General features: G+C 36.9%; 2 protein-coding genes across 5 annotated transcripts in view; one reads left to right on the plus strand and one right to left on the minus strand.

Moving 5' to 3' along the window:
- Positions 1–7,830: 7,830 nt before the first annotated feature.
- LOC122889353 (microsomal triglyceride transfer protein) lies at positions 7,831–53,398 on the minus strand. The gene is made up of 18 exons (XM_044224420.1): positions 53,033–53,398; positions 47,341–47,528; positions 45,915–46,058; positions 40,118–40,225; positions 38,828–38,944; positions 38,380–38,519; positions 36,520–36,670; positions 34,259–34,416; positions 30,164–30,332; positions 29,227–29,334; positions 23,609–23,821; positions 21,419–21,630; positions 19,103–19,200; positions 18,858–18,979; positions 17,276–17,503; positions 13,013–13,137; positions 10,669–10,839; positions 7,831–9,190 (listed from the first exon to the last, which is right to left on the minus strand). The coding sequence occupies exons 1-18, from the start codon at positions 53,091–53,093 to the stop codon at positions 9,019–9,021; spliced, it is 2,685 nt and encodes an 894-aa protein (XP_044080355.1). The 5' UTR covers positions 53,094–53,398; the 3' UTR covers positions 7,831–9,018.
- An 11,820-nt stretch (positions 53,399–65,218) lies between these two features.
- TRMT10A (tRNA methyltransferase 10A) overlaps positions 65,219–72,089 on the plus strand; it is a 15,783-nt gene continuing 8,912 nt past the window's right edge. The window contains exons 1-3 of one of the 4 annotated variants that reach the window (XM_044224422.1): positions 65,219–65,307; positions 70,919–71,115; positions 71,959–72,089. The exon at positions 71,959–72,089 is cut by the window's right edge and continues 32 nt beyond it. In XM_044224422.1, coding sequence (XP_044080357.1) covers positions 70,931–71,115; positions 71,959–72,089 — 316 coding nt within the window. In that variant the 5' untranslated portion in view covers positions 65,219–65,307; positions 70,919–70,930. The other 3 variants (XM_044224421.1, XM_044224424.1, XM_044224425.1) reach the window with 3 other exon arrangements.

The following is a 72,089-nucleotide window of genomic DNA, read 5'->3' on the forward strand; positions in this document are numbered from 1 at the left end:
TGTGGTTACATGGTTAATCTTCAGGCAAACTAAGTGTGAGAAGTATAAAAAAAGAAGTGGGGCTAGGTACTCCAAAGTAGAATGGTGACTCACTTCTACTAACGAAAGGAATTGGATAATTTATTCTTTTAAATTTTCATATGAATTCCAGTTAGTTAACATGCAGTGTAGTGTTAGTTTCAGGTGTACAATATAATAATTCAGCACTTCCATACATCACCCTGTGCTCATCAGAGCAAGTACCCTCCTTAATCCCCATCCCCTACTTCCCCCATCCCCAACTCACCTTCTTTCTAGTAAATATCAGTTTGTTCTCCACAGTTAAGAGTGTCTCTCAGTTTGTCTCTCACTGTTTTTCTTCCCCCTTTGCTTGTTTGTTTTGTTTCTTAAATTCCACATATGAACGAAATCATATGGTATATTTCTTTCTCTGACTTATTTTGCTTAGCAGAATACTCTCTAGCTCATCTATGTCATTACAAATGGCACAATTTCATTCTTTTTTATGGCTGAGTAATATTCCTGTGTGTGTGTGTGTGTGTGTCTGTGTGCGTGTGTCTGTGTGTGTGTGTCTGTGTGTGTACCACTTCTTTATCCATTCATCAATCAATGGACCCTTGGGCTATTTCCATAATTTGGCTATTGTAGATAATGTTGCTATAAATATCAGGGTGTGTGTATCTCTTTGAATTGGTATTTTTGTATCCTTTGGGTAAATACCTAGTAGTGTGATTGCTGGATGGTAGGATAGTTCTATTTTTAACTTTTTGAAGAAACTCCCTACTGATTTGCAGAGTGTCTGCACCAGTTTGCACTCCCACCACCAGTGCAAGAGAGTTCCCCTTTCTCTGCATCCTTCCCAACACCTATTGTTTCTTGTGTTATTGATTTTATCCATTTTGACAGGTGTGAAGGTAGTATATCATGGTAGTTTTGATTTGCATTTCCATGATGATAAATGATGTTGAGCATCTTTTCATGTGTCTGTTAGCCATCTGTATGTCTTCTTTGGAAAAATGTCTATACATGTCTTTTGCCCATTTTTAATTGTATTATTCATTTTGGGGGGTGTTGGGCTTTATTAATTTTTATATAATTTGGATACTAACTCTATATCAGGCATGTCATTTGCAAATATCTTCTCCTACTCCATAAGTTGCCTTTTAGTTTTGTTGATTGTTTCCTTCACTGTCCAGAAGCTTTTTATTTTGAGGTAGTCCTAATATTTATTTTTGCTTTTCTTTTTGTTTCCCTTGCCTCAGGAGATGTATCTAGAAAAAAGTTGTTATGGTTGATATCATAGAAGAAGGAATCAGGTAGTTTAAGCCTAGATAGAACCTATTCTGGAGAGAATATATCCAACTTTTTTTTATTGAAGTATAGTTAACATACGGTGTCATATTAGTTTCAGGTATACAATATAGTGATTCAACAATTCTATACATCATTCAGTGCTCATTACAACAGGTGAGCTGTTAATCCCCTTCACCTAGTTCAGCCATTCCCTTACCCACCCACCTCTGGTAATGACCTGTTTGTTCTCTGTATTTAAAATTGTTTCTTTGCTTGTCTCTTTTTCCTTTGGTCATTTGTTTTGTTTCTTAAATTTCACATACGAGTGAAATCACATGGTATTTGTCTTTCTCTGACTTATTTCACTTGATATTATCCTCTCTTGGTCCACCCATGTTGTTGCTAATGGCAAGATTCTTTTTTTATGGCTAAGTAATATTCCTTTATATATGCACATATATAATATATATGATTTATATATATACGTGTGTGTACACACACACACACACACACATATATCTCACATCTCTTTTATCCATTCATCTATCCATGGACACTTGGGTTGCTTCCCTATCTTGGCTATTGTTTACAATGCTACAGTAAACAAAGAGGTGCATGAATCTTTTTAAATTAGTGTTTTCATTTTCTTTGGGTAGGTACCCAGTAAGTATGACAATTCTATTTTTAATTTTTTGAGGAACCTCCACACTGTTTTTCACAGGGGCTGTGCCAATTTGTACTCCCACGAACAGGGCAGGAGGGTTCCTTTTTCTCCACATCCTCACCAACACTTCTTATTTCTTTTTTATTCAAACCATTCTGATAGGTGTAAAGTGATAGCTCATTGTGATTTTGATTTGCATTTCCCTGATGATTAGTGATGATAAGCATCTTTTCATTTGCATGGTAAAGGAAACCACAAACAAAATGACAAGGCAACCTACTGAATGGAAGAAGGTATTTGCAGATGACATATTCAATAAGGAGTTAGTATCCAAAATATATAAAGAATTTATACAACTCAACACCAAAAAACCCCAAATAATCTATTTTAAAAATGGGCAGAGGACCTGAGTAGACATCTTTCCAAAGAAGACAAACACATGGCCAAGAGAGAACAAACTTTTACATGTAATCCTAGAAGATTATGGCAGGAATCTTTCTAGTAAAAATAGAAGGATGAAAATAGCGTACAGGTTTTATGTGATGTTCCAAGTCAACTGTGAATAAATTAAACTTTTATTAATAGGAGGGTAGCAAATGATTACAAATTCATTGTAGATTAGCTATAATCCCATGATGGAAGGTAAATGATGAACTAATGTACCACCAATGATGGACTCGTTATTGATCTAAATTTTTATATTCCTTTATAATCTCATCAATTAGAATATGGAATTACACAGTAGGTTCTCTGAGAGTGAGAATTGTTTACAGTCTCTGCACACTCAAACTGAAGGTACACAGAACACACTTCACTTTGGGGTTTCAGATATCGTGGATAGTAAAAAATCTGATACACAGCCAAAGGAAGAGGCCAATTCTGGTTGACTAGTGGCTGGGATAGAAGTAAAGAAATCATGTAGCTCAGCTCAAATTTAAACTCCTTGGTCTTTCTTCACCTCATCTTTCTTTCCTTTATGCTCTCTTAGGATATTGAACACATTTCTTTCACAGCATTTTTACTATTGTGCTAAAACTATTTTTAGCCATATTAATTCCCTCACCTCACTGATTTTCTTGAAAGCAACATATTTTACTTTTTTTTTTAACCTAGTACATTTCTTGATCCAAACAGACCCACCATGTTGTATAAAATGATGGATTAAATCAATGAATAAATTATATGGATGGAATTATCATACAAACTTGGCCTGGAATTTTTCCCTTTCTTCCTTCCAAACCCCTCTCTACGCCTTACACCATTATAGATTGTGTGGATCAATAGGCACTCTTGCCTCTGCTTATGGTTGGTTTCAGCCAACACTGACAGGAGATCAGAGGGAGGAAAGAACGTGAGGTCACAGTGTTTGTTCCCCTGGTTCCTTCCGGGGGAATGTGGTGAGGGCTGCTTGTGCTCTTTAACTTGAAGCCATAGTTCCATAAAGTTTATGTTCTCTGGGTTCCAGTGATTACTCTCTCCCTTGACCTTTCAGGCTCCCTATTGTTATGAGCCTCAGGGTGCTGCACCATCCACTGTGGCTTTCCTTCATCCTGCTCCTATCTTTGTAACATTTATTGAGCTCTTCTCAAATTACCCACTTCGGATATGCCTTCCGTTTCACACAGCGACTCTGTGCCCGCATGGTCCCTGACAAAGAAAGAGAACCTGATAGTGGGGGTGTGGGGTGAGTAAGAATAGACAGAAGCTTAGACACAGGACATTCTGTTCGAGTTCCTGAAGAAGGATGAGGACTGAGCTGAAATGCAGTCTTCTTCCCAGTGTTTTCTTCCCTCTCAAAATGCTATCCATCTCATTTATGATGTGGAGTCCTCTTACTGTTTTTTCCAAGAACTCTACTGGAACTTGTTCATTTTATGGCTGAATTTTAGATCCATTCTATGTTTTCTCATGAAAATACTTACTCTTTGTTCTTGGTAATGATCAGTCACACAGAACAAAAGCAAAGCAATTTGGTAAAGAAAGAATCGGTGAAATCGGAAGTCAGCTTGGGCATGTGGAGAAATGGGTAAAAGGCATGCTGTCATAAAATATGAAAATGATTTTTATAATGTGAAACTAGTGATTTCATGATAAGCAAATAAGCAAACCTGGTAATCTTCCTGATCATCCATGATGCTCATGGGTGAAAATGCAGAAAATAGATTAGCTCCATGGAGTCAGAATATAAAATGTTGCTTTATTCAGGAGTTCTATAGGACCACATATTAAAAGTTAATATTAGGGAATACTTACTAAGTGCTTGCTACATACGGCACTAGCCCATTACCTTAACTTCATCTTTACAACAACCTATGAGTGGCTGTTTATTTCACAGATGCAGAAGCTGAGAGGCTGGGAGGTTTGTATAGCAGGAGCACACGGAAAAGGGGAGACTGCAGGTGTGCAGGAGTGTCTTACTCCAAACTGCCCTCACTGCTGTACTGCCCTACTTCCTGCCTTTCTGCATGCTCCATACAAGAGGTTTAGATATCCAAACCATACTGCACTAAGCCCCGAGATTAGAGGACCACTGTGCTCCCCAACTAGTTGCAAGGTAAAGGCAAATAAAGTACCAACGAACCTCGTTGATAACAAATAAGATCAAAGCTGATTGTTAAGTGAGAGCATTGCTCACCACCTCTCTAATATTAAAAACAACATTAATGAGAGTAGAAAACATTTATCAAATGCTACTGTATGCTTGGCACATGCATTATCTCAGCTTAAAATAACCCAGTGAAACAGAGTTTATCATACCCATGTTAGAGATGACGATTGAATCACATGCCTAAGATCATTCAAACAGTAGGCGGTGTTACTAGAATTCCAAACAGGGCCTCCTTTCTCACTCCCCGCCATCCCCACTGATCTTTAGTTAACAACTAAACTGATGAAGAGTAGTGAAGCTTCAGTTGATCTGAATCTGGAAGATTCTTGATGCCAGGATAGATGCTTTCCTCCTCCCCATATTTAGGGAGGGCACATAAACTATTTAAATCCTTTAAACTTTCAAATAAGATTTTATGAATTTTCAAATATATTACTTAGTGAAAATAGAACTAGAGCCGTTCCCAGATGATGTGAGCCTACCTTTTATGTTCTGTGATCATGACTGTCTGTCTGCCATTCCTCCTCATCACCGTCTTTACCAGCACTATTCTCTTGGCTATGACTATTCTTACCACCCTTATTCAGTGGTGTCCTAGAGATTCTAGCCAATCCAGCCATAAGATCAAATTAAAGAAATTCAGACTGGAAAGGCAGAAGTAGAATGATCTCTGTCTCCAGACGGCATGATCTTTTACATAGAAAGTCCTAAGTACCTACCAAAATTAATAAGTTCAGTAGGGTTGCAGGACTCATGATCAATATATAAAAACACTTGCAACAAACAATTTAGATTTGAAAGTAAATTTGAAACTTGAAAATAATTTCATTTATAATAACATCAAAAGGAGTAAAACATGTGGGATAAATTTAACAAAAGAAGTATAAAACTTAGACCCTGAAAGTCGTAAAACACTGTTGAGAGAAATTAAAGAACTTCTAAGTAAGTAGAAAGATGCTCCGTGTTCATGCATTTAAATTTAAAGTGGCAATATTCCTAAAACTGATACACAAGTTCAACACAAGCCCTATCAGATTCCTAGCTAGCTTCCTAGCTAGCTTTGTAGAAATTGACTGGCTGAACCTAAAATCCATATGGAAACTCAAGGGACTCACAACAGCCAAAACAATCCTGAAAAAGAACAAAGGAGGTGAACTCACACTTCGCATTTTCAAAACTTACCACAAAGCAACAGTAATGAAGAGTGTGTGGTATTGGCATAAAGATAGACATACAGATTAATGGAATAAAACTGACATCCCAAAATGATTGTTTATAGTCGATCGATTTTAAGCAAGGGAACTAAAAACAATTTAAATGGAAAGAATCAGCTTCCAACAAATGCTGCTGGGACAATTGGATATCCATATACAAAGGAATAAATTTGGACCAGCTACTACACACATTATATACAAATTAACTCAAAATGGAAAAAATACCTAAATTTAAAGCTAAAACTGTAATACTCTTCATGGAGGAAAGATTGGTTGGCAAAGAAAATAGAGGTCTCTAAGTATACAAGGACTCCTGGTACTATCAGAGACAGAGACACAAGACCCACAGAAAAAGGGCATTGGCTCTAGAATTTTGTAATACAGCTTAAAGCCTTATAGTTGCTCTCCCACATTGGCCATTCTCTTAACTACTGTCTGGCTTCTTCTAGCAGCAAATTTTTAAAAACCAAAATGATCTGGAAAATATAGTATGAATATAGAATTCACAAAGTCAGAGAGCAGGTCTTGGAAAAGACCACTTATATTTGAATCCCGATTTTACTATTATTTAGCTGAGAAAATGTCTTCTGTGGGGTGAATTGTCCAAATGTCTTCTATGCCCCAGTTTCTTCATTAAATTGTATTGGCCAGCTCAGTAACCACTAGCCCCACAGGGCTATCAAACATTTGAAATGGGGCTAATCCAAATTGAGATGTACTACAGTGTATGCAAATTATATAGCACAACTCAAAGATCTATTCCTCCCCCCCAAAATATCCCATTAATACTTTTTATATTTATTACATGTTGATACAACACTTTACATATATTGGATTAAAAACACGTTATTAAAATTCATTGCACTGGTTTCTGCTTATTTTTTTAAAGTCACTGCTTGAAAGTTAAAAGTGCTTCTGTGGCTCACCTTATAGTTCTTTGGACAGCAATGATCTATAACATGGAAATAATAATGCTACCTACTCAATATAGTTATGGTGAGAATTAAATAATCTAATATATATATGATGTTTAAAATACCTGCCACATAACAAGCACTAAATAAGTGTTAGCTTTAAAGATATTTCTGAAGGCGGCCAGGTTCAGAGAAGCAGGGAACAACTTGTTGTGCGCAGAGATCTAATGAGATACAGGGAATGGCAGTAGGCCTTCCACAGCAGAAATGCAGCCAGACTAAATCCTTCAGGTTTGCAGGAAGAAGCTGACAGGGCAGAGGACTCATGTCCAAGGGTTGTACGCTTGCCCGGCAGACACCTTTGCTGAGGACAAAGCTGTCTGGACACTGATGTTTGAAACAGTGAATTGGTCAGAATTAGAGACAGCAAGTGAGGCTTACAGTGGTATTTCTGGCTCCAGTACATCATTTCAAAATATGGATTATCACTCCAGCGCTCTTAGACTTCTACCTTGTTCATCCAGAAAGGAGTCAGTGTTTGTCCTATGCTTCAGGTTTCTTATCTCTCTGGAGGAAGTTAGGGCGACCATGTTTGATGGAGCCAGGCAGACAAGCTGTTGGGAAGTAGTATAACACTGATGTCCAGGACACCACACACATCACTCTTGAGTCAAATACTATTTTGCATTTTACAGAAGCAGTTGTGGTGTGTTAAGCATCACCTGGCTGAGGTTCCTTGGCCCATGACATCTTTGGCTTAGTGCCCGAGGTCAACTTGCTTTTGCTGTATGTAGCATGAGTGTCTTTACAGAATGCTTCTCCCAAGACCAATGCCGCCATGACACATGGCCCCTTCTAGGTTTTGATTCCTGTCTTTCTTCTCATAACATCACAGTGAAGGTGCCAGTCCAGAGCCTTATGGAAACTGGAATTAGAACTCGTTTTCAAGTTTGCAGGTACCGACAAGGTTCTGACTGTTGGTAATCTGTGGCTCATGTTCCACAGGGCTCTGACCTCCTATTAGAGAATCCATCCTGTTCTATAGAGTGTCAGAGGCTTACAGTGTATGTGTCTGAGCTCAGAAAGTGGCAGAGAGAAATATGGTGTTCAAAGTAATGGAAGACAAAGACAACTCAGTAGGATGTCCATATATTTATTTCATCACATATCATTTAAAATTTACAACCAGTGGTGGGCTAGCTAAACTTCCATTGCATGTGTGTATGTGTCTGTGTTTAATGGACAAATGAGCACCTGTGACCTGTTTTGAGTTTATCACTAGCAACACATACATCTTGTTTATTAATAGGTATTTGAAAACGTTTAACATGGCTCTTTTAACTTGTACAAATAAAGACAAACTTTTCTTGATTTCATATTTTAGAAGTCCAAATCCATCAGGTTCTTAAAGCAGTAGTAAATGCTCTTGGCCATTCTGGGTTTTATACAGACTGTAGTCAAACACACTAGAACTTCCACCACAAAACACTTGAATGAAAGAAAAACTAATGAACATATGAAAATGTCCCTTAGAAAGGACAGTGTCCCACATTGCAGTCTCAAAGGGACACAGCACAAGTAAAATCAAATGGAGTTTTTGAAGTTCGGATTTCTAACTTGTACTGCTAAGTCCAATATCCTTGCAGGGCAGAAGGCAGAGGGCAAAATGGCTTTCTTCTAGCAACGTGACCATGTGGTCAGTGGAAAGATGATGCTGTGTTTGAATTCTGTGTGCCTTCTACCTCAGTGCTTCGTAAAACTAATGACAAAGAGATAAATATCCAACCTTGAAGCTGTGAAAAAAGTCTTTAGAAAGTCTTATTGCCTCCCCCAACTTCCCCTCAAAAAAAAAGGTCATTTCTTGTTTGTTTGTTTTGTTTTTGTTTTTTTTTCCCCGATTAGGCAAGATATTTGGTAGAAACAAGCATGTGTAAGGTCCTATAGAGAGCTTCAAAAACATTGACTGAAAATCGTTGAAACAAAGTTGGGTTCTCCTGAGGGTACGTGTGTTTTGTTTTGTGTTTTACAGACAATTGCTTCTCCTTGGAATAACACTCTTACCGCTGTACCAAATGGGACGGACAGAGGTACCAGAACACTAGGAACGCTGCTGGAAGCGTCTCACACGTTGGCTCAAAATGACACTATCAGTACTACACGGAATTGGGCCCATATTTAATCATTTGAGGTTTTTCAGAGGTTTTTACAAAAATCTTAAATACAGGTAAATATGTAAACACTGTGCTCTGAGAGAGCAAGTATATAGGCGTGTCACATCGTACCCTTCTCAGAAGACAGAGCCGAGCGAAACCTTAGCCATCAGTCTCAAAACCAACCGCCAGAACTACTCTCAGGCTCAGGGGCAAACACCACCTTGCACATGTCAGAGTTCTCTTGGTGGAGCGGGAATTCAGATCCCGCTACGAGGCTTTCCTTTCTTCTCCGAGAGACGTAACCTCTGCCTGTGGATAGCCTTTCATACTTGGTCTCAAATTGCCTGCATAACGACAGCAACAATAATAAAATTACACACATGTTAAAGGGACCCCACACTCCTCTGAGCCAAGCTACTAAGCGTGTGTACTTGAAGCTTATGTTTCAAAGCAATTTGAGAAAGGACGGGAGTGCCAAAGACTACCAGCTTCCATTCCCATGAATGGGGTAACTGTTTTCTTCCCATTTCTTTCTACACCGACAGATATATTTTGAATGCCTGGAATATGGGAGTCCTGACATATATTTTTCTAGAATGAAGGACCAAATTCCTCTCAGCTTTTTGGAGATGCTGTTAAGCTTTGTAGGCCTTGCTATGTCTCCCACCCCTCATTCCAGGAGCCCCACCTTGGGAGCACTCCCCTTTTGAGTAAGTGGCAAATCCAACTGGATGTAGGCTGAGAATGCGGACAGGCAAACATTTCTAGAGCTCTGGGCCAAGTGGAATGTGGAATGAAACCAGTTAGTCATGAGCCTGGCTTGGTGGTCACTGTATTTTGACCACTGGAAGGCTGATTTTTTTTTTTAATTCATTAGTGGAGATTCATTCTAAATATAAGCTAATTTAAGACAACAGCTTTTATTCTGTAAAAATATAACCTATTCATATTTGTACTGATATCATTTATACATTCCTCATACGAGTCATGAAATATCAGCACAATAAAGAAGGTGCTCAACTCTGGTCTTCTTATTGAAGGAGATGATATAAGATATGCTTGCTATTTTAAATATCCAATTGCCTTCATGGTTAATAATGTGTGTCGGGGAGACCTCTAGAACTACAGAAGAGTTGATGCTATCCAAAGCTTCTATTTCCATGTGATAGTATTGTTATAAACAACCGTTGTAAGATTCAAAGGACACAGTGTAAATGAGAAGCTGTAGGGTAAAAGAGGTGATAGAAAGCTTCATGAACAATCAGGTATTTGGTATTTGAGACTCTAAGAGTTCTACCGAAAGCATTTTTTTTTTTTTTTCAATTCCAAGTCCCAAACTCTCAAGTTTAACCCAAAACTTAAACAAGACCAAGTTCCTATTGTATGATTACCTAAGAATTATGAATTAATTTGGGCTCTTAAACCAGGGTAAATGATTGCCAAGTATTTTGTTTTGAATTTTTGGTCTAGGAGATAGTTATGAAGTTAGCTGATAGTAAGTACGTGTTCACTATTTTTGCTGAAACTACGTGGCAACTCTTAGGGTAATTCAAATCCCGTTGTTACCTTGAAAAAATAACTTCTGGACAAGAATACAATATTATCCCCAGAATCAAATGAATTAGTCCTCATATTTTCTTGGTATCCTAGAAACTGATTTTTAAACCTTATTAATTATTCTCTTATTTATTTAAAGGAAATTTATGTTTCACTGTATTTTTACCATTTTCTTTCAATTCTGAAACTAAATGCTCAAAACTGGGTGTATGTTCCTGGAGAACTGGAGACTGCCCAGGAACACTCCACGAGCACTGCCTCTTACCTGAATGGAACTCCATCCTTGTCCATCTGCATGCAAACCAAGAACGGGTACTGAGAAAACTGCACCGTGGAGATAAACTCGAGGCCTGCTTCTGTTTCTGCACTGATTTCTAGGCCAGCTTTCACAAAAGAGGAGTCAACGGTGATGCTGCCAACTATTGCCAGAGCCACCCTAAAGATTTAGGCCAAAAAAAACCCTGTTACTATCACATTTAATTGATTTGGAATCTGGACCAATAGCTCTAATTTCACAGGGTCTGAACTCGCAACTGGAAGGAAACATATAAAGGACTACTGTAAGACCTAAATGCACTCAAGAGTTCTGCTAGGAATCAGGGCCTGGCTAGTCCCCTGGATGAGGCCTTGAAGGTCTGCCCTTCCCCTGCACCCGCCCATGGCCTTCAATTCCAGATGTCAGAATGAAGGGTCTAGCAGGCACTACTGTGTGATAGCAAGGGCCAAAGGGAAAATGTGCCTGGAACCTGATCCTTTCAAGTCAGAACCATCTGAGCTAGCTTTAAAAAAAGTCTAAACTCACAAAGACAGCTGACGTTCAACAATTTTCTTGGTAACTATCTCTCTGTGGGCTTCTATGGAGCTATTTTGGTTCCATTTCATTACTTTCTCTAAAGGGTCTTCAGAGACCTAAGTCTATGGTTGTCAAGATATTTGAAAAAAATGTTGTGTCACCAAAAACTATTCCTACAGTGAGGCATGTACAATGAATTGCTCCAGAAAGAACAAATATGGTGGGTTCCCCAGTAGTCGCCTAGAGAACTAGACAGGCAGATTGGGTTGACAAGGGAATGTGGCTTGGATGACAATGAAGGGATAAACAATCCCAGTAGAAGGTTTACCTCTAGGATCACTCTAATTTAATTTAATTAGACTTTAAATGAAATTGTGTGAAATTACTCCCCCAATTAAATCAGAGCTCTATGCACAGGCTTTTCCGATAGAAGGATACTATCAAAGTTGGCTGTGAAAATTAAAGTCCCTGTTGCTGTTGTTGGTGTAAAAGTAGGTCAGAGGTGGTTTCATGCAAGTCCCTGAATCCCTTACCATATCTTCTAATATCTTACACTCAACAAAGGCTTAAGAGATATTTTTTAAATGAACAAATGAAAAATTAAAGATAGTTTGGCTACAGCATGGATACTGGTAAAGTCTTAGGGATACTGTGTCCTTTTTAAAATCCAGATAATTTTGGGTGTGGATCTTGTTGATTTCTTTCAGCAAAAATTCAATTCCATTTAATTTGGGGGAACTTCTATCTAGAAAATAACTCAAAAAAGGGGAAAGAAGATAGATTCACTGAGAAGCCCTAAATTAAACTGCTTATCCCTCTGATGGCCTGTTTCATTTCTCTTCTTCGGTTCCTTTTAGTAACACTGTGGGTCACCTTTCACATGAAAATGTGCTGCCTTTTGATTTCTCAATTCCTTAAGTACGGTTTCATAGAAATCAAAACTTTAATTTTACCACTCCTATTGAACTTCTGCCCCACCGTATTTTTAAATATCCAAAAAGGGAAAAATCAATTGCACTTTCATTTTCTTTTCTTCAATTCCACAACAAACAGAAGAATAATTCTCCTGATTATCACACTGGTTTAGAAACAGTGTCTTATTCTCATAATAAAACACGTCCATTTGACTCAACATGTACATTAGAAAAACTAAAAGAGTTGAGAACATTTTATTTTAAAAAAAGAATACTAATGAAAAAACTCAAGGACTTCATATTTAAGACTTCGATTCTGCAACATGTTTTTATTTTTCTCCACTGAAGATAGCAAAGGAGTAAAGATTTAAAATCCCAACAAGATGGACACCTGGGTGGCTCAGTCGGGTAAGTGGCTGCCGTTGGCTCAGCTCATGACCCCCTGGTCCTGGGATTGAGTCCCACATTGGCTTCCTTTCTCAGCAGAGGGCCTGCTTCGCCCTCTGCCTGCAGCTCCTCCTCCTTCTGCTCTATCTCTCTCTGACACATAAAATCTTTTTTTAAAAACTTCCAACAAGAGGGAGAAACTAAAATCTTTGCTTTGAAATCACCTTTCCTGACAATTTTGTCAGTTACCAAAGTAGAATAACCAAGAGCAGATGAACTTCTCATTCGTGAAGCAAGCACACCAAATACCAAGCATGATGATTCTTGGCTGAATCGATCAGATAACTGGCCTACTCATGAGAAGATATGGAAAGAATGACTTCCCATGGTTTCTTCCCACTCCATGATTTAATAATTACAAATAGAAAACATAGGTTTTGAAAAGGCAGAGAGCTAAACAGTTCCAGAAGCATATCTCTGCAGTTCATTGAATAGAATATTATACATATGCTTACCGATTTTTCACCCGGGTTTTAGACTCCCGATACCACAGGCTAAACTCCATTGCACCTGAAATGTCAATAGCTAGACCACCCTGGACATCCATATTGGCCTTTAGTCCAGATTGCAACTGAAGCTCCTAGAAGCAAAAATATTTATTAATAGTAATAATAACAATAAGCAAATTTAGTCAACCCCTTCCCAAAGGCATGTTCAATCTCCTGCTATAGATAATGACATTTGAGTTGTGCTAAGGCTGGAGTCTTTCTTGAGGCTTGGAAACACATGATCCTAATCTTTTTTTTTTTTTTTTAAAGATTATTTATTTATTTATTTGACAGAGAGAAATCACAAGTAGTCGGAGAGGCAGGCAGAGAGAGAGAGAGGGAAGCAAGCTCCCTGCCGAGCAGACAGCCCGATGCGGGACTCAATCCCAGGACCCTGAGATTATGACCTGAGCCGAAGCAGCGGCTTAACCCACTGAGCCACCCAGGCGCCCCACATGATCCTAATCTTGATCCCTAGAAGCAGACTGTGCATTTGCTAAAGTATTTAGTCAATGTGTTTGTCAGTATTTAGCCTTTAAGTCTTGCATTTTCTGAGGACATTAGCTGGGGTGATGTTGGCTGGAAATTTCTTCAGCTGGATTGCCATCACATTGCCTGCGGACAGTGTTGGAAAAGATAATGGCTCTGGAGAAAAAAAGGCTCAGTATCTTTAATTTTGATATCCCTCCACAGATCTTGGGTTCGTGGTAGCCGGCAGCACGACGAACTTCCTTATTTAACTGCCCTACTCAGACCAAACAAGACCTGATTTCTCTAACTAAAAATGCCATGATTTTGCTTTCTAGAAAGGGTCATACTGATCTTTCTGAATTCTCTCCACTTTCTGAAACAAGTGGCAAGAAATCTCAATCAAAGGCATTGGTTTACAACCAGGTATACCAAAAAGTCTTGTGGCATGAAGCTACTTTCAGTCTAAAAGACACTTGGATGAAAGTGTGAGCTTCTTAATATAGAACTCAGGACACATTAGGAGAGAATCTTAAGAATACTTACAGCTACATTTAGTCTAGAACTAAATACGGTTGTAGTGGGATGCCAGGTTGTCTCATGCATGATAACTAATATTGAAGGAACACAAATTATCCTGAAAAAGCTAGAATAATTATGCCCAAATTTTAACCAATGCCTATGAACTACAGAATGAAGATTTCAGAGTTCTGCATTTGAATTACAACCATGATTGTTCCCAAATGAACCTTACTGTGTGCCCTGTCTTAGAAGTATTTCTTTCTGGGGTGCCTAAGTAGTTCAGTCAATTAAGTATCCAACTCTTCTTTTTTCAAAATATTTTTTTAAATTTATTTATTTGACACAGAGAGAGAGACAGAGTATAAATAGGGGAGTGGCAGGTAGAACGAGAGGGAGAAGCAGACTCCCCGCCAAGCAGGAGCCCTGTGTGGGGCTCAATCCCAGAACCTTGGGACCATGACCTGAGCTGAAGGCAGATGCCCAAATGACGGAGTCCCTCAGGCACCCGCAAGCCTCTGACTCTTGATTTCAGCTCAGATCATGATCTCAGGATCATGAGATTGAGCTCCATGGTCAGCATATAGCCTGCTTAAGATTTCTTCTCTCCCTCTCCCTCGGTCCCTCTACTCTCACCTGTGCTCACTCATACATGCACACACACTCTCTCTCTTCCTCTCTAAAAAGAATAAAAGAAGAAGTATTTCTTTCTTTGGATCTTCTCCTTTCTTCCCTATTTGAAAACTATCATCTTGTTAGTCCAGTCAATTAAAAAAAAGTTCTTTGATGTGGACTTTGGTTTTCCCATTGGCCATATATTAAATAGATGTCAAAACATACCAAATACCATGGAAAAGACTATTTCACAGCTTTGAGACAATGTGCCTTTTGTGAAGGGAGAGCATTTTCATTGCAGTCTGGGTTTTAAGGAGTGCCTTGACTTTCTGGGAAGATTCCATTTCTCTCATGCAAAGGGACCATGACAGAACTCTTAGATGTAGTCACAGAGGAATTTTTCTGAGCTCCCACTGAAGGTCTAAACTTTAATCCCTGTAGAGGGACACACCACTCTTTCTTTGTGAAAGGGTCTCAATCACATAGTGCAGTGGTTCTCATTTTTAAGGGTACAAAGTAAGTGGAACTAACAGTTTTGAGTACCTACTGTGTCCCCAAAGCTCTACATTTGGTATGTCATTTAATTCCCATACTAATCTTCCATGGTCTACATTACATCTGAAGATTGAAAAGGAAATCAGGCCTGGTAGCCACACATGGAGGCAGAATGAATACCCAGACTGTCTCTAGGGAGGATACTTTTCTATTACCACACATGGCTATCACACAATCATAACTCTTGTCTCCTGGTGTGCAAGAAATCATGTTCTGAGAAATATTGTAATAAAGATCATAGGCTTATGTCCTCATTTGACCCAGAATGCATATTTATTGAAATTATTGCCTATGAGCTACAAGAACAAGATACATTACATTTGTAGCTAGTGTGACCCCTTGATCTTGGACCTCTGGTCTCAGAGGTGTCTCTTAGAGTTCAAATACTGATATTTTGAAAAATTATCCCATTGCTTCCATTCAGGAAAATATGTTCTTTGCTGGCTAAAGAGGATCTCCCTATTAAGCTGACTTTATCAGACATCCTTCTCTGAAGAGTAATCCAATTAGCCGAAAAGAGAGAGTGAGAGTAAGCACAGAGTAATTCCATCTGCCCTGGAGGCTTTGACAGGCTATCCACTGCCAAAATTTCCTTCAATGTCAGCACTTGACCTAGAGTGGTATGTGCCTCTGAAGCTGGGATGGCATTACTGGATTGCTCTGCAGAACCTGGGAGCCTCAAACAGCTTATTTGTATAGTAACCCCTGATCTGCCAAGTACTCCAACAGGAAATACACAGACATTGGGTTATGTTTTAATAGCCACGGGATGATCTTTGGCTTAGAATGCACCTTAGGTGCCCTCTCTTAACGAACAGAAGAACTTTACAAGATCATCTAGATCGGGAGTTGGCAAACTACGTCCTGCAGGCTAATCTGGCCCACTTGCTGTTTTTGTAAATACAATATTGTTGGAGCACTGCCACACTCGTTTGTTAATATATTGCTGAGGGCTGTTTTCACTCCAGGGTGGCAGAGCTGAGTGATTGCAATAGAGACCATATGGCCCACAAAGTCTAAAATATTTGCTTTCTACCCTTTACATAAGAAGTCTGCTGAGTCTGACTTCTAGATTATTGTGTTTTCATCAAGTTTTACAGTCCAATTCTGACCATCAGAGATTGTTGATGGGTAACTGGGCACGCACAGATGGGGCTGTACTGTCATGATTCCTGTGTCTTAAAATGTAGATCACTTCCTCAGCACTCTTATGCCTTCTTCAGAGATTTTATTCATTAAGAATCCATCTCCCTTTCAGAGTGCCTGGGTGGCTCTGTTGGTTAAGCACCCAACTCTTGATTTCAGCTCAGGTCATGACCTCGGGGTTGTGAGATCAAACCCCACATTGGACTCCATGCTGTGCATGGAGCCTGCTCAGGATTCCTTCCCTCTCCCTGTGGCCCACCCCCATGCCACATGCACACACATGCTCACTCTCTCTCTCTCTCTCAAAAAATTCATCTCCTCAGAGTTAATACTGCAATAGATACATGCAATGCAAAATTCTGATATAATCTGAGAACTGTTTCTTTATATGTGACCTTGAGGATTAAGGAATATGACAGGTACTGCTGATTGTCCTTCTCTTCATTCATATTTACTACAACACAGACTAGTTTAGAGTGACAATGCACCCTTTGCAAAACTACACTTACCAGTTTTCCTTGCAGCTAGGGATATCCATAAGACAGTTTTGACCAACAACAAAAGGGCTTAGGTTATTTTCTCCATAATTTCTTGTTTCTGTTAGCATCAGTATTTTCTCTTTTTTTTCTTCTAGTTTTATTGAATTATATATGACATTACTGTACTCATGTTATATTGATTATTTTCTCTTTTGCCCCAACAGTGAGGAGGTGTTTTCATCAACTAACAAAAGTGAAAGAAAACCCTGCTTCCCTATAACAAAGAGGAAACGGAGGAAGGGCAGCGATACCAATAGGGTAAGTGTTTAGAACGTGAACTTCTGGATAGGCTGAACCTTGCCCTGTATCCTCTGAGCACAGAGCACATTTCAAATGTGCCTACAAAAGGTTAGTAATTCAATAAATACTTGCAGAATGAACAGATTACCTGGGAATGATCTATCAGCAGAATGAGTCCCTTCACCACACTGACAGGGTCACCAGATGCTGACAGCATTTTGGACATCAAATCACTGTATCCATTGAAGAAAGTGACAGGTCTGAGCTGAACATCAAAGAGGATGGCTGACATGCCAGCGTAGGAGTCAAGGTTCTCCTCCCCCTCATCGGGAGTAGCTGCAATCAAGGCCTCCAGTCCTTGGGCTTCAATGACCACCTGGAAAAAAAAGGGAGAGAACAGTCCTGAAACCAGCTCCTTGCCTGCCCCGTAAGTGATGGTGAGACTTCTGAGCTGTGGCTAGAACTTTCCTAAGGCTCAGAAATTCAGACATCTGCAGCAGCTAGGCAAACAACAACAACAATAACAACAACAAACTCCATGCCTGAACACAGGTTTTCTTCATTTAATGCTTACAACCATTTATCCCGTTTGTAGATGTCAAAAGACAAAAAAGTCAAATGGCAGAGGTAGAACTCAAACCCCTTCTGTCTGACTATAAAGGCCACGAGCTTTCCATTTTATGATAGCATCCTTGAGACTCCTAGTCCCTCTCCCTCCAGGACTGTCATACATAATGGGTCAGCTGTCTTGCAGAGCTCCTAAAAGGAGATGGAGAAATGTTGGGACAGTGGCTATAAGGCTGCTGCTATGAGAGGGAGTAGAACACCCTAAGCCATGACTCACACCCTTCCTGTCCAACTTCTCTCTTAAGCTGAAAGAAAAGATGATAGAGGCTCGCATCAAGATCTCTCCCATACATAGGAATCATATATATTCTCAGTCACCCGTACCCACTGGGTGTTTGGCATTTCCGAGTGCATATCAGCAAACAGATGGTGATTCCTCAGGACGGAAGAACATAGTATTCTGACTAGAGTCTCATCAAAGGCTATAGTAATATAATATGGATGAGAACTCAAGTTTGTGTGGCACTGGATCATTTTAATGCTTAAATGAGCTTATTGAGAAGGTTATACTTTGATCTACATAAAAACTAAAAAGAAAGTATATTTTATGATTAGGAAGCCTTTATAGATCGTAACCAAATTTTGGATAAAACTAAAGAGATGGAATTCAGCCAGTTGTCAAATGCCTACACTTTATTCTTTTTTCTTCTGGTAGTACTGAAAAATATAATGGACTCTTCAGAGAGTCAAAATTTTTATTATAGGGAGTCAATTTCTTCATAGAAACACCCAGAGAAGGAAAATATATTCCAGAGTTAGATACATGGAACATTAAGGACTATATCTATAAATAAAGATACAATATTTTTTAAGAAACATAAGTGAAAAATATTAGCACAATTTCAATGCTGTGAATAGGTTTGCTTTGAAATAACAAACGGATGTTTGGCAAGACCAGTAAATCAAATTACTTAGGTTTCAAGTTCATACTTGGAATTATAAACCATATAGCTTCCTGCAGATGATGGACTCGTGAGCAACTTAAAGCAGAAGTCACTGTTAACTTATGCATCCTATGGCATTATCATTGGTATATATGTTATTTTACTGTGGACTAAGTTTTTACATACTTTATGAAGCAAAACTAATGGAAAATGAGTTACCTGGCTACTGTGAAGATTAGCTTTCCCAATGTACTGAAAGATGTTAAGGTTACTTCTCCTTAGGATGCCAGAACCAGAATAAAGAATGTCCAGGCTGTAAGTAGACGCCGAGTGGGGAGCACCTAATCACAACAACAAAAAACAAACAAACAACAAAAACCCAAACCCCTGCAATTTAACAACAGTTCCAGCAATACCAACTTGGGGAAGGGAAGAGAAGGAGAACCACTTTTTGGGTGACATACGTTCTATGTAGCCAGTGTAGGCAGAAGAGGACCCACTCTTGGAGAAACGGTCATAATTATGAATAACCATTTCCTTCAGAACTCGACGGACCATTTTGCTGCAACAAAGAAAAGGAAAAAGCTGCACATTCTTTGTAATGGCTGCTTCCCAAGTCAGATTTGGAAAACAAAAACAAAAACAAAAACAAATCCTCAGTGGAAAGAAGATGGGGCCCAGTGTTCCTCACACCACTCCAAGACTGGGGAGGTGCCCGCCAGAGTGCCAGCGTTGGGATTAGGGCTTTCCCCTTCATTCCTCAGATATGTGGAATTTGGGTTGGTATCAAAATGACAGCAAGGCGAGGACGCCCAGCTATGAATGGCTTCAGCCAACGGGTGGACACACCTCAGGAGTGGAAAACACATGTTGTATGAATCATCATGGTTCTCTTGTTAAGTACTATATACTTTCAAGGAAAGCTATACCAAACTGGGGGTGGGGTGGGGGATGGTGTGCCAATATAGTTCTTTAAACATTTTCCTATGCTCTCTCACGTTATCAGTGGCTGATGACATGCCACAGTTCATTTCCAGGAATTTTTTCTACTTAATGGAGTTTTCAATTAAAGAGACATCTCAGTAAAACCCATAAATAAATGATTATCTCCTCTAAAGTAAGTCTGAAATCTTACCCCTATGCCTCTATCTTGTCTGCTAAGGAGTGTTGAGGTCTTCCAATCCTGATTACTTAATATTAATCATATCAGTAATAATAAAATTATGGCAATAATACAAAAAAATATCAAAAGAATCAGCTAAAGAAATCTAAATCTAAATCTGAGGAAGAAAATTATTGAGGGGAGGGAACGGTAACCCTATAGGTTCCCCCCTACACTAAGTTATAAGGTATTATTAGCCTGGACAAGAAGGGATGAGGAGGTCATGATGGCTGTCTTCAAATATTCAATGGATGAATGTTTTGACCGGCTCTTCTCTGCTCTGCTCCAGGGATTGGGGCAAATAGGGCCAATAGGAAGCTTTTAGTTACACAAAGAAGTACTGGTGATAGTCTTTGAATAATGACACAAGTTCCCTCAGAGGAGGTGGGCCCCCTGCCACTGGACTGGTACAAGCAAAGACTGGACACCACCTGCCAGGAGACTAGATCCCATACCAGAGAGAGAAACCAAGCAAAGTGGCCCTATAATGTTCTTTCTAACTCTAACCATTCTGGTCCCTAGAATCTGCCCTGCAATGTTGCAACAGCTTCTTCACCTTTCCCTGGCTGCTCTCTACCCCAGTGCCTCCTCTTTTATTGTCCCCTGTATGATTAGGTTCACAAGACAAGGGCAGAAAACCCACTCAGGATCTCCTCCACAGAGTCTTATAAAAGCAAACAAAGAAACAGAAGTCAAATCCATTCCACTTGGAATACCTGGCTACAGACAGACTTTGCTTCTTCCTCCCTCGCTCACCTGCTCCTTCCTTATCTGTCCTGCTCTTTTCTCCCTTCTACTCACTCCTTCTGTACCCCTTTCTTTCACTGCCTTTAATTTTTTTTCCTTTGTCTTTACCTATTTTCCAAACTCCCCCATAATCTGTTTTCCTTTTCAACTGGAAATGCTCAAGTTTTATCTTTCCTGGGGATCCTGCTGTGCAAGTAACTCAGGGAAAATGGAAATTTCTTTTCCAGCCCTTTCATTTCAGTGAGGAATTGCAGAGAGCTCTGGGGAAGCCCCACTTTGAAGGGAGACATCAGTGAACTCAGAAGAAGAGACCTGAGAATTAGAAGGAAGATGAATCCAGTAAAAGTTACTGAGAATGATGAAGTCTGCTGAGTCTCCTCCCCATACCTTGCATAGTCCCAAAACATAAGCCATGCCTGAAGCTTTTAACTTAAGTAGTAGATTCATTGATCTGTGATGGATGAGGCTTCAATGTTAGATCACCAACATTTGGAAAGTTAACATGAGAAACCACTTGGTGAGAACATGTATCACTTTGTTGCACTATTGATAAAAACAGTCCTATCAAAAATGTAGTTGGGTTTTAAAACATTACAAATGTTTGGCAATATATATTTACCAGACTGAACAGGAGACCTAAGTAAAATCATAGAGTTTCAAATCATAGTGCCAAAGTAAAGTTGTTTTATCTGGCCCGCTAAATAGTTCTCGGAGGAAATTTGGCAAATTCTGGTTTTATATAACGTAACCTAGCATAAGGACCACACCATTATTACTAGCCACATGTGTACTACACCAATGTACAAATAAGCTTGAACAAATAAAATAAGTTGGCTTAAATAAACAGGGAGACAGATGCACTCCATCATACCTTGCAGGCATTTCAAAACGTAGGATGTCTTGAACAACAGCAAGCATGTATTTATTCATTTCTTTGGGAAGCTCCCCAATAGAGAGTAGAATGTTTTTTACTTCCATGTAGGATGGATTGTTGTTTAAAATGATAGTGGCTGCAGTAGTGCGTACAGTCTTTTCATGAACTTTACGATTCTGGTGGTATATCCTGTTCAAAGTCTTCTTTACCTGTTCAAAGATGTTCAAACTTAGTGCATATCTAGATTTTTGAAGTTGATATTGTGATAAGAAGAGTTAGTGCTCTTAAAAATAGTCTTATTCTCTTTTATTTCCCAGAGTTCTTTGCGATTAGGTTGGGACCATAGTTCTAGCCAAAGGACCATGAACAGAATTGCTGCGGGTGACTTCTGGACTGAGACAGTTAAGAGCTTATGTGTCTTCTCTCTCTCTTCTTATTACTATTGTAGTAAGCTCAGGGCCACATTTTCCCTTACCTTCGTTAGGCATGGCATGAATGAGAACCTTTTCGTAACCTGAGATTTTTTTTTTTCCAATTTATTTATTTTCAGAAAAACAGTATTCATTATTTTTTCACCACACCCAGTGCTCCATGCAAGCCGTGCCCTCTATAATACCCACCACCTGGTACCCCAACCTCCCACCCCCCCGCCACTTCAAACCCCTCAGATTGTTTTTCAGAGTCCATAGTCTCTCATGGTTCACCACCCCTTCCAATTTACCCAAAAGCACATACCCTCCCCAATGTCCATAACCCTACCCCCCTTCTCCCAACCCCCCTCCCCCCAGCAACCCACAGTTTGTTTCATGAGATTAAGAGTCACTTATGGTTTGTCTCCCTCCCTATCCCATCTTGTTTCATGGATTCTTCTCCTACCCACTTAAGCCCCCATGTTGCATCACTACTTCCTCATATAAGGGAGATCATATGATAGTTGTCTTTCTCCGCTTGACTTATTTCGCTAAGCGTAACCTGAGATTTTTGAAGCCCATTTGTTATTGCAGCATATCATGGCATTAGCTAACTAATATCGATTTTTAAAGATGGTATTAAGGAGCGATGGCTCTAGTAACTGATATTTCCTTACAATGAAGTCCCTCAGGATCTTTCCTTATCCCTTTTAAAAAAATTAATAAACTTCATTTTTTAGGACACATTTAGGTTCACAACAAAACCAAGCTGGAAGTACAGAAAATTTCTCTATACCCCTTGCTTCTTGTCTCCCCCTGCCCAGTACACAAGCAACCTCTCCTTCCATTAGCATCCTGCTCCACAGTCGTACATTTGTTACAGTTCACAGATTTATACTGACACATCATTGTCACCCAAAGTCCCCAAGTTACATTAGGGAACGCTTTTCTTAATAAAACATTAACACCAAAAAAAAAAAAAAATCTGCCAAAATGCTGGCACTCTGTGGCAATAAATAAGGTCAACAAATGATTTCGTTCATTATCAGCACTGCCTAAAAATATGTGATATGACCAGGGGAGGTTTTATACTAGGCATTTATAAATAGTTCTTTCAATTCCACCTTTCTGGCTTTTTTCAATCTCCCTGAAATACTGGCCTTGTTCTCAAGCACAGAGGAGTTAAACAACTCACCTGAGCACAAACAACTGGGAAAAAATAGCCAGAGTGTATAGTTCTGTCTGTCTCAAAAGCCCATGATGCTAGTTGTCATGCTTTGCAGCCTACCAACTTTGACCCAAAAGTGGTAGGAAGGTGCTCAGCAGCAAACTGGAAATATCATTCTCAGCAGGCAGCCCATCTTGAGGTTTAAAAACTTTTCTGTTCTAACCCAAGTTTAATTTAGACAGCTTCCTGAAAATGCAGCTATAGGAACCAAAACAGGAATTCTTAAGCCAGGATATTTCAGTGTTGAAACATTTAACAGCATCTTAAAACTTACGGAAGTAAAGGTATTTCTGGAAAGAATTTGTTTCTTAAAATAAGAGAATGTGCTTCAATATTTATGCTTTAGGATACAAGACATTACCTATTCAAAATGTAAGGCTGCTTCAGAATAGCCTTAAATTCAATTTATGAGTTATTTCTAAACAGGAAAGAGAGATCATTAGTTTGCGGGGGAAAAGAGACTGACTTCAGAGAACTTTGCATTTGACTCAAGTTTAGACAGCCTTCTTTTCCTTCTGTGAATGTTGCAAATACTCTCAGGGAATTTACCTCATCAGTTATGAAACGGACATCGTATCTCTGGAGTGTGGTGGTGGCAAGGTGGCTGATGGGCCCTTCCCCTGCCTCTGCATACTTCAGAAGGAGTGGGATGCCTTCCGGGAGCAGTGCATTCTTCAGAGACAGGAGGTACATCATGGTGTCCTCTTTTTTCTCTGCTCTTTCGAGTCCTCCCAGGATTAACTTCTTGGCTTCTACCACTGCCTAAAAAAATCACATACCACCTCAGACATACGTATAATCATATATTAAATAAGGCTTGGACAAGACTGGCTTCACTCTTGGGTCCAAGAAAACAACCCAAAGTGTTAGAAAATTTTGCACTGGTTGGCTGACCAAGACACACAATGAAAATCGACACGTATACTTGATGAAGGTATTGTGTTTTTTTTAAAAAATGCATACACTAACATATTCTTATGAAGGAATGAGTACAATAATTGATATATCTACTTGTGAACACATTCTGAATTTATAAAGTCATTTTTGATTCCTTTGTGATTGGTTAGTCATAAAATTGCCTGTTCATTGTATTTCTAAAGCAGCAATTAGATGGCACCTAAGTGATGCCACGTACATTTTCTTAAGTAACAATTTGGTGAAAGTACTGAACTTGACCATAAGGTCTTGTTCTAAATGTTTAAAAAGTGCTCGTCTCCACTTGAATCCAAATTTGATTAATGCTACCATATAGTTCAAAAAATATTTCTCAAATGCCTTCTATGTGGCAAACACTTTTTTTTGAAAAGCTAGGTACTTTTCTGGCCTTGGGGAAAAAAAGAATTGAGTATAAGTTAATAATTTAATGGAAAAGCAAATTACAAATGGAGACACCTAGATTCTGGTCTTTGCTATTACATATGTTTTAGGGGATTCAGTTTCATCTTTAAAGATTCTTAGGGTCTAATCCATCCATAGGGTTTGCAAATTCTGAAATTAGGCAGCAGGTACACAGACACACACACATACAATAGGGAAGAGAGAGAGAGAGTGGGAGATAGGGGTGGGGAAAGATATAAAAGGTCCCCAAATAGAAAGACAGATACCAAATTTCATGTGTAATCAGAGAAATGTTATTTCTCAACTATCAGATTGATTAAAAATTCAAAGGTTTGATAAATACTTTCCTATTGAGGCTATGGGGAAATAGGCATTCTCTTGCATTATTGGTAAAAGCATAAAAAGGTACAATTCCTAAGGAAGATAATTGGCAAAAGCTAACATATCTGCATTTTGTTCCAGCAACCCTAGCCAACAATAAGAAAATATCTCCAATAATAAGAAAAAATGCCTACATGCATTTTCATGCAAGATCATTCATCTCAGCATGATTTTTAATCAAAAAATAGTAGAAACCATCTCATGACCATATGCAGGAGATTCTGAATACACTGGTCCATAGACATAGCGGAAAACTAGGCAGTTATGAAAAAGAATGAGAAAGATCTCTGAGGACCAGTGTGGGGTAATTTCCAGGGTTTACTGTTAAACGGAAAGAATAAGCTACAAAAAAGTGTATACAGAATGCTGTATTTTGTGAAAGAAAAAAAAGGAAAACATGTGTGTACATCTGCTTACTGTTGCAAAAAGAAACACAAGGAGAAACCAAAAACTACTGACAACAGGTACATGGAGGAGGCAGGCAAGAAAGGGTGAAAAGGCTAGGAAAGGGAACGGGACACCTTTGAGAATGTTTTTAAAACGTAGTTTTGACTTTTGAACCATGTTAATATTTCATATATACAAGAAATAAAATTAAGTCAACAGGGATGGAAGATTGCCAAAACTGAATTCAAAGAGAAACAAACAAACAGAAGTATATATCAAATATAATTAATTAATTAAACATAATTAAACAGAAGAGAATAACAAAGACTTGATGCAAGAGACTTAGAATATAGAACTCTGACAGTACACATTTAGTGGGCTACATCCTAAAAACAAAAGAGCTGTGATGAAGTCTTAAACTTTATTTAGTTTGACTTTTGTAGCAATACTAGTGTAGTAATTCCAAAACTATTTTGTGTGTGTTTTAGGTCTGAGTAAATGAATTTTAATATATTGATGTTCTTGAACACCAAAGTTCTCTCTGTAGGAGAAGGAAGATAAATGTATGTAATGGAAGGAGAGAAAGAAGCTTGTTACATTGGACTGGAATTAAAGATAACAGTATGAACTCACCAACTAATAAATATATATATATGTACTTTGTCCATCGTAAGGGCCGACGTGCAACTGTATTCACGTAGTAAGAACTAAAAGCATTTAGGGGTAAAATGCCAGATGTCTGCAACTCACTCTCACATAGTTCAATCAAAATAGAAAAAAATTGAGATAAAACAATGAGATAATGGAAATATGCAAGATGTTAAAAACTGGCAAATTAGGTGAAGGAAACACAGATGTTCATGGAATTATGCTATTCTTCTTATTCTATCCTTTTCTGTAGGTTTGAATCTTTTCAAATACACATTTAAGGAAAAACGAAATTACGATGCAAGGAGGTCAAGACATAACAAAAAACTAATAAGAAAAAGAAATAGGGGACTTTGTACTCAGTGAGTAAACTTGTCTAGCTGTCACTCCGACTGCCATGGGGTAAGCAAGAAATTTCATGCTAATAAATGCTCAAAAACTTTGGCACTCGATAGGATGGCAGGTACCTTTTGGGCAGTCAGAGCATTGTATGCCCAGAAAATAGCTTAAATTTTTGCTGAGAATACATCATTTTCTTTCTATTCATATGTCCTCAAACTAAGCTATAGGTAGATGAATATTCCACAGCAGAACGTTGAAACACAAATGTGAACATTTACAACAATCCCATCTGGTGGTTAATCATCTTCAAAGATGCATTTTTTAAAAAGTTCCCCCAAGATATTAACAAAATTGAATGACAGTGAAAGGGGATAGTCTTAAGCTCCCTACAAGATAACTTTAAAGATGTGATGAGAACTTGGCTATCCTGTTTTCAGCCAAACTTTACATTTAATCCTTTGTTCAGTTTCCTTCTTATTCTACATTCTACTCTCTCCCAAGGTTGCAGCCACTCTGTTCCTGGCCCTAACTCCTCTTCTGGGCTGCAGGTGGCTATGGCCATCTCTCTTTTGGACTTGGTGACCCACGTCCAAAGTCTCTTTTCAAGTCTCTTTTCAACTTGGTGACCAGAAGATTTCAAAATTAACATGGTGAAAACAAATTCATAGCTCTACCCACCTCCCAGTCCCAAACTAGGTCTATAACCCGTGCTAGTACCACACCTAGTACCCTACCCTGGAACCTTACTAGTCATCCAGCTTCTTACCTCTCTCACTCTCCCCACATCCCATCAGTCACTGAGTACTATTAAATCTACCTCCTAACTGACTCTTGAATCTGTCTCCTTCTCTCACCTTACTGCCACTGTGTGAACTTTACTACTTCTTGTCTTGTTGTTGCAAATATTTCCAATCAGATCTCGCTGGCTCTAGTCTAGTCAACAGCTGGTCCCTGCACTCTGAATCTTTCTAAATAAGAAAAAAAAATCTGAGCATCTCATTTACCTGTCTAAAAACACACCATTCTCCCCTCTCTCTGTGGAGTGATGGCCGTTAGCCTCTCATTAATAAAGATCCAACTTATTTTCTCTCTTCCCTTCTCTCCTGTAGCTCTGCTCTCACCTATCTGCCCCACTAATATGAATACTTTGTGCTCCAGCTCCACAGAATTTCTCACTGTTCTCAGGCATACCCAACTCATTTTTACTTCAGGCCTTTTCATACATTGTTATATTTCTCCTAGAATTCCCTTTATTCCATACTATCGTGCCTTTACCTAAAAAGCTTTTCTAGACAAAGCTCAAATACTACTATTTTGGTGAAACCTTCCCCAGCACCCCCAAAAAGAAGAGTTTGCTATATATTCTGTATTCTCAGAGCATGTTGTTTATATTTCAATATTATTTTTTTGTTTCTATTTGATAAAAGGACTGGGAGTTCTCTGAGGATGGTAGAATATTCTATGTATCTTTATATTAAGTGACTAATAATAATAAGCACAGAGTAGATGCTTATTAAATTTTGCTGAATGGATGTTTTATATAAGAATTCTGTCTTTAGTCAAGATATTTGATATATGATTACTGAAGTAAATCAGCTATTCAAATAATTATAGAAATTGAAAAAATATTTAAGAGGTCATACATAGTTCTTTGATGTCATAGAAGTAATACAAATTTGATCTCTGCCAGAACTCAACAGGCTGATGTTCAAACATTTTCAATGCCATTTCTTTTTTTAGTAATCTTTCTTGTACTTAATTTATATTCTAGTTTAGGTTGCCTCTTTTGGCACTATTTCAAGAATGTTCTCCCTATTATTTTTAAGAGCAAGCACTCAGCAAGGAAAATAATATAGTGGTGTCTTTTTTGAGAGAGAAGAAAAATGCTGACTAGAAGCTGACTGTATAATAAATGTGGACCAAAAAAGATTTTTTATATATTCAGCATCTTAAACTATTTGCATTATAGAAAGATAGGCTGCTTTGGATATTAATCCATTTGGATTTTCTATATCTAGTTATGCTTACAAAGTAAGGTTTTGGTTTTCCATGAGAAAGATGTTAAAATTAATAGTCCACTCAGACATATGGAGAAGCTTTGAGCAAATGAAATTAAAAACAAAATGTAAAATTTTGGATAATTAGAAGTAACTAAATCCCCTCATCAAAACTCAAAACTGCATACCACACTTATTATAAAGCTCTTCTCAGGGCACTGCAGTCAGTCAGTTAAGGATCTGACTCTGTTTCTGCTCAGGTCATGATCTCAGGATTGTGAGATCGAGCCCTGCTTAGGGCTCCACGCTCAGGATGGAGTCTGCTTCGGATTCTCTCCCCCTCTCCCTTTGCCATTTCTGCTCATACTTTCCTTCCCTCTCTAAAATAAATAAATAAGCCTTTAAAAAGAAAAGTTCTCCTCAGGAGCCTGGGTGGCTCAGTGGGTTAAGCCTCTGCCTTCGGCTCAGGTCATGATCTCAGGGTCCTGGGATGGAGCCCCGCATCAGGCTCTCTACTTGGCAGGGAGCCTGCTCCTCCCTCTCTCTCTACCTGCCTCTTTGCTTACTTGTGATCTCTCTCTCTCTTTCTCTCTGTCAAATAAATAAATAAAATCTTTTAAAAAAAGAAAGGAAAAGAAAACTTCTCCTCTAGGAGATAGCCCTAGAGTCTAATATGTTTCTGAGGAAAAGGACTATACCATACATGCCACTGAAAGCCACATATGTAGTGGGCACTCAATAAACATATACTGGTGAGGGAGTACTAGACTATTCACTTTTTAGGAAGTATTTGTTGAACATTATCTATGCATCAGCTATTATTTTAAGCAAGTGGTATTAATAAGACAAAGATCCATTTTTGCATGGCACTTACATTTCTGTGAGAGACAGAAATAAGCAATAAATGTCATGAGTAAATGAACTGTAAAGTATGCTAGATGACAATAACTGCTATGAAATAGAGAAAGTGGAGTAGGGTAAGGGAGATTAGGAGTGCCGGTGATAGGCAGCCCAGTGAGTATGACATAGAAAGATATGGAACTGCACAACACATGAGACTGGATTTGCACTTACTTTGAGTTTGCAGCCTTCATTCTGACACAGCTTCCTGACGAGGGCCCCAGCGATGATCATAACAGTTTCTCTGATGTCATTGCTCCCAAAGGAACCTTTGAACTTACTCTATTAGCCAGAGTAATTGGTAAACAGAGGTAAAATAGGTTATCTACACATTTAATCATTTCCATGGGACATTTTTAGAAACATTTTTTTCAAGAAGCAAAGAAACCAACGTCTAAGGAAAATGTTTTATGTTCCTTGATAGCAAATTCCAAATTTTGATTTGGCAACACATACAAATTCACTTTCTAACTTTGAATTGAAGAGTTAATAGAATCGCTTCTCTCCTGGTCTTCTTAACATGAGTCTATGAACTCCCGAGGGGTTTATGGACTGTGTTCACTGTGTCAGTGAACCAAAAAAATAGTCTTTAAAATTTTGCATATGGGTGAAGAGGAGCTTCATGGCTTTCATCAGGTCTTCAAATGGTCCCATTTTCCAAAAAGATTATGAATTATTCCACTAGATTGTAAGTGGATAAGTGCACATTTTGTTTTTAAATCTTGGACCCAAGAGAAGTCTAGCTTTTGTTTCCAATACAATTTTTTGTATTAGAAGAATTTTATCTCTTCAACGTATTGTATATTAAATGCCAAGAAGAATTTTGAAGTCAAAACAAATCTTTTAAAATCAATTTCTGAAGCATAACCAAGAGTCATCTCCTCTGAAATTTTGTTCTATGTCATATTATATGATAAGCGAATATAATCTTTTAATTTCCTTATAATACAGTTTATGTTATTTTAAAGGAATTGCAAAGAAGACACTATGTGAAACAGTTTACTACAGTTAATGAATTAATGGATAGAAAATAATCCAATCGTTGCGTAGATTCTTAATGAACTTTTTAGTAGCTGAGAGCCTTTATTTTCCCAGTGTTCACTTGACTTACAATGAGGGCTCTCAGGAGTTCTTCATCGGGATGGGAGGCAAATCCACAGGCATAGAGAAACCTCTCCTGGAGGATAACACTACTGTCACTTTTGAAATCCAAAAAGTCCAAAATAGCGTCTAATGAGTCTGAAGTCTGAGCAGAGGTGACAGCGTCCACCAGTTGAGGCCTACAAAAAAAGGAGAGTCATGGATATCAATATTTAGTGTGCTTAAGGAATTATTTAAATCTCTACCAGTCACAGACTCTCCATTGATTTGAGTTTCCTAAAGAAGTGAAATTTTTTAATATAAACAAAAAATGATGGGGTCCGTGGGTGGCTCAGTGGGTTAAGTCTCTGCCTTCAGCTTAAGTCATGATCCCAGGGTCCTGGGATTGAACCCCATCAGGCTCTCTGCTCAGTGGAGAGCCTGCTTCCCCCTCTCTCTCTGCCTGCTGTTCTGCCTACTTGTGACCTCTCTCTGTGTCAAATAAATAAATAAAATCTTTTAAAAAAATAAACAAAAAATGAATAACTTCCTCAAAAATACCCCCCATTTTATTTTAAACCTTTCATTTAACGACTCTCTAATTCAATGTAAACTCAGAATATAGAAACAAATTTTACTATAATAGCCTAAACCAAACATAATTTGGAAATTTATATGTCAAAATTATACATGCAAAATTATAAATTAGGTTTAAATCCTTTTCTCTATGAGTAATACATCAGAGTTATTGATCTCAAATATTGATTCTCTTTTGTCTAATTAGCTTTGCAAATGTACACATTTCTCAAATGCCTAGTTTAACTCAGGCAGTATTATTTAAAGAAAAGATGGGAAATCCTTTTAATTTTAATTTATATCTGAGGGAGAAGATGTTCATTTTTTCTAAAAATAAAAAATACCATGGTATAGTTACCATGTTCATGTTCAATGTTCAGCCAAAATGGCTATGTGTGGACAGAGCAGAACTCCTATAGGCAAGTTCTAATTACATACACCGGCTGTCAGGCATCTGGTTGAGTCTGGATGCTAAAATTTCTGAAACTATTTGTCATAATGATGAATATATTACGAATGTAGGTTTGTTCCACATTGTATAAACACACCATACATGTGTTTAGTGCTTTATACTTAAAAAAAAAAAAAAAACAAAAACTTGCACTTTATCATTTTGTTCCTATCAAAAACCTAATAGTGAATGAAGGAGAGACTGAGAGAGAATACTTATTAGGTGCCTATTACACAAGTACTGCACCAGAAATTTTAGGTGTGCAACTTCTCTTTTGCTTTCATTTCTTTGTCTGTAAGACAGGGTTTAAAATAGTGGTTTCCTTAGAACTGTTGAGAGGATTAGATTACGTAATCTATGTAGAGCACTTAAAACACCTGATAAATATATGCTGTTAATAATATAATTATTTCATTTAACCCATGAGACATCTCTGTCAGTTTAGTGCTAATATTCCCCTTTATATATGAGGAAACAGACTCAGAGATGTTAATAGCCCCTAGCTATTAAGTGTATAGCTGGGGTTGGATAGCTGGTAAGTGTATAGCTCAGGTTTTTCTGACTCTGGAATCCATGATTCCATGGATTAATGTTAAATATATTTGTGTTTCCCAAAGTGTTGTTTTTTGTTTGTTTGTTTGTTTGTTTTTTTCCATGTGATTCTATTCCTATGAAATTCTGTAAGGAAAGGAATCTTCAATATTATTTAAGTTTAGAAAATGTTTAAGTAAATTTATATGTAATAATTTACAATTGAAGATGTTGAAAATTTCTGCAGCCAAGAGAATTATTTAATTTGGTTTCACCCAGCATTTTTCCAACTTGGTTGCTTACAGAATTATTTCCTCTTGGCATACTTGGTAATATTCTACAGATTAACAAGGTACACACAATGGACACTTTGAGAAATGTTATATTCCACCACCCTGTCTTCCACTATGCTATAATAAATAGAAGGAATCATTCTCCGTAATATACAGACATTAGAAGTGAGGATTGGAGAGGCTAAAAGTAAACAATTTGCTCAAAGACTGTACACTGCTGGAGGTCAAAATTAAAAACCAGTTCTCCCAAAATTAAAAACTTGCCTGGGTGGCTCAGTCTGGTAGGTGTTGACTCTTGATTTCTGCTCAGGTCATGATCTCAGGGTCCTGGGAATGTACCCCCTATGGGGCTTCCTTCCCAGTGCGAAGTCTGATTGAGACTCTCTTCCTCTGCTCCTCCCCCTGCCCACTCTCTCTTTCTCTCTCTCAAATAAATAAACATAAAAAAAAAAAAAACTGAACTAAACTAGGTCTTCTGATTTTAGTTCATCCTAGTATCCTTTCTATTATACTACGTTACCTGTGGGTTCATATTATATAGTATAATATTACATAAATATGAGTATCCCCTGCTTTTCCAAAGTTTGTTTTAGGCTACTTGCTTTTACAAAAGACCTATGTTAGTACTGTTTTTGGTAACCAAAAGAAATCTGAAGAGGATTTTTGATTTTACAAAAAAAAAAAAAAAAAGGTTAAAAACAAAATAGCCTTCAACATGTTTTGTAGCAAGCCCATTATAGAGGCAGTGTGCCTTCTGAACAGCAAGTATGGTCACACCAATCCCCTTCCCTGGGACCTACACTGAGCATCTCAGCATCAGGCCACCATAGCTTAGAACTGTATCTATGAGCATCTGGGCCATATCTCCATTTATTTTGTGTATCCATTTGCAAGATGTGTTCTAAGGTATCAGAAAAACCTAAGAGAGATCATTTTTTTCGGTCTGAAAATGCTCAAAAATTTTCCATGTAAATTAATGGTAATTCTTTGCTTAACACCATTTTGGGTTACAAAAGGTTTAATAGGAAGTCTTCACTTATGGGTAGCAGAAGAAACCTGTAATCTGATTTAGAAACTACATCATGAAATTCTCCAAATAATTGCTATCTTAAGGTTTTTAGGGTACAAATAAGGTTAAAGTTTAATTCAATCTCCATTCTAAACTAATAACAATTTTTTTTACTTTTCTTGTCAGTATCTTTGCCTTTCCTATAACGATAAATCACCCTACAAACATATTTTAAAGTTCTATGATTAAAACAGGAGTCTGATAATCTCTGATTTTGTGTATTTTTCAACTTCTGGTTTAAATATTTATTTTTTGAAGAGAGCAACCAACTCCGGTTAGTCATATGGAATTCCTATCAATTTTAAAAATGTCCTTGAGGCAAGTAAATAACAAATAGAATCAAGAATGAACAAGTTCTTGAAAAAAATCTCAATTCTCTTCTTGGAGAACTGAGGTCTTTGAACTTAGTGACAACAGCTACTGGTACTGTGTTTATGTATGTGTGTGTGTGTGTGTAAGTTGGCCAATTTCCATTTTTTATTATGTTAATGGCTATTTTTGACTGTCAAAGTAATTGAGCCACTTTCTGTATCAATAGGGTAATTAGTACCATACAGCTGAATTTGTATGTACAAATTCTATGTTACAGACAAAAACCACTTGCATTTACAAAGTAAATCTGAGAATTAAGTCAACTCTCTTTATTATGCATGTCAATGAATCACACTTGCAGCAAACATTCAAATAATGCACAGATTTCTTTTTTCTAGATCCTTTTGACTATTTCCCTAGTTCTCAATTTTTCTATATAAAAAAATGGCTTTGATGGGTATGATCTTTAATAAAATCACATTTTTCAATTGAAAAGTCATACTTTTTTTGTTTTTATAATCAACTCCTGAATCTTTTCAAATGTAAATTAATAGGTCTACACACAGGGAGGCAGCACATGCATACTGGGGTCAAGATGAAGCCCTGCCCTCCCTTATCTATGTACCAATTTAGACCTGATTTAAACTCATAAACACTCAAAAAATGTTCATTCTGATTCACTGCCAAAACTTTGTTCTCACATATTTCTGGCCAAGTGATTGTTAAATTATTGCATTGTGGCATAATAACTCTTTGATGAAAATGCAAAAAAAACCACAATAATTGATTTGGAAGTTGGGCAGTTGGTTAAAAGGGGTCTTTCTTGCTTAAAAAGAACCAATAACCCAGAAACGCTTTTCTACAGACAACCCCACACCAGATTCGGGAACTTACAGCACTTCCTTGCTTTCAGCCTTGAGGATCTGGAGGATCTCTTCTCTTCTTGCAGTCCGGAGATGCTGAATAAAGGCCAGGAAGCTTCTGACAGCCTCAGCCTTGGAGAGGTTGTCAGGCTGCAGGTGTTTTCTGGTCGACTGCCAGTGCTCCGCCAGCTGCAAAGAAACCAGGCTGCAGGCTCATACCCGGGTCGGGATTCTGAACAACCGCATTGTCAAGGGACGCTCTCCCCAGAAAGAAAGCTTGTCTTGTAACTAACAAGCAAAAGAAGCTTTTTGTGTCTTACCTCCATATCCCTGATTGCCACCTGCCCCTCTCACATTCCTGTGACTCTCAGAGACAAATCTAGAGGCCTCCTAAACCCCTGTACGATTCCTCGGCAAGAGGACCATTTTTGTCTGTTAGAACTTAGCTCCAAAGAACCGAGGCTTCCAGGCCTATAAGGTCATTCGTTACACCAAGGGAATTAGACCCAAGGCCAGGCTTTGACGACCATCCTGCAATTGTGCAGAATTTTCTTTAAGGGCAGGAGATGTTGGAAGGGGGGAAAACATAAAACTGCTGAATAACTGTGTCAGGTTTCTTATGTACTGGGACCTCAATGAAAATTAATCTTTGTAATAACTTGAGCTCCCTATTCTATATCTTTTTTTTATTGTTTTTAGGAAATGCAATGTTTAACTATGCTAAGGTCTGAATGGTTCATTATTTGCATGTTAAGTAGCGTAGTATTTACATGAAAGTAATTCTCATACTATTGTTATTCTATTATGATTTTAACAATAGTAAATAATTCTAATTAGTGAATTCTGGCTTTGAAATACGCTAAATAATTGATTTTTCATAATTTACCACTTTTCCCCTCATTGTAAAAAATGTGTTTAATCCTGTTCGTGACCTCCAGCTCTCTAACTCTGGGGTAGTCAGCATTCTACTAATATTTAAATTATTCACTCCTAATAAGCAATAGACACATATTTTCTCCTTTTCGATTATCTAATCTTAAGAGGATATCCCAAAGCAAAATTCCAACTATTCTTAGTTAAAGACCTACTGGGTCATTTCTGAGGGCAGAGAACATACTAGTGTGAATTCAGATTTTTTTCTTAAAAGAGTTGCAATGGTGACAATGTACTGAAATTGCAAAAGCAATTCCTCAAAGACAAAAACCCTTCCTACAATAATGAAGAAGTAATTATCAAATCTAAAAATGACTTATAATTTTTAATAACCATGGGAGAGAAATTAATAGTTCACAGCACTAAAAGAGATGATTGGTTTCATCAGTCACTTTCCTAAATAATTTCCACCTTCATATGACACATTATAAAATTTACTCTGGAACATTAACTTATATATGGAAGAAAAATAAAAAATGAGATTTAAGAATGATGATTCTTACTTTTTGTTTTTTCCTTAGTTCAATTTTGATAAATTTGAGAAATTAGCAATGACTTAGTGTCTTATACTTTAAACAAATTATGATATTAGTTCTTGATAATTCTACTTCTCTGAATGCCAATAATATCCAAGGGAATGGCATTTTCCAGTAGCTACCAACAGAGCATGAAGCCAATGGTTTGTTCTCCTGACAAGAGGCTAAGTATTAGGAAATGCTGGACCCTAACGTCCTATACATGGCCACCATCACAAATGACTCATGCGATAAATGAAATTTCTTTGTTGGACTTATAAAGTTATGATGACCTATGCTTTGCCTTGGAGATGTGCTATCTCATTTCTGTCCATAATGGTAAGGGAGTTGGGGCATGGTAAAGAAAATTTTCCTAATTTAGCAGAGAGCTCAGTATCCTTTTTTAGTCCTCACATCAATACTCAGAACACTGAGCTCAGTAAAATATTTCACCTGAAAACTTACTGCTACTCAGTGGTAGAACTTTCAGGATTCAGATTGTTGTCCATGCTCTTCACACTACATGCTTTCCCCAAAATTCATTAGGCCCTTTACCCCCCACTGCATTCTAGGTATTATTATTCAGAAGCTGCCCTTAGGTCATAACATTTTTAATTTGAAATGAGTGGATGATAATTATTAGTTAATTACTGTTGGATTACACATCACCTCTGGTGCATACTGTTAAGTGCTAGTGCCATTTGAACTCAGTGGTGGCTGGTAGCTCTTCATAAGCTTTCTTCAAAGAATTAACTGAAGCTTCCATTGGAGACAAAAGGAAAATTGAATTTTAAGCCATGATTATTGCCCTATCTGACCACCCCACGAAGTTCTTCACACTTACAGAAGGGCATCCTTTACACTCGCTCTGGAAGTTCTGTCCCACAATGGGAAGGGCCCTGTACTCTGAATCAACAGCTTTAATTACGGCTGCAACCTGCTTTCCGGGTATCAGTCTTGGGCCTGCTTCAGTTGTCTTCAGCTCTAATTTCTGCCTGCACAACCAAGGAAGAGAAATACCACATTAGCAGCTTTCTTTCGAGTGAACAAGCTACCGATTGCCATTCTTTTGGCAAACCAGATACAAATTTCTTCACACTATGTGAGTCTGTGTCTTTCAAACTGCAGAAACCTCAAGATAATTATGAAATCTCCCTGGAACAACAATTTTACTCAAGGGCTTCAAAATCTGGGTCTGGATTTAAGAGAACACAGGGAAGAAAAGTTGCTCAGATGCTGAAAAAGATACGTGCTATCACTTCTTTCAAATTTAGCCCTGCTTTCTGAAAATATCATGCATACAACCATTTATTATCTAAGATAATTAGGAAACCGTATTTACTGAAAATGATTTCCATGATATTTTTTGCCTGAAATGCTTTCTCCCATCAAGATGTAGACTCTGCATGCTTATCCTTGATCCTGGGCAGGACTCTGTGATTTCCCCCAACTAAGAGAGGGACAGTAGAAGGAAACTATGTGACTTCTAAGGCTAAACCTTAAAAAGGAAATTCAGCCTTCATCTGGAATGCCAGCAGCACATGTCCCTCTGGAGACTTGAGCTGCCATGAACAAAGTGTGACTCCCTGAAGCTGCCATTTTGAGAGGCCACACGTTGATAAAGAGAAATGCTTGGGGAAATCATAGTAGTTTCAGTCTTCCCAGTCCAGATAGCAAATAGGTGAGGGAGCAACCTTTGAACCAGCTCTGGCCAGTGACTGCCACTGCAGAATAGAGGCCAAACAAGGCATGCCTCGCTGAGCCAAGGCAAGACCCAGAATTCTGAGACAGAATAATAAAATGACGGTTGCTTTTTGCACCACTAAATTGGGAGTGGTTTCTTGTAGGGCAATGGAAACCTGACAGACCTGATAAGTAATTTAAAATATTTATTTTATACGAAAATAGATGAAAAGAATATGGTGCAAAGCAAAATGCAAAATTTTATCCAGATGAGACTTCAAAAGAATTTTCAAGAATTTATGGTGTGAAGCAATTCTCCCAAGACTTTGCATCCACTGTACTTTGATATTAGAGCTACTTGAGAGAAAGCATTTGACAAGTGATGGCATAAGATAGAATATATTTAATGTTAGGAAATCTTCTAAATTAAAATCTGAAAATAACATATACTCTTAGATTTGAAAATTCTAGTCCTTAAGCCCCTGTGAACTTCTGACCAGAGAAAATTTCTCACACTGAAATAATGGGCTTGAATACAGTATTATAAATCAAAAATACAAAAATCCTGTCATATCACTTTACGATGGAATTTTTATGTGTTTCTTAACAACAGCAAAAAGCTCAAAGAGAGAACATGCAAATGCCACCACTTTTTAACCTTACCATTGGAAAGATCTGACAGAGAAATTAGAATATAAACTAGAATGAATCGAGTAGTTTGCCTTTTTAAAATGTATTTCGATTCAATAAATGATTTGATATAATTTTTTAAATGAAATTCTACTAAAAAACAGTATTTAATGTATGCCCTATATTATTGTAGATGACATGAAAACTAATGGTGAACAAGATATAATCACAGTTCTCAAGAAGCTAACAGTCAAAATAAGAAAACTCTATATAATAAACACATATATAAAACATACATACATTTAACATTTCTAACATGTATATTTAAGAGCCAAATATAATAATATATCAAAGAATAAGAAAGAGAATTTAAATTTCCTCATTATCTTACTTTGATACTATATTGCCTGCGATGGTCTGTAGAAAATTCATCCGAAAAGCATGGGTCTCTTCTGCGAACACAGCTATAACAAAGCTGTCTTCTATCTTATAGGTAGTAACAGATGTGGCTTTTGAAGTGACACCCAAGACCTAAATAAATAAATATGTAAGTAAATAAATATTTGTAGTTGCAACAATCAGCTTTTTATTTCTGAATCAAGTCAAATAGCAAACTCCCTTCTAATTTTCAAGAGCTTCCTCTTAATACCTTTCCTTCACCACCCAAACTTGTAACATATGAAAATAAGCCTTTTCATTTGGTATGTGTGAAACAATACCCTAAACTAAAAACTATAAATGTTCCCCAATTATTTATTACCTTATCTTCTATTATTTAAAATTAATCTCTATAAAATGTCATTATTTGGATGCCTTAAAAAGCGTGATATCGGTCATACCTGATTTGAGGTTGTAAATCCAGATCTCTCTATTTTGCATGAATCCAAGGCCTTAATTTTGGTCACTTTGTCCTGATGAGCCTGGTATGTCACCTTACAATCCCCAGAGATATCTACCTAAAAAGAAAGTAAAAACACATCTTTAAGGATTTTCACATGGACCACTTAAATTCCAGTGGGAAGCGGTCCAAAAACTGGGGTTCCTGATATTCTGATGGGGGGGTGCTTTTTTGTCCAGGCTGACAAGACCAAAGGATAGGAAGAATTTAGTGTTTCCTGAAGCGTGTGGATTCTTTTTCATCCTCTTTTGTTGGGTCTTACGAGCCCCAATAATAAAGGATTTCCTACTTCTCTTTAACATCTAGGAGAAATTGGACAAATGACCTGGTCATAATCAAAACCTCTGGTAAGTGGATAATTACGCGGGAAAGGGATCTGACTTTTAATGCTGTATCTAGATGTGAGTATGGGCGTGCACTCGCTCTTTGACTAGCTGAATATAATTAGAAATCCTTAAAAACTTGTGGGATTAATTCAACTCATTATAAGTCACATTAACAATTTGAGTGTGGGCAAATGTTTGTCTGTACAGACTGTTTAGCTTCTCTGTCCCTTCCCTTGGGTCTCAACTGGCACCACACATGGCTTTTATTCTAGTAAACTACCCAATATTCCCTTGGCCCAGCCCTGCCGATTAGATTTTTTTCACCCGTTCCTGGCTTGGCTGAATTCAGAACAGGTAACTCAGACTCAGCCCCGCCTTTGACCCAAAATGTGATACTGGGAGAGACACTTAACTTCTCTAGTTTAACTCAGTTTCTTCATCTGTAAAATGAAGGGGGTTGGTATAGACCTCTGGTTGCCTAAACTGACAATGCATCCAAACTCTCTGGGAAAACTGTTATAATAGAGATGCTCAGGTCCTCCCTGAACTATTGAATCAGAATCTCTGCAGGGAATCCATATCTTAAATAAGGTCCCCATGGGATAGTGATGTACAGTGATGCCACTGAAATGCTCCCCAATGTTTTCTGCACCTCTGCCATTTAGTCATTCTGTAAGTCTCCTTAGTATAATAGATTTGAATTTCCTTCACCCTGTATTTGGGTACAAATTGGGATAAATGGCAATCTGTTTCACATGTAAATGAGACTTAACCACCCTAGTTACCTTTTCTGAGCACTACCATGGTAGTAAATTTTTACTGAATTTCTTAAAATAGAAATCCATATAAGCAACTTCTGTAACTATTGACAAACAATATACAGGATCCTTAATATTAGTAAGTACCTCGTTGGTGGTTCCAGAGCTTAACTGCATCTGAAATAGGCTAGCCAGTCCTCTCTTGAGATTCTCTATAGCCACCGGTTCATTTGGATATGAGTAGAACTCTTTGACCTGGGATGGGGGAGGAGACAAACATATGAAGCAAAAATGCATCATTTATCAAATTGGTTAAATATTTAGTGGGAAAGATCAGATTTTCACCCTTATCAGTCTGGAAGACAGAGATCTGTTACTCCAAACCTGGGGATTTCTTTTTTTGTAAAAATATGTTATTTAAGTTTCTACGAAGCGAGACCATGAAAATTTGGGAGGCAGATAATTAAGGCTCTGAACATGATGGGCATAGCCTAGGGACGGAAAGAGTGCACTGATTTAGACTGAGATTTCTGTGAAAGCAAGAAGGATTGCCCAAGGAAGAAAAATCAGGAATATTTTCTTTGAACATAACAATATGTTCCCTTCCTGCAACACTGCTTGAAACAAAAATGAACCAATGTTTAAAACAAAGAAATCAGTTCTGGGAAGATAATATCAATTAACATACTTGATATTCATAAGCTAGCACAACCTCTAAGGGCTATGACAAGGGCCTACACACGGCCATAAGGTCCATGAACAAAATTCCACAGGGGTGATTTTCTCTGGCCCTCCAGAGCATTCATGTAGACCCTGGATATAAGGAGATAGAGATGGTTGGAGGATTTGAGGTTGGGATTGCTACCATTGCATGCCCTGACACAGGCAATGCTTTGAGTTTCAGAACGCAGGAGATGAGGCTGAAATGAGGAGGATGACTGTGATTTGTCTGTAATAGTCAATGGCTTAGCTTTGCTTTATCCTTGACATTTATAGGCCCAGGGGTGATAACAATGTCTCATACTATTTTGGTAATTTAGGTCATGTTTAAGAAACAAGAATAAAAATACAGAGAATATTCTGGAAAGTCTATCACTCTTCACCCTGTATTAACTCCAAACACCTCACACAATTTAGAAGTAGAGCATGGATTTGGCTTCCTTGTAAAAATCCTCAAGGTCTATGGTAATTATAGCTGAGCATTCCTACTGGAAATATCCTGAATGCCTTCCTATTCTCTTTAAAACCAACCATGATTTCTCAAGTAAAACAGAAAGCTCAGTAATTACATAATGAATTCAATTAATACCAGTTGAACAATTCAACCTATATGAAAACTCCCTCACACCTTAGAAGAGAATATTCGGCCTGACTTAGCCAAACAAGTGACTCAAATCTCTATTTTTATTTTCTACATATACTCTGCCTAGCGACAAATTTACTAGGTACTTTATCCAGCAATCAATTTTAGTCATTATACTGAACGAACCTATAAATGTTGGAATTGTGTTCGTTCAGGTTAAAAAGGAACTGGAATGGTGACCTCAGCGTCTGAAAATCCATGGTATCATATTCTCAAACAAATCACTGGCAATTTCTCAGTTCCAAGGCTGAGTTTCTGATGTTCTATTTTGTAAACTGGGTTTTCCTTCCTTTTCAGAATTACAGTGTAACTTCCTTTTCAAATTTCTGGAAGTATATCTCCAGATATCATGATTATTAAAGGTTCATAAGTGGATTGCTTAAACCCAGACACAGCCAGAAGGACTCACATAGTGGCAATACACATAGCCTATGACCTGTGATTTTTGTGGCTTGAGTCTTAAGTACTTCAGAAAGAAAAGAGGATCCATTAAATGGTGAAAACACTTGTATGGTCATCAGTATCCTCACTTTCCTTCCAGGCTATAAAATGTGCCTGAAGTATTTATATAAAGTTTTACTTAAAATTTCAGGCAACCTAGTTCTCTGATTTAATCTTTGGACTACAGAAAAGATTAAATGCTCTTTTATCAATGGCCCATGCCTATGGATCAAGCTTTGATCTTGACCGCTACATTTCTAAAAAAATGGTATTAAGAACTTTTTTCCCCCTAACAGATTGAACAAGATAAATTGGAAGACAAAAAGGGTTTTTTATTCATTCTTCTATTAATATTTATTGTTTCCCTAAAACTAGAAAAGTGGACAAATCTGTTTTTCCTCACTTGTATGGCTGCTATCTTTAGGGCTTAAATACTGTTCTTTTAGTGCAGACCAGAGAATCAAAGCTCTGGTATCCATACTAGCTAAACACCAAACTGTTAGAATTGAGTAGGCTCTCAAAAATTTTAAAAAAAATAGTAAGTCAGAACTTTGCAGTTCAATCCATTTGGCTGTCACAGCAATAATCTTAAATTCATTATTTTGCAACAGGAACCAAGTAAGCTTTATTACATTCGGGCCATAAAGCTGATTTTCTTCATTCAGTTCTGAAATGAGCTCTGAACATCTGAGAGCACAGGACTCTTATCTAAATTCACAGTACCCACAGGTTCCGGAAAGCAACAGTGATACCAGCTAGTTACAAATTAAGTCTTAAACCCAAGGAAACCAAACATAGAGGAAGACGGGTGAGTTGGGAAAAAGGAGATGCAGTGCCTCTTTTTGTCAAATTCTGAGGGCCAATTTTGCCTTGGAATCCGTAGGGATTCATCATATTCTTTTCCTTGGGGGAAAAAATGTTTCCATACATCCCCTTAATTTTTACATTCTTTAAGAATAAGAGAAAGCAAAATTCCATTAACTGGCCCAAATAGCAAAAATAAACAAAAAGAATCCCAGCCAACAGACTTATCATTTTATTTAATCTACTTTTAGCTGGAGCGATGTCTCCACATACATCTTTGTTATACATATCTAACAGAGTATAGCAAGGCAATGACACGTTGGAAAACAGACGAGTGAAGATATATATGAAGAATTGAAGGTTTTCAAGGTGTCCTATTTCTTGTATGTGTGTGAAGGAGCTAAATTGCCAGATTCAAGAACAAATCAATGATCAAATACAATACAAAATAAAGGGCCATCTCAGCAGCCACGAGGTTAATTTAATCAATAGTGACAGTGAAAACCAGAAATGGAAATCTGGTAATTATCCAGTTAATTGGATTAGCATTTCAGGCCCAAAAAAGAGTCCATGCATCTTTTGCTTGTCAGTGTTAATCAACTTAACCAGGAAACTGTCATGTTTCCAACTTCACTTATGATTTGTAGACAAAACTAGAGCCATGCCCAAACACCTATATAGGGAAGATGAGTGGGCATGGAAAAAAGATTATGTGCAATAAATATGCATTTGAGTGTTTTAATGGGCTCTCGTTTATAATGCAAATGTAGGAGCTTAAAACAGGGGCTCCGGAAAGACAAAAAAATACATGCTGCTCAGCATCCTTGAAATCACAGAAATTTCAGGGGGGTAAAACTTAATTCGAACCTGGGGTAGAACATATTTTTTAACAACACTGCCAATCAGTAGTTCAGATTTTCCTTTCACAATTCCTCTCATAGTAAATTGAAGTGATCATTTAAATAATGATCTTTCTGACAGTGATGTGGCTGAAAATTCCACATGGCATCTTAGTCTCCAGGGTCATATTTTTTTTTTTTTCCAACAAGTACTTTAATCATATCACTGATAGAGAGCACAGTGCACTTTAACCTGAGGTGATCGTAAATCATTACAATCACAGCTCATCGGAGTCACCGATATAATGATGTGGCAGCTCCAACCCAGCCTTTGAACAGTGAGGGCACCAAGTCCTTTTGTGTGTGTAACAAGACTTTGTACTCCACTGCTACCCAGGGAGCTATAAAATGGTAGGCTGTCATTAAGATTATAAATGCAACTAATATTTTACAGGCTCAAGTGTATTTACACATTGGAAGGCCAAAGAAGAAAAAAACAGTATTTCAAGTTGTGCCATATGAAAATCAAGTGAGTTACTAGATACATTGAAGGATCAAATAGGAATATTACAAGTCCCCCAAAGAGGTGGTACTTCCCCAAAGCCTTACTGCTGGAAGACAGTACAATGTAGAGGTTTCCAACCTAGCCTCTGAAATTAGACCTTCTGTTTTAGTACCACCTCCACTGCTTGCCAGTTGTAGGACCCTAGGCAAGTTTCTTTACTGCTCTTAAATATGGTTTCCTAATCTATTACAAGATGCTTCCCAGAGCTGTCATGAGGATAGAAGAGATAATTCATGAAATGCCTCTGGCCTCTGGTGCACAATAAGTGCTCAGTCTGATTTAGCTATTATTAAGCAAACAATAACCAAAGCCACTCTCAAAGTTCAACTCATTTTAACCCTAGGTATCCTTATACACTCATTCCTTTAGTTTACAAACATTCATTGAGTGGACACTATGAGCAAAGGCACTGAATATACAGAGTTAAAGACACAATTGCGCCCATGAGCTTACTCTGAATACTGAATGCAGACAAATACAGAGAGAATCTCAACATACAGTGATAAACAACAAATATAAACGAGCCTAGAAGAATATGGGGTTTGGGAGAATGCTAGGAAATTCTCCCGGAACACCAAGTCAGTCGGTACAAGGCATGGTTCTGGGTACTCTGGGGAGGAAGGGAGTGGAAGTGCACGAAGGAGAGAGGGAGGGCCTGGAATATAAAGAGCAATGGGAATTTTCTCTACTGAAACCCATAATCTAATAATGAACACAAATGACCTAAGGACAGTGATAAGGGCTATGAGTAAGCTACAAGGTGCTAAGCAGGTTTTAAAGAGGGGTGGTGATTTCCAACTGGTTAGAAGGATATAAACTTTATAAAAGAAAGGGCCTGTGAGCAAAGCCTGAGGCATGATAAGTATTTTGACAAGGAGAAGAAAAGCATTCTTAAAATGGGGATTCATATTTGGTTGTAGAAATTACAACACAAGAGTCCTTTTTTAGTACTTCCTATAAAAATGCACATCATTATTAGCAATATATCACATGTCTGAAATTTATACTTTAAAGTATTTGTTTTTACCTTTATTTTAAATCTAGAAAATTTTAATCTAGAGACATTTTGGAGAAATATAGCACTCAAACTCTAATGATCTCTTATTATTTTTCTACTTTGGTACCTAAAATTGATAATCTTTACAGATACTGTTTTTAGGTCTGTCAATATAGTACCTATGCTTTTCATAAGTCCACATATGTAATGTCTAGTAATTCACTGATCACAATTCCGAACATATTTAATCTTAATTAATTAAGATCTTAATTAATATGTTAATTCCAAACATATTTAGACCATTTTTAATAGACTACAATCAAATCATAAGTAATGTACACTTATAGAATTCTCTGAGCAAATTTCCAAATGGATATTATAGTGTTAATACATTACTTTATTAAATAAAATGCTTTTCAAAATCATAGCTTTTAAATAAGCTCTAAGTACCTTTTTTAAAAAATCAACTCAACCTTAGGAATGCCATGCCCTTTCCAAAGCTTCAGTTTTGTACATTAGCCAGATACTGATATTCTTATGAGTTAATATCATTAATCTAAATTAGATCATTTAAATCTCATAATTTGTCTACTTTCTTGAATGATATAATCACCTGTGATGACCTAGTGAGTTACAGTATTTTTCTAATCCTTCTTAATTTAGTAAGGAATATACCTTTTAAGAATGCCTCTCAATAAATACTTGATTCTACTATAAAGGTTTTCATAAAAATGGGAAACAAATGGCTAAAAAATATAAGTGAATTCAATACCTTGATTTACTTCTGAAGTATTTAATTTGCAATCTCTACTTATTCTTGAAAAAGTTCCATTACTTTGAAAGTGATGAGATCGTGATTACTTCAAAATAATAACTACTGACGGGAAGAAAAATTTGAAGTAGGAAAGATGTGGGATCCCCAAAATCACTTTTACCTTTCCGTGGACTAGATGAAGGAGCACAGGTCTTTGTAAAGCTTCTAAGTTTTCTTTTCTTATGATTTTGGGTGGGTTTTTTCCTTTGAAAATGCTCTTCTCTCCTCTCTGCTCATTCACATTTTCAACATTTACATCTTTCATCTGGAATCATGGAAAGAAACCTGTTAGAAAAATTTGCTATGTGCATTTCCATTACAGTCTCTTAGAAAATAAAATGATAAAGCAATAAACAGGGTTGTCCATAATGTATTCTGTTGGTTTTCAATTCACGATTCTAGGACTTAGCCATTACCTTTAAAAGAATGGAGAAGGTACCCAAAAATTGGGTTTTTGAGTTGGGTAAAAATTCAAATTCCTAAAGAAATCTGTGAATTCAGGTTTACAATAATTATGAATGGAAGGTGGCTCTTTTTTGTCAGTTACTCTCCTTATTCATGTTGACTGTTGCTGTCTGCCTGGTCTCTTTACCATTTTTTTGAAAGGAATACTAACCCATCGTACTTCGCTCCCTATGCAAAATTAAAGATGAACAGTCTGGTTACTGAAAAAGGAAGTACATATGTTTTCCACAAAGTACTTTACTGTCCTATTGAGAAATGGCTCAGAGAGGTGGATGATGAAGTTTTGATCCAACTTGGAAGATACAACTATGAGAGACATCCAAAGAAGCAAAGATCACTTGGTACACGTATTACACTGACACCTCATTATAAAGTTTATCAACAACTACTTATCAGTTACAAGGGAACAGATCTTGGTCCTGTGTACCTGTTTCACACTAACATGGAGAAGAATAACTGACTTTACTAGAGAAATCTATTGCCTTTAGGCTCTTAAAAGCAAATATGGAATCACTATATATTAAAACTGAAAGTTCAAGGCCGCAGAAGCCATCTAATTTGACCTCATTTCTCAACGCATAAATCTAATTATCATAACTGACCAAACACTGTGATGCAGGCCAGTGCGTGGTTCTTACCTCAGAAAGAACACAGAATTGGTTCACTTCCTCATTGGTAATTCTGTTACATGAAAGAACTCGGAAAAATTGAGACCTCCCTATTTATCTCTTCTTTATGCTAGAATGGTCTTGTTTTTCACATGACTATGGATTCCAGACTTCTCATTCCTAAAACATCTCAAGTGAATTTTAGTTTAAGTGTGCCTATTAATGCAAAATATAGAACTGAACATCATACTTTAGTTACTTACCAACATAGACCTTCTTTTGCTTGACTCAACAACTTGGAAAGATCAGATCACTTTTGATTAGCAAAAACTTCAAAACTATAGATCTACTTATTTTACTTATAGATAACAGACTAAATGGATATATAATGAAGAGCACAAAAGCATTGAATGATACTCTTCACAAAGACTTTGCTGACCTCCAATCTTCACATCTCTGGTAGAGGATACCTACTGTTATTTGGATAAGTTGGTCATCATCGCCATCAGGATTCCTCCAGAGTAAGATGACATCCACATTAGATGAAATTCGGTAGCCTACACTGTCTTCTTGTTTTCCTTTGCCCCGATCAAGAAAAACTTCGGTGGAATATGTGAGTTTGTATAGCCGGTCATTATTTAATGAGAGACCAGTTGTGTGACCTGCATAAAGATTGTGACACAAGTCAAGTTTCAGTTGTAAGGGACCTGTCAGGCCAAGAGCTGTGCTTTCTTGCTATAAAGCATTGCTCATCTAGCACAGTGGTGCCTGGTGGGAGCTTAGTAATATTTGCTAAATGAAAGATAACTCTATTCTCCATCTGCTAAAATTATAGACTTGAACAACAACAAGAAGAACAACTAACAAACAAATAAGCTTCCCTTTCAGAAAACTTTTGTTTGTATCCCTAATCAACAATCAGATTATCTAATTTTGCCCTGATTGAACCAGAAAACATTTTTTAAAGAAATGTCATCATATTGCTTTTAAATTATATGATTTCTCTTCTCCCCCAGCTTTATTGCGGTATGATGAATATGATTTAAAGTAAAGGGTTAGCCAGGAATCACTTTACAAAATTAATAAAAACCATTTGTAATTCAGATATCATTTCAGTTTAACAGATCAATGCCAAGGTAATTTTAAGGGCTAGAAGGCAATTCCTTGAATTGGATATTTAAAGACAATCCCCTGCAATGTAATTTACTCTATTAGTGATAGTAAATATATTTATTTAAGTTTATTTAACTCTAATAAACTTTAGCACAGGGGCACCTGGGTGGCTCAGTGGATTAAAGCCTCTGCCTTTGGCTCAGGTCATGATTCCAGGGTCCTGGGATCGAGCCCCACATTGGGCTCTCTGCTTGGCAGGGAGCCTGCTTCCCCCTCTCTCTCTGCCTGCCTCTCTGCCTGCTTGTGATCTCTGTCAAATAAATAAGTAAAAATCTTGAAGAAAAAAAATTAGCACAAAGGTACATTTCAAAGCTACACATACGTAAATTTAAATTAGCTGAATAAAATAATGTTTTATACATAAAATCAATCTTAGTACAGGCTTTAATATGGCAGGGGGTTTAATGTCAAATAGTGTAGTGAGCCAAAATAATTGATACATGGAGCAATTCACCTACTCTCTAATTCAAGTTAACTTAATCCAAAGAAATGTGAAGGAGTAGGATCAACTCTTTCAAACCTAATGGGGTAGGTACCATTATTAGTTTCCTTTTACAGATAAGGAAAGGGAAGGGCACAGAGATTATACATTTTATCCAAGGTTACCCAGACAGTTAGTGATAGAGACAGGACTTGAACCCAGCCTGTCTGGCTCTAGAGACCATGCTCTTCCTTTATTACATACATCTAAACCTTTAGGTTGAACTCTTTTCCATTCCTAAGGAGTGAGTTAGGGATTCACTCCTACATTCAATAAGGATATACTGAGCACCTACTGGGTGTAAGGCACTTTTCTATTTCTGGGGTTATACCTGTTATAAGCAGACAGAATATCTGCCTTTGTGAAGTTTACACTTGAATGAGGAGGAGATGGGTAATAAAAAAGTATATAAGCAAATTACAAAGTGTTAGAAATGCTAATGAAGAAAAATGAAATAAGAAAAGGAATAGGAATGTTGAGGGAAAGAACTTTCTGAAAAGGTAATATTCTGGGCAAAGGCTACTTAGGCTAGCCACATGGATATCTGTGGGAGGAGCATTTCCCTCTCCTTTATCCCCACACTTTTACCTTCCCCTCCAACCCTCCCCCTCACACACACACATAAAGGTAATAGCAAGTTTAAAGGCCCTGGGGACTCAGCGTAGGTGTAATGAAGATCAGGAAGGCCAAAGAGGCTGCAGTTAATGAAAGACACTACAGAAATTGAGGTCAAATAGCTACCTATGGGTGACCAGGAGATTTGCAGGGACATGACAAAATTTGAGTGATATGGGAAACCCCTGGAAAGTTTTGGGTGGTGAAGTTACATGTTCTGACAAACCTTCAAAGAAAGGAGATAAGGAAACAAGAAATAGGAATCTAGAAAAGCCATGAAAAGGAAAGGTGGGAGGTGGGTATCTAAGAGTATACATATAAAAATGGACTGTGTCTAAGCACCAATCAGGCAGAACCTCAGGTATAAAATATAGAAGATAGAAAAAGTCAGGAAAAACCTTGAAGGAGATAAAGTCTGTGACTATCCCTTGCCTCCCCTACCTCCATCTCTTCTACATTTTAACTGGGGACACGGCTACAAGTTCAAATATTGGCTTTCTGGCCAGGAAAGGTATTTTGGTCAGAGAGGCCTAGTTTTTATGATGCGTATCGAATTCCACAGAGGGCATAAAGGAAATACATATCTTATCTAATCCTCGCAGAAATTCTGAAAGGTAAGCATTATACGACAAGCTCAGAAAAGCTGACTCTGCTTTCAATCCAACATAGCAGATAGAATGCAGAATTTGATGTCTAAATTAATGAGATCCAAGTTTTGTGCACTACACAAAGATGTCTTCTGGTTAAAATAACTATGAAAATTTTGTAGGGAGGTAGCCTCTCTTAAATTCCAAAGATCTCCAAAGGATCATGCTGATCATTTTTTCCTTACTTTTACTTTACCAATCAAAAGAATGTGAAAACAGACATTATATATATATATATAATATATATTATATATATATAATAGATCAGTTCTTGACTATGATTTGGAAGTGATAAAGCATTGGAAAAAGTATGCCTCATTCCATATCTTTCTCCCACTTCTTTTTCCTTAGAGAAAGAGAAAGGGATTGGGGAAAGGCAGAGGGAGAGGGAGAAAGAGAATCTTAAGCAGGCTCCACACCCAGAGCAGAGCCCAACATGGGACTCGAGCTCACCACCCTGAGATCATGACCTAAGCCAAAACCAAGACCCAGATGCTTAACCACCCACATGTCCCTTTCTTACCTCTAACAGGAGATAAAACCTAAAAGGATTCAAATAAGTGGACTGCTATAATATTGTCCCTGTTATCCTTTCCTCTTTGAAAAGTATTCCTCTGTTTATGGTATTCAGAGATCTGGCAACAATGGGCAATGGGAACATATTCTATTCATACTATTGACTTATTTCTCTCTTAGGCTATTGCTCTATAAAATGCAAAATGGCACTTTTTGGAAACTAAGTTTAGATAAAACCTCTTCAATATGCTCCTTCAAATGCATTTAAAAATTTTAAATGACTTAAAAGCAACAAAACTCTCAGTTTTGAACCTGTTAACAAATATCTTAAATTATGCATTTACCAAAATTAGGTAAATTCAAGGTGAGATTTAAAGACAAATGCAGTATTGATAAGGATAGGTAATGGAATTTAGGATTCCAACAGAAAACTACAAGGCAAAAAGCAAAAGAGTAGAATGAAGGATAAGGGAAAAAGATTGGAAGATGATTACTGTGAATGGACTGAAAAGTGCAGGTCTGACTGGGGACTGAGAGAAAGACTGGAAGTAAAGGGGCAGTTCATGTATAGAGGTAAGAAGATTAAATAGAAAACTCATGCCAGGGTTAGCAAAAGTAAAAGTACTATAAAGAAATCTTGAGGAAAGCATTGAGAATAGATCCTGCCATGACAAAATACAACCGAAAAAAAGTAGGGAAAACTTGAGTCTTTAGGACATTCACACTCAGCCTATCTCTTCTAAGTAGACCCTAGTCCATACTAATTCTACCCTTACTTCTCTTCAGTCCAACCTGCTTTCAGAATCCCCCCAGATCTGGGGATTTGCTAAGCAGTTGCATTTATAATTAAGTTTGAGATGGGTTTTGAGGTTATACATGAGACCCCAAAATTTATAATGGTCTGATTTTAAAATAGACTTTTACAAGTAGTTTGTTTCTTAAATGTCAATCATTACAGAGGGCAAGGTATCTATAATGAAATCATGGTACCATAAGACAAAAAGTTATCATATCCAGGTAGAGAGAGCGGTCAAGTCCTCTACTTTTTATTTATGATATTTGACATAAGCAGCTTGTAGCCTGAAGCTAATGATGCTTCAGCTTTGGGGCTCTCCGACCCCCAAGCTCTTTCCGAGGACTTGGAAGGGGACCCTACAATGTGTACACATGCCATATCTTTTTTTACATAACATTTGCAAAAGTAAGATGTTTTTGCAATCTTTTCTCAAAGATGGCTCCTAAATTTAATAAGCTTCAGGTTCTAAAACTCTGGACTTGCCACTGAGCTTGTATACAACAAACTGTAGCTATCTGTCATGTTCTAAACTGTATTTCTGTATGTCATTTTAGTCTGTGTGTGTGTGTGTGTGTGTGTGTGTGTGTGTTTTAGAGTCTTCAGAAGTGCATGTATTGGGAAACATCAAGTTATCCAATTTTCTCCTTTATAAAGTGGGAAAAAATAGAAGTGTACAATAACTACTATAGTTCAATATAATTTTTCTCAAAATAATAAGGGTATTAGATTTGATACTATGATATATAAATCCCTCATATTTTAAACACTATAAACAATTTATTTGGCAGATATATCACATAAGGACTGTATTTTTAAATAATCAACACTTTGGAAACTGGTGAAAAATACCATCAAGAACCTAAAGTGTGATTTGCTTAGGTAAAATAATTTAAATTTAGCCTTGCATTTATTGCTTCAATAACAAAGATTGTCTCTCAAGAGAAATCTTGAGACTAATTTTATCTTAAGGTCAAAAGCTACTTATCTCAAAAGTGTTTTAGAACTTTATAAGTGAATTGTTTTACATCACTTAGAGTACATAGTTATTAAAACTGGATCCTATCATGCTAAGTTATGTGTTAGATCAATTGGTTTTTTACAGTGTGTCCTCTTAAGAGACTCTAAAATTGTTTATTTTACATCAGGTACAACATGTAGAAATCCAAGGAGTTTGTTTATATACTAGGTGATTTTAACAAGATTCCATATTAATACATTTCATTCAGCTTTTAGAAACCATCCCTTTTAAAATGTTTGTCCTGAAAGGTATCAATTCCTATGTGTTTTTTAAAATCAATTTTTCTTCAAGTAGAAACTATAACTGGTAACACTATTAATCCAAACATAATAAGTCTTATTTCTTAAATCTATACCATGTAGTTTTATTTTCTTTAATTCACCAATTATGATAATTCTCACTTTTGAATGGTAATGCAATTAAATGCATGCTTTACCATTTCATTCATAATTCTTTGGGAGATCAAATGCCTTTTTCATTGGGTCTAATTCTTCTCGATGTCACATTGCTAAGCAACTAGAAGGAAATTTAAAAACTGGGTTTTTTTTTTTTTTTTTAAATCCTCTTTTACAATTCAAATGAAGGAGCTGCATTCAGTGAGTGACCAACAGCAGCAGGTAACAATAGCTGGCATTTCTTTTCTCTCTTTTTTAAAAATAGACCATGAATGAGAAACTGAAGCAAGAAGCACATTAGTCTAAGGGGCTGAAACTAAAAGGAACCTCTGTTTTCTTAATGTATGTAGGAATTTGAATTCGGTTTTCATTCCAACCCAGGCATGACTTCACGAATATTCCAAAGTTATGTAGTTTTGAAGATGGTTTAGTTAGGAACTCTTTCACTAGTCACACATACACACAAACACACACTTTTTCCCTCAATGATTAAAAAACTAAGGTTTAGCAAAAATAAAAACTTACCTTTAACTGAAGCTGAGTATGAGGAAATGAAGCAGAGAAAAAGCACGGCGAGGAGAATCATATTGACTAGCTACCCTCTAATGCATCCAGTTCCCAGCCAGGAGTCACTGAGAAGTGGACTCTTCTGATGGCAGCGAGGAAGTGACCCTCCTCAGAACCTGCAACAAGCATGTTTATCTTTGGGGAAAGGTCAGATTCCAAACTCCAAAATGAGGACCTAAGGTCACCAAAGAACTCACTATTAATGATTAAACTTAGGTGGGCTGCAGTTTTCAGTCTCTTACTCTACTTAATTATTATTATTTTTTTTACTTAAGAAGAAAGATCAAGAAAATTTTCACTTTTGAGAGCTAAACCAGTCTGCCTTCCTATAAATTCAGAAGTGTGGAAGGACGCTTGAGAAAAACTGGTGGTGATACTTCTCTGCTCAGTACATAGTCATCATCATCCTATGTTAAGTGCTTTTCTGTACATTTTGCCACTTTATGTGGGAGGGTGGTGAGGATTCTCAAACTAAGCTAAACTTAATTGAATTTTATTACATCCTTGGAATTTTTTAAGACTATGTGTATGCTATTATTAAAAATTCATTTTGAATTTTAAGATTTATTTTTTAATTTTTAAGTTGTACCACCACCACCCACTTCAAAATAATGTTATAGCAGATAGAGCTTTCCATTTTGAAAACTAGATTGTTCTCTTTATATGCGAAATTAATGGGGTTGTAGTAAATCAGCACTATCACTAACAAGCTAGCAGGTCAAGTGAGGATATTATAGCAGACCTCTAGCTATTTCCATGACAGGAAACACTTATCTGAGTCCTCAGATTGGCTAGGTGTTCCCTGTGCTTTCTGGATCCCATTTCTAGGAAGAGATTCAGAGGCAAAATTCTAACCCTTAGCATTTTTGCTACAGAAAGTTAATTGGGAAATTTCTCTAGAATTAAAGTGAATATTCTAGTTTGGTTAAGTAAACCAACTCTTGTCCTTGAAAACTTCTGCAAAAGAAACCTGCTATGAAGAAAACCTACTAAAATGAGATGGTTGGTGGGGAGTGGGGTTGTCTGTAGGGATGTTTTGGCAGGGAATAAAGCACTGGTGAAGGTCTTTATTTGAATGAACTTCAAAATATTTACAGCTATCATTAAGTATAAACAGGTTCTTAAATCTTCCCTCTTCTTTCTCAAAGCCCTTTTCTAAAATCCTAACCTTAACTTTATATCTTTTAGACAACCCAGATAAAAAACAGCTATCTTAATGGGGTCACAAAATGAAATATAAAATTTTTAAACTTCCAAAGTTAAGCATATTACCTCTTGAAATATATTTTGTATAAAGAATTGCAGGATGAGGGGCACCTGGGTGGCTAAGTGCGTTAAGCCTCTGCCTTCAGCTCAGGTCATGATCCCGGGGTCCTGGGAGCCCCTGCTCAGCAGGGAGCCTGCTTCCCCCACCTCTCTCTGCCTACCTCTCTGCCTACTTGTGACCTCTGTCTGTCAAATAAATAAACAAAAATCTTAAAAAAAAAAAAAAAAGAATTGTAGGATGAAAATTGCCTTTATCACCTATTGATATTAAAACTTAATTTGCTATCCTAAGTTTCATATACAAATCATGGTTAAAGTACCTATACAAAAATAAAATGTTTGGCTGTGACTACATCAAAATTATAAATAATAAGTTTTCCTGGGGTAAACAGAAAAGGCCATTCTTAGAAAAATGTTTGTTGAAGAAATATAGGTTTTTATGAATAGCAGGAATTATAAGTACAAGGTAATGTGAAAGTGCTTTGCTGCTTTACATTTGAATGGATTTCTATGTCCTCTACAATATCCGCATTACATACATAGTGATATGAAGCCATTATAGACACATAAACTTTGCATTCTTATTTGTTGAAATTAAAGATTGGTTTGATTCATGTGATTCTATGAAAACTATCTTTTGTATTTCCAATTGAGGCTCACAGTTACATAGAGCTTTAATATTTGTGGTTAGACTATGCTATGCATGCATGATACGTGTCTCTTTGGGTAAAGTACCATTTGTTGTCAAGTGTTTGCCAGAGTCCAACCAATAAAAGACGTATCAGTATTGCTTCATAAAATAAATGCTGTTTCACTTGAGCATTTGCTTCGGACTAGAAAGAAAGCTTCTATGAATCATAGTATTAAACAAACATTTCAGCATAGGATGTTCAAAGGAGCCTGTTTCTGTTAGTAATAAATAACATCATCCTTAAATAACATCATCTTTTTATATTTTGCTTATAACTTTTACTTTGTACAAAGACATTTGAAAGACTTAAGACTGTTTTACCAGAAATAAATTAAGAATGTCAAACTCTTCCATATTCAGTGAATTCTGTGTACCGAAGAAGCAGCATTCTTCTCTGTTGCGCAGTTGATCAAGTAGAGCAAATATGGTATAATATATGTGGAAGATACCTCCCCAAACTCGTCACCTATTTTACATGGTATATGAAGCAGGACAGAAGCACAGCACAGTATAAAAATAGCAGAAGCTGCCATCTATGAAGCAATTACTATGTATAATACCCTATGCTGAACACTTCAGATTTTTTCCACTATAGCCTAACAATCAATTAACATATTAGAAAAATGAGGCTTGATTTAGTAAAGGATTGATTTAGTAAATGAGGTAAATTTAGTAAATGAGGATTGTTTGGTAAAAATAACTTATGAAATACAGAAAAATAAACCTTAAAACCTAATCACTACTCTATTCAAAAAATGTTATAGATAGGAAGTAGAAAAATTGATTTCTTAATGATGACAGAGAAATATTAATTGGGACTGTCACTAACTTTAGCAAATCCATCACAATTTTATACAGTGGCGAACAGAGCACTTGACTGTTGTGTTTAGATGTTCCAGCCAGAACGTACAGGGAAAAAATTGATTTGTGTTAAGCCGGTCAAAATCAAATAATAGATTTTAAAACAATTCTCTTGCAAATGAAATTCTATTGATAGTACATAATACTGTGGAATATCTGCTATACAACTCTTTTGCAGTGACAAATAAGAGACTATGACATAAAGATGGATGACTAATTCCAAAGTGCAGTTGTGTTTCTGTTGAGTATCAGAGGTTATTAGGAGTTAACTCAGTTTTGTAGATTGGAAGATAAATGAACTTCACCCACTAGAGGTTGGAAGGAAGTGTATTACCCTACCAGATAGAGATATAGGAAGTTAGGCTATAAGATAGCTATAGAAAGGGGGAAAAAAAAAAGTCTTTATAACATTAGAACATTAGAACACCTTACTCTTTTCTTAGGGGAAAAAAAAAACCCATGACATTAATAGGGGAAAAAGAATTAGGACATTTCAAATTACCCCTTAGTGGTCATAATAAAGTCTAATAGCATTTTTGATTCAGTGATGGAGTTAGAATTTTCAAGAGGTCTTACAAAAAATAATTCTGTTAGGTTGAGAATATTATGATGTAATGATCACTTTTATGCCAAGGCAAAAGTATAGGAGAATACACAAACTATTTTAAAAGGTATATCTTAAGAATTCTCTTGGGAAAAATGAGAACCTAGTTGCCTAACACTAAATGTCTTTCCTTAACAAGAATAAACTTGAGACTTAGGTTTCAAACATTTGAAATCTAAGGCTCTCTGAAAAGGATAGTAATTTTTCCAAAATGAAGTTATTAAAAACTTTACCCTCATCCCATCTACACACACACACATATATTTGACAACAACAACAAAAGTCCTTATGGTTCAGTAGTAACCCAACAGCTCCCTAAGAGCAGTCTAACTACATTATCTTTGGCCACAAAAAAAAAAAAACAAACCTGAATTTCTAACGTTTAAAGGAGAGAAAGGATGACTCTCTTTCAGTAGACTATTGTAAATAAAACAAAATTTAAATTTGGATCAGATTGATTTTAATTACTAAGGCAGTCCAGAGATTTCCCATATAGCCTACACCCAGTTATTCCTATTATCTTACAGTATTTGTAAGATTTGTTTTGGGTTTTTAAAATTAACAAAGCAATATTGATACATTATTATTAACTAAGATACATGCATATCTCATTTCATTCACTTCACTTTATTGTGCTTTATAGATCAAATTGGTGCCATTTTTCCAATAGCATTTGCTCACTCTATGACTCTGTCACATTTTGGTAATTCTTGCCATATTTCAAACTTTTTCCTTATTAATATATTTATTATAGTGATTCGTGATTAGTGATCTTTGGTGTTACTATTATAACTGTTTTAGGGTGCCACAAACCACATCTATATAAAATGGAGAATTTAATAAATAAATATGTGTGCTCTGAGTGCTTCACCAACCAAGCTCTTCCCCCAACTCTTTCCCTCTCCTTGGTTCTCCTTTTTCCCCGAGACACAATATTGAAATTCGACCAGTTGATAATCCTACAATGACCTCTAAGTGTTCAAGTGAAAGGAAGAATCACATGTCTCTCACTTTAAATAAAAAGCTAGAAATTATTAAGTTTAGTGAGGAAGGTATGTCAAAAGCCCAGATAGGCCAAAAGTTAGGCCTCTGATGCCAAACAATTAGTCAACTTTTGAATGCAAAGTTCTTGACGGAAATTAAAAGTGCTAGTCCAATGAACACAAGAGTGGTAAGAAGGTGAAACAAACTTCTTGCAGATATGAATAAAGGTGGAGAGATCTGAATTGAAGATCAAACCAGCCACAACATTCCCTCAAGCTAAAGCTTAATCCAGGGAAACTTCCTAATACTCCTCAGTTCCCTGAAGGGTGAGAGAGGTGAGGAAGCTGTAAAGTTTGAAGCGAACAGAAAAGTTGGAAGAAAAGTTGGAAGCTAGTAGAGGTTGGTTCATGAAGTTTAAAGAAAAGAGTCATCTCCATAACAAAAATGTGCAAGGTGAAGCAGCAAGTGTTGATGTAGAAGCTGCAGGAAGTTATCCAGAAGACCTAGATAAGTAATTCGTGAAGGTGGCTACATTAAATATAGATTTTTTGGTGTGGAAGAAACAGAAGAGGACGCCATCTAGGAATTTTATAGCTAAAGAGAAGTCAGTGCCTGGCTTCAGATCTTCAAAGGACAGGCTGTCTTGTTAGGTACAATGTAGCTTGTGACTTTAGGTTGAAGCCAATGCTCATTTGCCTTTCAGAAAATCCTAGGGCTCCTAAGAATCATGCTAAATCTACTCTGCCTGTGCTCTATCAGTGAAACAACAAAGCCTGGATGACAGCATATCTGTTTATCTGTTTCTAACATGGGCTACTAAATATTTTAAGCCCACTATTGAGACTTACTACTCAGAAGCCTTCCTTTCAACCCAAAATATTATTGCTCTACATCCTCTCCAACACACATTGTTTCCTGTCTTGCTAATTTTGGCCATTCTAACTGGTGTAAGGTGGTATCTCAATGTGGTTTTAATTTGAATCTCCCTAATGGGTAGTGATGTTGAACATTTTTTCATGTGTCTGAGAGCCATTTGTATGTCTTCATTAGAGAAGTGTCTGTTCATATCTTCTGCCCATTTTTTGATACGATTATCTGTTTTGTGTGTGTTGAGAAGTTCTTTATAGATCCTGGATATCAATCTTTTGTCTGTACTGTCATTTGCACATATCTTCTCCCATTCCGTGGGTTGCCTCTTTGTTTTGTTGACTGTTTCCTTTGCTGTGCAGAAGCTTTTGATCTTGATGAAGAGCAAGATCAAGTGGTTTCTTGAAATGGATTTACTCCTGGGGAAGATGCTGTGACATTCACTGAAATGACAACAAAAGATTTACATAAAATTAATTGATGAAGCAGCAACAGCAGGGTTTGACAGGATTGACTCCAATTTTGAAAGAAGTGCACTACTGTGGGTAAAATGCTATCAAACAGCACTGCTGTGTGTGAGGTGTGAATAACTCACTGTGGTTTAGATTTACCTTTCCCTGATGATTAATATTATTGAGCTTCTTCTCATGTGACTATTGTCCATCTTAATGTTTTATTGGTAAAAAATGCCTACCCAGGTCCTCTGCTGATTTTTTAATCTGGTTGTTTGGGTGTTTGATATTAACTTGTGTATGTTCTTTTATATTTTGGATATTTACCCCTTATTGGATATGTGATTTGCAAATATCTTCCATTCAGTAGGTTGCCTTTTTATTTTTTTGATGGTTTCCTTCGGGGTGCAAAGGCTTTTTAGTTCAATATAATCCCTTTGGTTTGTTTGTTTTGTGTTTTTAGCTTCCATTGTCCTTGGACCAGAAGACTGGTCCCAAAAAAGTATTGTTAAGATTGATGTCTGAAACCTTATTGCCTATGATTTCTTTTAGGAGTTTTAAGGTTTCAGGACTTATATTCAAATCTTTAGTCTATTTTGAATTTATTTTATATATAGTGTAAGATAGTGGTCTAGTTTTCCTAACACCATTTCTGGAAAAGACTGTCTTTTCACCATCGAATATTTTTGTCTCCTTTGTTATAAATTAATTGACTGTATATGCATGGGTTTTTCTCTGGGCTATATATTCAGTTTCATTGATCTATATGACTATTTTCATGCCAGTAACATACTGTTTTGAATGCTGTAGGTTTGTAGTATAGCATCAGATAGTGTGATACCTCTGGCTTTGTTCTCCTTATCAAGATTACTTTGGCTATTCAGGATCTTCTGTGGTTCCATACAAATATAAGGTTTATTTGTTCTAGTTCTGTAAAAATGCCCTTGGTATTTCAGTGGGGATTGCAATGAATCTGTAAATTGCTTTGGTATTTTAACAATATTAATTCTTCCAATCCGTGAGCATGGTATACATATTTATCTGTGTCAATTAATTTCTTTCATCAATGTTTTACAGTGTTCGGAATACAGGTCTTTCACCTCAGTTAAATTTATTCCTAGATATCTTATTTTTGATACTACAATAAATGGGATTGTCTTAATTTCTTAGATAGGTATTAGTGTACAAAATGCAACAAGTTTCTGTATATTATCCTGCAACTTTACTGAAGTCATTTAACAGTTCTAAATTGTAATTTTAGTTCTTTTTAGTAAATAAAGCCTTTAGGGTTTTCTATACACAGTATCATGACATCTGCAGCTTGTGACAGATTTCATCTTCCTTACAAGTCTGGATGCCTTTTATTTCTTTTTCTTGTCTGATTACTGTGGCGAGGACTTCCCATACTATGTTGAATAAACATGGTGAGAGTGGCCATCCTTATCTTATTCCTGATCTTAAAGTTTTCAGTTTTTCACATTAAGTATGATGTTAGCTGTGAGTTTGTCATATGTGGCCCTTTTTATATGGAGACACTTCCTTCTATGCTCACTTTGTTAAGAGTTTTTTTTTAATTAATTTTTTAAAAATATTTTTATTTATTTATTTTACAGACAGAGATCACAAGCAGGCAGAGAGGCAGGCAGAGAGATAGGGTGGGGAAGCAGGCTCCCTGCTGAGCAAAGAGCCCGATGATGCCGGGCTCAATCCCAGGACCCTGAGATCATGATCTGAGCCGAACGCAGAGGCTTTAACCCACTGAGCCATCCAGGCACCCCGAGTTTTTTTTTTTAAATCATAAGTTGATGTTGAATTTTGTCAATCTCTGCATCTCTTGAAATGATAATTTTACCTTTTGTCAATGTGGTATATCATATTCATTTATTTGTAGATGTTGAATTATCCTTGCATCCCGAGAATAAATCCCATTTGATCACGACTTATGATTCTTTTAACGTATTGTTAAATTCAGTTTTCTAATAATTTGTCGAGAATTTTTGGATCTGTGTTCATCCAGAATATTGATGGTGTCTTTGGTTTTGGTATCAAGATAATGCTGGCCTCGTAAAACAAGTTTGGAAGTGTTCCCCCCTGTTCAATTTTTTATGGAATAACTTGAGAAAGATAGGTACTAACTCTTCTTTCAATGATTGGTGGAATTCACCTGTGAAATTGTCTGGTCCCAGACTTTTATTTTTTTTGGAGACTTTTAAAATTACTGTTTCAACTTCATTAATTGTAATTGGTCTATTTAGATTTTCTATTTCTTTATGATTCAGTCTTACGAGGTTATGCATTTCTATGAATTTATCAATTTCTTCTAGGTTTTCCAATTTGTTGGTATATATTGGTCTAGTAATCTCTAAGAAAACTATTTCCTTTTCTTATCTTACTGCATTAAGAATCCCAGTAAGATGGTCAAATACATATATGTGTACTTTTTGTATTTTGTATTCTCTGAGTTCTGTCACTCCTCTTCAAATCTTCTTTTCTTCAGTCACTTTATTTCTGAGGTTTTTTTTTGTCTGTTTTAGGTTGTTCTATCTTCTATCATTTAAAAAAATTTTTGGGGGGTGCCTGGGTGGCTCAGTGGGTTAAGCCGCTGCCTTCGGCTCAGGTCATGATCTCAGAGTCCTGGGATCGAGTCCTGCATCAGGCTCTCTGCTCAGCAGGGAGCCTGCTTCCTCCTCTCTCTCTCTCTGCCTGCCTCTCTGCCTACTTGTGATCTCTCTCTGTCAAATAAATAAATATTTTTTAAAAAAATAAAATAAATAAAAAAATTTTAAAATCTTTTGGTTTGAAATATTGGGTTATAGTTTTCGTATGTTTTTTTCTCTATTTCATATTTTATTATAACAACTTGAAAAGGATTTAACTGTAATACTTTTTGTGGTATATTTTTAAGCTAAATAAGTTATCTTTTACCTTTAAGAGGAAAGATTGGGTGTAATAGATTTCTAGCCTCATGGTTTTAAAACTCCTTTTCTCATGTTTTCCTACAATGACACCTATGTATCCTTGTCATTTCTGAGCTCTGTCTCTTCTCTCTCACTTTGATTTGGACCTTAATTTTTCTTTGCCTCTATTGTCCCATTCCTGTTCAATTTGGATTCTATTCTCAGAAGTTTCTTCTAAGTGTTGGGCTTTGCCCAACAGGGGAGCTCAGGTTTATTAAGTTTTATGAGTTCATAAACTCCATATCTCTCCAGCACTTTCAGACCTTCCTGCTCCTCCCTTTCTACTCACCCTGAGATTACAGACAGCCCGTTTTGCTCTTGATCTCATATTGGTCTCCCTTGCTTTTCAGTAAATACTTGTGGGCAGTTTGGGGGTCCTCCCATTCTCATGGCCTTCAGAAGCTCTGTTGTCATCCTCTTGTTTCTTCCTACCCAGAAACTCATAATAAGTTGACAGTTTGTTTCCACTTGCTCATATTATGAGCTTTATGAGGCTTCTTTTTCACTTAGTTATGTTTTAGTCATGGTCTGTATTTGTTATTGTTATTGTTTTGCTATCCAAGGTGTTCAACCTGTTTTTAAAAAGAGATTCAGATTACAATGCCTCCATAATTATCTTCACAGAGCTTCAATATTCATGTATTAATTGGAGAGGGGGTATGTTACACCTTTTCAAGTTTTAAACTTTTCCTATATTTTTGAAATCAATCAAAATACAAGTTGAAATTATTATATTATTCTGCCTTTTAGATAACTCCAGCTAATTTAAAAATCAATTTGTTTTGCTTTCTTAGCCTGAAATTAATGTACTCACAAGGATTAGTCTATTCCCATACCTCCCCACTCCCAACTTGCTGAAGGACACTCTTAGACTTAATGAAATAACACAAGTAGGCTTAAAATAATGCAATTTGTGATTACTGCCCAATGTTCTCAGGCCAAACATTTGGAGGAGCTCATGATTGTATTTATTACCATTTGTTATTGTTGTCATCGTTGTTGTTTTTGTTACAGATTTCTGTTTCTATCTGAGCCCCTTTCTCACCCTACAAACTACAGTCCAACTTAACAAACTGGCTGCTAATTATCTGACTGTGGTCCACATGTTTTGTTTAGCCTGCTCACTATTTAAAAAATGAACAAAATAGTTGTCAACACTTAAAAACCAGATTTTACATAAAAATCTGGTTTCCTGGCTTCTCTATAAAAATTGAGATTTGGTGTAATGAAGCCCATATTCCTTCTTGGAATCAGTGCCCTGACTAAACAGAGAATGGCCTCTCAGGTTCGTACTTTTCTCCCAGATAGTTTCTCTCATTGTTATCTTCTAGTCCTCATAGACATTATAGGTTTGCAACCGATGAACTTGAATCTCTTTTATTTCAAACTCTTATTTTGGCTTAAACCACTAAATATTTGCTAATGATTTCTAAATCTGTTTCTACTTAGAAATCCCACATACTCCCCGGAACCCACATATTCAATATCAAACTACTTTTTTCAAAACCTAATTTTCTCCCACTATTCCCTAAATGACCCAGTTAACATAATTGCATTCCTATAGTTGTCCAAATTAAAAAACCCTTAGGGTTATTCTTTCCTCCTTTTTCTTCATCCTATCCACAGCTTTTCAATCATGTGCCAAATTTTGACATGTCTTTGCTTTTATAGCTCCCAATATTTGAATACCTTTTTCTTCTTTATACCTGGAAAACCACTTACTTTCCAACATGGAGCAAAATTATTCAATTTCTAAAACTATATTTCCTGTCTCCAAGAGCATTTAGTTGCTCCTTTTCATGTATAGGTATCTCAAGTACATTGTATGTTGTATGGGTATTTATTTACTGCTGGCTTGCCACTAGTCTATGGATTCCTTACAAGGACACAGATTATGATCTAGTTATCTTTGTATGAACAGTACTAAGACAAAAACATGAACTCAATAAACACATGAATTTTATAAATCAATGAAGGTTATTTCATATCATGAATTTACTTTCCTATACTTTCTATATTATGCTTCAATTTCTGATTAATCCCCCCCCTTTTTTTGCTGGCACTTTTTTGGTGCTTGATAGTAGAATCATTGATAGTAGAATCACTTAAATATTTGCACCACATTACTGTAGAGTTAAAATGGCTGTTATCAAAAGAAAACTTATTGACTCTGCCATGAAAATATGAAGGTTTTTAAGGTAACTTAAAAAAAATCCTGCCTTAAATACATAAGGATGCCAAATAGTAACACTGAAAAAATATATTATTACTCATAAACAGAATCCTGAGAGGCACTGAACAGCTGTTGAAAAACTTGGCACGCCATTATGCCAGCCTGAGTTTAATGACCTACATGTGAAGGGCTACATATCCAATTACTAATCCTCACTCAGCTACTCTTTGCCCTGATATAGAGGCAGCTGGAAAAGAGATGCCCTACTAACATGAGAAATGGATCCAGAGTTTGTTGTCAATGTTCAGTTAAGAGATCTTTTAGATTTAAGATGAGGAAGAAACAGGGAGTAACCCGCAGTCTTATAGCTGACCTAGTTTTTCAAGTAAAATTTGAGGGTTTTAAACAAGAATGCTTTCAGTTTTGTGATGAGAGAACTCAAATTTTGAATTTAATTTTCTATTCATTAAAGCCTTTAAACATGTTCAAATATATTTTCAAGTATCAATAATTTACTTCATAATTCTTCCCATACCAATATGGCAGTCTTCTATTCATCCATTCAAATCTCATTCTTATATTCAAATTCTGCAACAATCACCTATTAGAAGAAGGCTAAAAGAAAAGCTAAAAACGACAGTCTACTAGATTTTGTTTCAGTTCTCCCTCAAGTTGACTTGGTCTATATATAGCAAAAAGATCATATAAGGTCATGTATTATGAACAATGAAACGTCACATGATGTTTTGCAAAACTGTAAGAAAATTAGTTCAAGGAATGAATGGAGAGTAAGACTTAGGGTATAATGAAGAAAAAGAATTTAAACATTCTAGATTTAAATGCATCTTATTGGGAATTTGACTCACTCTTCCAATTTTGATTTTCCATTTGAGTTGTGTGAAATCATGTGATACTGGCAACCTTCTTCCGTATACATCACAGTTCAGGCGTAGCTATGCTTTCGTTCCATCTCCAGTAGAGAATTAAAGAGCTCTCCAACACTGCTTCGCATTTAAAATTTATAAAAGTAGTTATGCCTTACACCCCTCCTCTATCCCCATAGGTATATATAAATGAATACATGCCTGCAAGCATACACTTGCTTTGAGGTGCAAAAGCAGACATCATTGTAACTACCTCCCCTCCAAAAACCCTCACTCCAGACCCCGCCCAACATGAACGCCCTCGCCTTTCTGCAGGTCCAAATGTGGCGCAGTTTGATGACGTAAAGACGTACGCGCCGTAGCCTCCTACGCGTAGCCGCCGTCCCTGCCTCTGGGAGTTGAAGTTTCCTTAGGAAGATTCGTGAGCTCTAGCAAGACCATTACGAGAAGGGTCTGGGTTGGTGTTCTCAGTTCCCTGTCAACTCCTCGGCTCCGTAAGTCTCTTGGCACTGCCTCTGGCGCCTGCCTACTCTCTGGTCTTCTTTGGGCGCAAAAGGGGCTCTTGGCGATGCCATTCTCCACTAGCAACACGGCTTCCGGGGGAGAGGGGAGTGGGGCTGTAGAAATGGAGCCGCGACCCCGTTCCCGAAGGAAGTGATGTCACAGAGAGCGCGTCCCCCGCGCCACGCAGCTCCCTGATTCGCTGGCTGTAGTTTAATCCCTCCTTGAGTGCGTCCGCCGACGGGTGCCCTGGAGGGGAGTGTTGGGCGAGGCTCTGCCCACCCGCTGTGGGAGTGCCTACGGTCGGAGTGTGTGTGGGGGTCGGGATCCGGTCCCTAGTGTGTGAAGAGAGTGAGTTTCCAAATAATGAAGGGAGAGGGAAATCTGGACCCCGAAAGGCTGGCAAACGAGTGTGGTTCTGCCCCTTGGTGGCTAGAGACCGCGAGCTGTCGCTTTACCACTTTAAACCCGCCTTACCGCGTTTCTCCCAGCGAGGGGCGGACGTAGCTGAACGCTCTGAAATGCTGAGAGCCCAAGGGAAAGTTGCTGCAGGTGCTGGTAGCCCCATGGTGGTGAGCCGAGGATGGTGTTTAAGAAGACAGGCGTTACTTGATTTCAGCGAACTATTTTAAGTGTTAAAATTCGGGATTTTTTTTCTAGAACTATAAAGAGGATAGCAACAGATGACTTTCTCCCGTTTTGTTTTGGTGGTTTTAATTCCTTCCCCTCTCCCTAGGCCAGCCCAGCTAAATCGTGCGCTTTAGATATCGCAGATCTGGCCGGCGCCTTTTAACAAAGGTTTTCTTTCCCTCTCACTTTTCTTAAACGACCTGTCACTGTCAGGTCATTCAACTCCATTTTGCAGTTATTCCAACATTCGTTTGGGTCTTTCAGGAGGGGAGGTTGTCATAAGTAATGAAGACTGCTTATTTAGCCCAATCAAAATCCTTTTTTTTTTAACTTTTGACTGATGTATGACTGTGTTCCCTGCTGGAAGCTGTGCTGAGAACTGGAGATACAAGGAAGATTGAGATGACTTTTACTTTCTTATTTATTTTACTTATTTGTCTCACACCAAATGGCCTTAGTCACCTTTATCCAGTTCTTGGTGTTATCAGACCATCTGATAACCTAATTCTTGTAACTAAGCGAACCAACTTTGTAAAAATTCTCTATTAAAGTAAACTAAATTTCACACAGATATTTCTATACAAAATATTCTTAAGTATTTGTTGAACGTGGTTGAATAAATGAAAATATACTGTCACAGCATGGGAGGGAGGAACACAAAACTGCTGTGGAGCTTATAAACTGTGGCACAAACTTTAAAAAGCAAGTATACCTAGTAAAAAAATGCCACATTTTGCTTCAGGTCATCTGAACAAGCTAGTATATGGTGAAATGCTTATTGTATGGTATCGGAAGTGAGAGTTGATACTTATCTTTGAAGAGTGTGATGTAAGCAGCAATATATTGGGTCTCAAGTAGCATTTTTATTTTGTGCCTCAGTGTATCTTGCTTATCAAAGCTTAAATTCACTCGCTGCAGTGTATTTTCTTAATTCAGAATAGCTTTAAAAATATTGAAATTGTCAACCAGCTCGTGGCCTTTAGGCCAAGTTAAACTTAATTTAGACTACTCAGGTACAAAAGACAAAAGCTCCCCCTGGTGTACATGAGCTGTAAAACATAGCTATATATTGCCTTTTTTTTTTTTTTTTTTAATTTTCACATTATAGAGCCAATCAACACTTGAAGTTTTTTAACAGAATAAAGAACTATCAAAACACGATGCCATTGATTAACAGAAATGTTCTTTTTTGGAATATGAGTCATTGTTTTATGAAGGGAGCAATTTGTTTCCTGTGAATTTTAAGTTTGCGTATTTAGCTTAGTGGAGCGGGTTTAACTTGTTTTCTCTACCTTGTACGGTTTTGCATACATGCATTGCTTTTATTTAATGGACTATGTATATAAAGGAAGTAAAATAAAAGTGATTCTGGGGATCACAATATATATTTTAAAATTTTCTTTCTTCTGATTTTTTCAGGCTTGCTGATTTTCTCCATCTCCTGTTTCTTAAGTTGAATGCTTATTTATTTTCCAGCTTTTTAAAAACACTCTTTAATGAATGAACTCAAGGTTGTACATTGATCTCCAGTTTACCTTTTTGCTTGTATCTCTCTCATCCTAATATTAAGTCTTTCATATCATTTTGTTTCTCTGAATTCTGAGATTATCAGGATGTCTTCTAATTCATCCATTTCCTCTTGGGCTCCAGGTAATCTGGAGTTTATCTTATATCTTGAAATTTTTATGTCTTTATTTACTGGTTTCCAAATAGGCTCTTTTCCATAGATTCTTCTTTTGCTTATTTTATACCTGCTTTTGTGTCCCAATTTCTGGTTTAGTTTTTATTGTTCTATTGCTATGATCTCTGAAAGATTCCAACCAAATTTATTTTAAAGTCTTTCACATTGTCCTATTATTTTCAGTTTGTGAAGAGTGGATTTATCTCCTGATCATTGATTTTTCTTGGGTTTTCCCATCCTTTCTTTGTGTAACTTTGCTTTGCATAGTCCTCTTACAGAATTATCTCTACCCACCCCTCAAAACCATCTTTCTGTCTGCTGTTGAATTTGTGGTTGCTCCTATCCTGGCCCTGTTAAATGCTTCCTTCCACGCACAGCTTGCAAAAGTGATTCAGATTTCCAATTCTATAGTGTTCTAAGTTCTTATGTCATCTCATCGTTTGGCTCCGGTTATAGCTGAGAACTAGACACGGCTTCCTTCAGGTTTCCCCAGGTAACCAGTGTGGTATAAGCCTTTAGTCTAAATTTCATCTGTTTTCAAGCTTTTCTTCATGGAAAAAGGAGCCCCATCCCCAACACTAGTTTAAGGTTCATCTTAAACTCTCTGCTAGGGATGCCTGGCGCTCAGTTGATTAGACTCTTGATTTTGGTTCCTGTCATGATCTCAGGGTTGTGAGATTAAGCCCTTGCTCAGTAGGGAAACTGCTTCTCTCTTTCTCCCTGACCCTCTCCCTGCCCAGCCCCCACCAGTGCATGTGTTTTTTCTCTCTCTCTCTCTCTCTCTTTCTCTTTCTCTCTAAAATAAGTAAATCTTTTAATAATAATTTTTAAAAGTGCTATTCTCTCTCCCATCCTCTTTAAAGCTAGGAGAACTCCCAGTTGCCTTTACATTGCAGACCCAGCAGGAACAACACCTATTTTAGTTCTTGGTTTTGAGAGAAGCTATTCCTTTTTTGTTTCCCCTTGGATCTTATCTACTGTTGTCACGTATTTCAAGATTGAGAGACAGGATGCCTCAAAACATGAACTTTTGGCAATTATCTCTAGGAATAGTCTGTCCCATTTTTGTATTTAGTTGCATAGGAATTGAACTGGAGCCATTTTTTCTCCTCTTTCAGTGACACAGTGTTCTCAGAGCCCTCCAGCAGTAGGGGTGAAGCCACACAGCTCTTTTACATTCTTTGGAAACCCTCATTTTCTAAATAAGATTTTGGATTTCTGGGAGAGAGTAGAGTTGAAGCTGGGTTTGAATCTTAGCTCCATCACTTTATTTGTCTATTCATTCAGCAAGTATTTAGAGGACTTTGTCCTAGATTTGTTCTAGATGCCTTGTTTCTTAGGAATTAATTAGTACTTTTGTAATTTGAGGCAAGTTATTTTATCTCACGGTGCCTTCTTTGTAAAGTGGACATGATGCTTTCTACCTCATAGGGTTGTTTTAAGGATTAATTTAGATAATATTATTTAGCATAGTAAGAATTAACAAGTGTTCATTATAACCACTTTCATCACTTTTAAAAACTTTTGTAATATATTCACTCATTTGTTTATTCTGCAAATAAATAATAAGCATCTACTGACTGCCAGGCACTCTGTTAGTAATGTAATGTGGTGCTAAATGTTAGGCAAAAGCAGACCTCATCCATGCCCACAGGCAGTTTCTAGTATAAAATCAAATTTGGGTTGTCAGTTCTAAGAGATATTTACCCCCAGACTAAGGGTACTGTTTGGTTAGTGGCATAAGGAAAACTTGTGAACTCTTACTAGGATTATCAGATGGTTCTTTCCCCTTCAGTAATTTGTGACTTAGCAAAACACCAGGGTTTTTGATGTAGCCCCTAATACACGCATCTTAAAATTCATCTTTCAGTCAAAGTCTGGTAACCTTTGTATTTTCTTAGTTATCCCCATGTATCCTGTTATAACATTACATTTTTAAAGAAAGTGAAAACCCTAATAAAACTGCGTAAATTATCTTCTGCAAGGTTTTATCCTTTCCGTTATCTGAATTGTTGGAATTTTTCTCTTAGATTCTAGCTTCTCTGCACAGACTTGTTAGCCATCTCTTTAAGAAGGAAAAATCATAGAGTTTTCTTTAATGCCAGTAGAACATTTGCAAATCATGCTTAGTCTTTGCTAGGGATAAATAAATTTTTAAGTTGTAGTGCTAGTAATCTATTAAAGAGAAAAGACTTCTTAGTATTTTTAGCTCTTTCCTAATCTGAAGGTAAATTCAGTTCTGGACAACAGATATGAAGATGTGGGCGGTTAATCCAATTAAATATGTTTGAGATGGTCCTGCACCTCCCATGACTGATTATAAGATCAGCTTACATATTTTGTTCTATAGCCAAGACTAAGGTGGATATTTATAATTATGTATTTACAATGAAATATACTGAGAGGCAACCAAATTTGTTTTCTTCACTGTCCAAAATATATAAATCTATAACATATCTTTTGTTAAAAATCATTTCTGAGTGTACACCCAGATAATGAAAATAACCTTTCCCTTGTACTGTAGCATTAGTGACAACTAAAAAAAGGTTCTTCCCATCACTTTTTTAAAGTATTTTTTCTTTCATAAAGCAATATATTTTCATTATATAAAATACAGAAAATGCAAAAAAGTGGGTAAAAATTAAACATGGTTATGTGTACATATTCTTTTTAAAACAAAGTTGGACATAATGTTTATATTGTTTCTGGTTTTTATTTTTTTCTACTTAGTATAACCATTTCCTTTTATCACTGAATAATTTTGGGAAACAAGATTTTTACCAGATGGTTAGTATTCCCAGCCCATGTTATAGATGAATTGTAATTTACAGACCCCTCTTGCTGACATGCAAGTAATTTCTAATTTTCATTGTTAAAAATTATACTCTGGTACATATACTCTTTTGCATTAATTTTGTTTATATTTCTAATCCATTTACAGGATTTTATTCTAAGGAAACAAATTATTGGGTCAAAGGGTATCATGACATTTTAAAGCCCTTGAAACAGATCTGCGTAACTTTCTGGGAAAATTGCCATGATTGCTAATAGTGTATGCAAACACCCATTTCATCAAATGGTCTTTGCCAGTAAATGACATTTAATTGTCTCAATTTATATTTTTTTCATTATTGATAGGATTTAATTTTAATTACATCTTTTGGTCTTTTTTTTTTTTTTTTAACTTTCCGTGTGTGTGTGTGTGTGTGTGTGTGTGTGTGTGTGTGAGAGAGAGAGAGAGAGAGAGAGAGACTTACCTGTTCACATCAAAAGTTGCTTTTCAATTTTTTCAGAGACATCAAATAATGTCTTCTGAAATGTTGCCAGCATTTACTGAGTCTTCTAATGTTGAAAGAAAGCAAAGCTTAAGTGAAGATCAAGAGAAGAGCCAGAAGCCAAGATTAGGTGAAGAGTTTGAACCAATATCTAAAAGACAAATGAAGAAGCTAATTAAACAGAAACAATGGGAAGAACAAAGAGAACTCCGCAAGTATGTTTCAAAATGTATATATATGCTGCACCATTCAGGAGTGCTGAACTTTGCATAGCCCTTTGACACATCAAAAGTAACTGTGATTATTAAAATTGGGGCTATGTATGTTGTTAGCTCTGTCATTTGGCTGTTAAAACTGTATTTGTTTCCATCTTGGTAGATTTACAGTACACTTTTTGTCACGCAGAGCCTATTGTGAGTAGCAGCACAGTTTCTGAAATAGCTGACTTAGATAAGGGATATAGTTAGCATCTGTGTCCTAGATATAGAACAAAAATAACCACTTCAGAAAGATCAAATTTGGGCCTAACATTGATTTTGCTAGAAAAACCATTGGTTTTGGTGAGAGCAGTTAAGCTGAAGCTGTTATTACATAATGCCAACATTTATTGAGGGAAAATAAACTATAGTTGGTGTAGATTATAGGAAAAGTATGAAGTGTTTTTTAAAAACACTCTTACTTTGCTTTATTCTATATTAATGTTGTTTGAAAATCATGTAGGAGAAGAATGATAAAAGTAAAAATTCATCCTTAAGTCCAAAATTTAGTATTTTACAAAGTCTTAGTATAGTGTAATACCAATGATAAATGAAATTAGGTATAGTGAGGGTCTACGTAGAAAGTATTTTATTGCTTTTACAAAATAATATTCTTTCTATCTAAAGCTTTTTGGTGGACAATATAAAATAGCTGACATTTGATCCACAGAAGTGGCAGTTTTATGTGGTTCAGCCTGCTAATTTAAAAAAAAACTATTGGCTTTTTTTGTCTATTTAGAAGAGTCTTGTAAATATCTGAATGTGTAAATAACAACAAAACGTTTCAATTCCTAATTTTAGACAAAAGCGGAAGGAAAAACGCAAGAGAAAACAATTAGAGCGACAATGTCAACTGGAATCAAATGTAGATGGAAATGACAGAAAACGCATTCGAAGAGATGTTGTCCACAGTACACTCCGCCTTATCATTG

The sequence above is a fragment of the Neovison vison genome, chromosome 11 (assembly GCF_020171115.1).
Source record: "Neovison vison isolate M4711 chromosome 11, ASM_NN_V1, whole genome shotgun sequence".
In the NCBI taxonomy this organism is placed as follows: Eukaryota; Metazoa; Chordata; class Mammalia; order Carnivora; family Mustelidae; genus Neogale; species Neogale vison.

What these genes read in the sequence shown, in the direction of transcription:
- LOC122889353 (XM_044224420.1), bottom strand. Translation starts at nt 53,093, where the DNA reads ATGATTCTCCTCGCCGTGCTTTTTCTCTGCTTCATTTCCTCATACTCA. An exon ending in ACCAACTTATCCAAATAACA is followed by an intron (nt 46,059 to 47,340) that starts GTAGGTATCCTC and finishes CCATGATTCCAG; the next exon opens with ATGAAAGATGTAAATGTTGA. An exon ending in TGCTGATAGATCATTCCCAG is followed by an intron (nt 13,138 to 17,275) that starts GTAATCTGTTCA and finishes TTTTGCTTCTAG; the next exon opens with GAGCTTCAGTTGCAATCTGG.